This window comes from Ranitomeya variabilis, chromosome 1 (assembly GCF_051348905.1).
Source record: "Ranitomeya variabilis isolate aRanVar5 chromosome 1, aRanVar5.hap1, whole genome shotgun sequence".
Lineage (NCBI taxonomy): Eukaryota > Metazoa > Chordata > Amphibia > Anura > Dendrobatidae > Ranitomeya > Ranitomeya variabilis.
The window spans coordinates 159,107,900-159,179,988 of NC_135232.1; positions in this window are offsets into that span (position 1 = coordinate 159,107,900).

A 72,089-nucleotide genomic window follows, 5' to 3' on the forward strand; every position below is an offset into this window, starting at 1 on the left:
GTTTGGCCTGCAGCATCAGGCTTTATCCAGGGGCACCACGAGGAGGAATGGACTCACCCCCATACACTGCTTAGTCTTCTTCTGCTTATAATTTAGATAATATCTTTTGCTCTGATATTTAGTGTTATGCTTAATGTTCTTCTGCTCTTTGTTCTGCAGCCTCTTGTTCTTCTGCTTCTCGGTCTCCCATGTCGTCATCGTCTCCAGGGTCATTGTCTCCAGGGTCGTCGTCTCTGGGGTCGTCGTCATCGGGGTGGTCTTCAGGGTCATCGTCTCCAGGGTCGTCGTCATCTCAGTGGTTGTCGTCTCTGGTGTCGTCGTCATCTTAGGGGTGGTCTTCCGGGTCGTCGTCTTTAGGGTCTTGAACTTGGAAATGTAGCAGAAGGTACAAGAAGGCTGAGAAAATGCCGAGAAACAGCTGATGGAACTGGAACTCGGATGGCTACCCGAAGGTCCAAGAGCCAATGGAACTACCAAGGACCAGCTGACGTTACTGGAACCCGGTTACTAAGCAGGAGGTACCCGTGCCTGAATGCACTACCAAGGACCACCTGACGTTGGTGGAACTCGGATACCCAGAGGGAGGCACCTAAGCCAAAGGCTCTGCCCGGAACCAGATGACGGTACTGGAACCAGGATGGGGAGCAGAAGGTACAAGAGCAAAAGACACTGCCGAGAACCAGCTGACGGTACTGGAACCCGGATGGGTAGCCGAAGGTCCAAGAGCCAATGGAACTACCGAGGACCAGCTGACGTTACTGGAACCCGGTTACTAAGCAGGATGTACCCGTGCCTGAAAGCACTACCAAGGACCACCTGACGTTGGTGGAACTCGGATACCCAGAGGGAGGCACCTAAGCTAAAGGCTCTGCCCGGAACCAGCTGACGGTACTGGAACCAGGATGGGGAGCAGAAGGTACAAGAGCAAAAGACACTGCCGAGAACCAGCTGACAATACTGGAACCCGGATGGGTAGCCGAAGGTCCAAAAGCCAATGGAACTACCGAGGACCAGCTGACGTTACTGGAACCCGGGTACTAAGCAGGAGGTACCCGTGCCTGAAAGCACTACCAAGGACCACCTGACGTTGGTGGAACTCGGATACCCAGAAGGAGGCACCTAAGCCAAAGGCTCTGCCCGGAACCAGCTGACGGTGCTGGAACCAGGATGGGGACCTATTCAAGCTTGTCTTCCTAGAGCCCCAACTAGCGGTGTTGGAGCAAAGGGTCAGCAGGGGGAGCAGAGTGTAGGCCGAAGCCTTCACTGGAGGCATTTGTAGGTCTGTTGTGTCTGCGTGGCGTTTGCAGGACACGTTGCCGGCTACACAGCAGGAGAACAGCTGGCGGTGCTGAACCCCACTGACACATTGGCTGGTGTTTTTCTCTGTGCAGCCAGCACTTCCGGACAGCAACTAGCGGTGTTGGAGCCCGGGCTCTGCAGGTGGAGCAGAGTGTAGGCCGCAGCCTGCACTAGAGCAAGTTGAAAGGGAACCTTTAACCCCCCCCCCCCCAGGCGTTTGTAGCTGAAAGAGCCATCTTGTACAGCACTAATGCTGGAAAAGGTAAACTTATCTCTTTTAATTATGGTCCTTGCACATGCTGAACCTAACACTTTTGAAATGTGTCCCCTCACACGGTTAAACCGTCCGGTCGATGGAACTTTCCTTTTTCATGTGACGCAGCACAGCCGTCATTCTTACCCCCTTGGCGCCATGCGCCTCCTCCTCAGCGTTGTTTGAATCTGTCTCGGAGTCTGCGCTGTTATGTTATCCCTTGGCCAGGCACACTTAGCGCTGCTCGTCTTCTGACATCATTTGGTGTCAGGATGGCTGCGCCTGTGCGGCCGCGCTGGACGAGATCCCTCCTCGCTGTGTCATCTAATGTAATCACTCTGCGGACCTGTGATCCATGGGCATGAGCAGTGCATACCCTCGCCTCTCACTCCCCTCCCTACGGCTTCTTCAGACTGTGCGGCGTCACAGCCGTGGCATGCTATTAGGGATCAGCTGACAGCGCATAGTCTGAAGAAGGCGTAGGGAGATGAGTGAGAGGCGGAGGTTAAGATATGCACTGCTAATGTCCATGGATCACAGGTCCGCAGTGGGATTAAATCAGAAGACACTACGAGGCGGGATCTCGTCCAGCGCGGCCGCACAGGCGCAGCCATCCTGACACCAAATGATGTCAGAAGACGGGCAGCGCTAAGTGTGCCTGGCCAAGGGATAACATAACAGCGCAGACTCCGGGACAGATTCAAACAACGCTGAGGAGGAGGCGCACGGCGCCAAGGGGGTAAGAATGACGGCTGTGCTGCGTCACATGACAAAGGAAAGTTCCACCGACCGGACGGTTTAACCGTGTGAGGGGACACATTACATAAGTGTTAGGTTCAGCATGTGCAAGGAGCACCACGAAAAGAGGCACTTTTTCCCTTTGCATCATTACTGCTGCACAAGGTGTCTCCTTCAGTAACAAACGCCTGGGGGGGGGGACAGGTTCCCTTAAATTTAACTTTTTGTGCCTGCGTGGCGGTCGCAGGACACGTTGCCGTATACACAGCAGGGGAGCAGCAGGCATTACTGAACCCCACTAACACATTGGCGAGGTGTTTGGCTCTGTGCGGACAGCACTTCTGGACGGCAACTAGCGGTGTTGGAGCCCAGGGACAGCAGCAGGAGGAGGATGTGGAGGAGATAGGAGGGATTGCCACACACACAGCTGGGGAACAGCTGACGTTACTGAACCCCAATAACAGAGGAGAGACTGTTGGGACTGTGCGGACAGCACTTCTGGATGGCAACTAGCGGTGTTGGAGCCCAGGGACAGCAGCAGGAGGAGGAGGTGGAGGAGATAGGAGGGATTGCCACACACACAGCTGGGGAACAGCTGACGTTACTGAACCCCAATAACAGAGGAGGGACTGTTGGGACTGTGCGGACAGCACTTCTGGACGGCAACTAGCGGTGTTGGAGCCCAGGGACAGCAGGAGGAGGAGGAGGTGGAGGAGATAGGAGGGATTGCCACACACACAGCTGGGGAACAGCTGACGTTACTGAACCCCAATAACAGAGGAGGGACTGTTGGGACTGTGCGGACAGCACTTCTGGATGGCAACTAGCGGTGTTGGAGCCCAGGGACAGCAGGAGGAGGAGGAGGTGGAGGAGATAGGAGGGATTGCCACACACAGCTGGGGAACAGCTGACGTTACTGAACCCCAATAACAGAGGAGGGACTGTTGGGACTGTGCGGACAGCACTTCTGGACGGCAACTAGTGGTGTTGGAGCCCAGGGACAGCAGCAGGAGGAGGAGGTGGAGGAGATAGGATGGGTTGCCACACACACAGCTGGGGAACAGCTGACGTTACTGAACCCCAATAACAGAGGAGGGACTGTTGGGACTGTGCGGACAGCACTTCTGGATGGCAACTAGCGGTGTTGGAGCCCAGGGACAGCAGGAGGAGGAGGAGGTGGAGGAGATAGGAGGGATTGCCACACACACAGCTGGGGAACAGCTGACGTTACTGAACCCCAATAACAGAGGAGGGACTGTTGGGACTGTGCGGACAGCACTTCTGGATGGCAACTAGCGGTGTTGGAGCTCAGGGACAGCAGGAGGAGGAGGAGGTGGAGGAGATAGGAGGGATTGCCACACACACAGCTGGGGAACAGCTGACGTTACTGAACCCCAATAACAGAGGAGGGACTGTTGGGACTGTGCGGACAGCACTTCTGGATGGCAACTAGCAGTGTTGGAGCTCAGGGACAGCAGCAGGAGGAGGTGGAGGAGATAGGAGGGATTGCCACACACACAGCTGGGGAACAGCTGACGTTACTGAACCCCAATAACAGAGGAGGGACTGTTGGGACTGTGCGGGCAGCACTTCTGGACGGCAACTAGTGGTGTTGGAGCCCAGGGACAGCAGGAGGAGGAGGAGGTGGAGGAGATAGGAGGGATTGCCACACACACAGCTGGGGAACAGCTGACGTTACTGAACCCCAATAACAGAGGAGGGACTGTTGGGACTGTGCGGACAGCACTTCTGGATGGCAACTAGCGGTGTTGGAGCCCAGGGACAGCAGCAGGAGGAGGAGGTGGAGGAAATAGGAGGGATTGCCACACACACAGCTGGGGTACAGCTGACGTTACTGAACCCCAATAACAGAGGAGGGACTGTTGGGACTGTGCGGACAGCACTTCTGGATGGCAACTAGCGGTGTTGGAGCCCAGGGACAGCAGGAGGAGGAGGAGCTGGAGGGGATAGGAGGGATTACCACACACACAGCTGGGGAACAGCTGACGTTACTGTACCCCAATAACAGAGGAGGGACTGTTGGGACTGTGCGGACAGCACTTCTGGATGGCAACTAGCAGTGTTGGAGCCCAGGGACAGCAGGAGGAGGAGGAGGTGGAGGAGATAGGAGGGATTGCCACACACACAGCTGGGGAACAGCTGAAGTTACTGAGCCCCAATAACAGAGGAGGGACTGTTGGGACTGTGCGGACAGCACTTCTGGACGGCAACTAGCGGTGTTGGAGCCCAGGGACAGCAGGAGGAGCAGAGGAACACAGTGTAGGCCGAAGCCTGATTGGAGAAAGTCTAAAGGGAACCTTTAACCCCCCCCAAGGCGTTTGTAGCTGAAAGAGCCAGCTTGTGCAGCACAAAGGATGCAAAAGGAAAAGGTGGCTCTTTTCATTATGCTCCTTGCAAACACAGAACTGCACACTTATAAAATGTGTCCCCTGATACCGTGAGACCGTCCCGGAGGTGGGACATTCCTTCGTAATATGACGCAGCACAGCCGTCATTCTTACCCCCCCCGGTGCCGTGCCCAGGGTCCTCAGCGTTGTTTGATTCTGTCTCGAAGCCTGTGCTGTTATGTTATCCCTTGGCCAGGCACACTTAGCGCTGCCCATCTTCTGACATCATTTGGTGTCAGGCTGGCTGCGCCTGTGCGGCCGCGCTGGCCTAGAGCCCGCCTCGCAGTGTCGTCTAATGTAATCCCACCGCGGGCCTGGGATCTGTGGCCATGCGCAGTGCATATTCTCGCCTCTCACTCCCCTCCCTACGGCTTCTTCTGACTGTGCGGCATCACGGCCGTGGCATGCTATTAGGGATCAGCTGACGGCGCATAGTCTGAAGAAGGCGTAGGGAGATGAGTGAGAGGCGGAGGTTGAGATATGCACTGCGCATGTCCATGGATCTCAGGCCCGCAGTGGGATTAAATCAGAAGACACTGCGAGGCGGACTCTCGTCCTGCGCGGCCACACAGGAGCAGCCAGCCTGACACCAAATGATGTCAGAAGAGGGGCAGCGCTAAGTGTGCCTTGCCAAGGGATAACATATCAGCGCAGACTCCGGGACAGATTCAAACAACGCTGAGGAGGAGGCGCACGGCGCCAAGGGGGTAAGAATGACGGCTGTGCTGCGTCACATGACAAAGGAAAGTTCCACCGACCGGACTGTTTAACCGTGTGAGGGGACACATTTCATAAGTGTTAGGTTCAGCATGTGCAAGGAGCACCATGAAAAGAGGCACTTTTTCCCTTTGCATCATTACTGCTGCACAAGGTGGCTCTTTCAGTAAAAAACGCCTTGGGGGGGGGACAGGTTCCCTTACATTTCAGTTGTTGTGTCAGTGTGGCGGTCGCAGGACACATTGCCGGCTACACAGCTGGGGATCAGCTGACGTTACTGAAACCCAATAACACTGGGTCGTATGTTTTGACTGTGCAGACGGCACTTCTGAGCCTCAACTGGCGGTGTTGGAGCCCAGGAATTTAAGTTCAGGTGGTAGAAAGATGAACAACAGGATACCTGGATAACGTAGACAGTCACCTAATTATTTAATCAGGAAGAGGAGTGGCAAATTCCTGCGAGATCCAGGGCTTGTTCATTTTCAGGAAAGTAAGCCGGTCAACATTATCGGAGGATAGTCGCATGCGACGGTCAGTTAGTACACCACCTGCAGCACTAAAGACGCGTTCCGATAATACACTAGCCGCAGGGCAATCCAGCACCTCCAATGCATACTGGCTTAGCTCTGGCCATGTATCCAGCTTTGAGACCCAAAACTTGAAAGGTGAAGAGCCGTCTGGGAGTGCAGCAAGAGGGCAACCGTTGCCTCCTGCTGACTGGAGCCGTCTGTGATGGTGTAGACTTTTGTGGCGGGCACAGAAAACTGTGCCACAGTTAGGCCATACTGGTCTTGCCTTGGGCAGAGGCACTGCTTCTGCTCCCTCTTTGTGCAGAGCCTCCACCACTGCCTGGACGCACTGAGCTGCTTTGTAATGCACTAGCAGCACTTCTCTCACTTGGAATGGAGAAGATGATGGAATTCACCAGTGTGTCTTGGTACTCCCGCATTTTTCACTCCCGGTTCAACGGTGTGATGAGGCTTTCTACGTTGTCCCGGTAGCAAGGATCGAGGAGGGTGAACACCCAATAATCAGACATGTTGAGAATGTGGGAGATGCGGCGGTCGTTTCTCAGGCACTGCAGCATGTAATCCACCATGTGCTGCAGACTGCCAACTGGCCAAGAAACGCTGTCCCCTGCTGGAGGCGTGATCTCTGCCCGCTCGTCATCACCCCACCCTCGCTGTACACACTGAGTACTGGACAATTGTGTAACTCCCTCCTCTGGACGGATGTCTTCCTCCTCCATTGACTCCTCCTCATCCTCACAAAGTGTCCCCTGCCTACGCGTTTGTGAGGAACCACGTGGCGCTGACTGTCCAGAAGATGATGGAAATGGTGAATCCTCATCCTCCACCTCTTCCACAACATCATCCCTTAGCGCTTGCAGTGATTTTTCAAGCAGGCAGATAAGGGGGACAGTCATGCTGACTAGTGCATCATCTGCACTCACCATCCGCGTGGAATAATCGAAGGGACGCAAAACCTGGCAGACGTCCTTCATAGTGGCCCACTCTGTGGTTGTGAAGTCTGAACGGCGCGGAGTGCGACTTCTTTGCGCCTGATGCAGCTGGTACTCCATTACAGCTTGCTGCTGCTCACACATCTGCTCCAACATATGTAACGTGGAATTCCACCTGGTAGGTAGGTCACATATGATGCGATGTTCCGGCAGGTGGTGTCGGCGCTGCAGAGCCGCAATGCGCGCTTTTGCCGTGCTGGAACGCCGTAAGTGAGCACACTCTAGGCGGACCTTGTGCAGCAGTGCATCAAGATCCGGATAGTCCCTCAAAAAACTCTGCACGACCAAATTGAGCACATGTGCCAGACATGGGATGTGAGTGAGGTTGCCGAGGCCCAGAGCTGCCACCAGATTTCGGCCATTATCACACACTATTATGCCTGGCTGGAGATTCGCTGGCACAAACCACACATCGCTCTCCTGCTTGATGGCATTCCAGAGCTCCTGCGCTGTGTGGCTTCGATTCCCCAAAGAAATTAATTTCAAGACGGCCTGTTGACGTTTGGCCACGGCTGTGCTCATGTCAGTCGTAACAGGTAAACAATCATCACGGGTCCATGTGGAGGTGGACTGTGACGGCTCCTGCAGCGATGATTCTGAGGAACTGGTGTAAGAGGAGGAGTCAATGCGTACAGAATGGATTCCTGCAATCCTTGGAGTGGGCAGGACACGTCCTGCGCCACTCGCACGATCTGTACCCGGCTCAACAACATTAACCCAATGGGCAGTGAGGGAAAGATATCGCCCCTGTCCATGTTGACTGGTCCACGCATCGGTGGTGAGGTGGACCTTGCTACTGACAGCATTCAGTAGCGCGTGTTTTATGTGTCCCTCCACATGCTTGTGCAGGGCAGGGACAGCTTGCCTGCTGAAGTAAAAGCGGCTGGGCACATTGTACTGTGGGACTGCCAATGACATCAAGTCACGGAAGCTGTTAGTCTCCACCAGCCTGAATGACAGCATTTCCAGTGACAGAAGTTTGGCAATGCCTGCAGTCAGAGCCTGTGCTCGTGGGTGGTTTGCCGAGAAAGGCCGCCTTTTCTCCCATGCCTGTACTACCGATGGCTGTAGACTGGGCTGGGAGTGTGTGGATGACTGGGAAAGTGGTACTGCGGGTGGAATTACAGCGGGTCTCTGGACAACAGGGCCAGAGGTTCTTCCACGGCGATCCTGGGAGGAAGCCGAACCAGCTGCGTGTGAGCTGGAGGAAGAGGCAACACGAGCTGAAGAGGTGGTAGCTGCCGCTGTTGGTTGGCCTAGCTCTTCAGTGTGTTTTTCTAACTCCGCCGCGTGCCTGTTGCGCACATGTTTCCACATGTTGGAGGTATTGAGGTTGCTGACATTTCGACCTCTTTTGACTTTGTGATGACACACCTTGCATTTGACATAGCAAATGTCATCTGCAACTGTGTCAAAAAAGGGCCAGACACTGCAAGTCTTGGGAGCGCCCTTTTTGGCTTTTGGAACAGACATGATCCTAACGGGTGCCAAAGTGGAGGCTACAGGCTGCGCAGTCTTCCCCCTCCCTCTACCTCTTTGGCCCGTTCTAGGAATCTCTTCCTCGGAGCTGCCCCCACCACCTTCCTGTCCCTCACACCACGATGGGTCAAGGACCTCATCATCTACACTACCCTCTGCCACCAACTGCTCCTCCTGGGTAGTCTCAGCAACAGAGCACGCACCAGTAAGTGGCACCTGAGTGTCATCATCAGCTGATGCAGCCTGCAATGTGGTGTCTGGAGGCACTGGCCCACCCGCCTCTTCAGAGGAAGAGAGAAAAAGCTGTTGGGCATCACTGCACCCTGCCTCTTCTTCCATTTCTCCAATGCTGCTTGGCTGGCCCCCTGTTTCCAAGCCAAGAGATTCAGAGAACAGAAGTAGAGACGGCTCCTGTCCTGGGCTCTCTGTCTGCCTGGGCAATTTGGCAGGTGGTGAAGAATCAGATGGCTGCTCTCCAGTGCTCTGTGTCTGAGAGGATGTGGCACTAATTGAAGTCGATGCGTTAGCTGCCATCCATCCGACAACGGCTTCAATTTGTTCTTCACGCAGCAGCGGTGTACGGCGCTCTACGACAAAGCTGCGCATGAAGGACTGTTCCCTGGTGAAACTGGGTGCTGGTGAGTCACCGGTGCCCGCAGCAGGCACAGAATCCCCACGTCCTCTCCCTGCTCCGCGCCCACGCCCACGTGCCTTACTCACTGCCTTCTTCATCTTGGTTGACTGATAAAGATAAGCAGAAAAGTACTAACGGCTTTGTGTGCTTATTCCTGAACAGCTCCTAACAGGTATAAGAAACACTAATTTTCTAAAGTGTGGACTAGACTTTAATATGAGCTAATGTGGCCTACACAAATGTAAAGTGGTGTCACTGGTGTGTTTGGTGAACTTTATTATTTATTTATTTTTTGGGGGCTGAACTGACAACAGAGAGAGCTGCAGTCACACGGAGACCGTGCAGACAGCCGTAAACGGCGCTGCAAGGCCCAAAAACCCTCCTCTACGTTATCCTATGTAGTGTTTTTCCACAAGTTAGCTGGAGACGGGTGGAAAGACACTAATAGGAATTTTTTGAAAAAATGTGCAGCAGCCTGCACTACTTAAAACAAAAGGAAAATTGATTTTACGGTATGACGCAGTGAAGAACCCTGACCTGGAGACAACCAGGCTATGGCTGCTCACAGACTACAGGGCGAGCTGCAGTAACACGGAGACCGTGCAGACAGCCGTAAACGGCGCTGCAAGGCCCAAAAACCCTCCTCTACGTTATCCTATGTAGTGTTTTTCCACAAGTTAGCTGGAGACGGGTGGAAAGACACTAATAGGAATTTTTTGAAAAAATGTGCAGCAGCCTGCACTACTTAAAACAAAAGGAAAATTGATTTTACGGTATGACGCAGTGAAGAACCCTGACCTGGAGACAACCAGGCTATGGCTGCTCACAGACTACAGGGCGAGCTGCAGTCACACGGAGACCGTGCAGACAGCCGTAAACGGCGCTGCAAGGCCCAAAAACCCTCCTCTACGTTATCCTATGTAGTGTTTTTCCACAAGTTAGCTGGAGACGGGTGCAAAGACACTAATAAGAATTTTTTGAAAACATGTGCAGCAGCCTGCACTACTTAAAACAAAAGGAAAATTGATTTTACGGTATGATGCAGTGAAGAACCCTGACCTGGAGACAACCAGGCTATGGCTGCTCACAGACTACAGGGCGAGCTGCAGTCACACGGAGACCGTGCAGACAGCCGTAAACGGCGCTGCAAAGCCCAAAAACCCTCCTCTACGTTATCCTATGTAGTATTTTTCCACAAGTTAGCTGGATACGGGTGGAAAGACACTAATAGGATTTTTTTTAAAAAATGAGCAGCAGACTACACTACTTGAAAAAAAAAAAAGAAGAACAGTATGAGGCAATGAACCACCCTCCCTGAACTGAATACAACCAGCTATGGATGGCCTATGGCTGCACTCAGACTAGAGAGTGGGCTGCACTCACACACACACAGAGAGACCTTGCAGATCGCTGTGAAAACAGCGCTACAAGGCAAAAGCAAGGTGATTAGTAGGTGAACACAGCGGTTGCTAAATTAGCCTTTGAAAAGCACAAAGAAGCAAATCGCTATCTCTAAACTGGCCCTCAGTCAGCAAACAGCATCCTGTCACTAACTGAATTCACAGCAGAGTGAGCGCAAAATGGCGCCAGCGACTTTTAAACTGCATCATGACATCACTTCAGCAGCCAATCACAGCCTTGCCAGTAGTTTCATGCCCTCCATGCTGAACAGGATGTGCCCACACTTGGAATCATTCTCATTGGCTGATTTCGTACAAATTTGTGCAGTTTGAATCCTGGGAACTTCCGATTCCGGTATCCGATACGCGGCAAGTATCGGATCTCGGTATCGGAATTCCGATACCGCTAAGTATCGGCCGATACCCGATACTTGCGGTATCGGAATGCTCAACACTAGTCATAAAACAAAGTGCACGTATGACTATTTTCTAAAGCCTAAAGAGTTATGTAGAATGAGAAAAACATGGCTTCTATCTGCAATACTACACACAACCTGTGGACAGGGGTAGCACTACCTTTAAACGAAAGTAGCCATTTTTTCTTTATACATGTCACCCTATTAAATAAATGAAAAAAGGAATTCAATGAATGAGAAGAGGACAATCAATTCTCTGTTTTATTGTGCAAGGTAGTGATGATGTCATGGAGGCACTGGGGTCTAGTACTTATCCATTACAGCCATGGCTAGGTTTAATTACTACTGAATTAGTGAATATTGTATGCTGAAACACAGAAAGATAAAACCTGTTGAACAGCTGTAATTGCAGCCTGGGGCTAGAGAATATTAATCCAATTTCTGATTGTAATTCACAAATCAAATTAAAATGTACTTGATATTTGGATAATTCAGGTAAATAATTTACACGTGCTTAAGAGTTAAGAAAACATGCTGTGGGAAAAAGTGCCACATATGACAATAGCAAAAAAAAAAGTGATTCAGCTGTTTCCCTGTATAAATAAATAATTGTTTAAGGGTGTGGTCCCAAAATAACATACAGTATATGTTAATCCTAAGGTTCTGTCTATTTAATGTCATAATTAGTGTTGAGCGATACCTTCCGATATCGGAAAGTATCGGTATCGGAAAGTATCGGCCGATACCGTCAAAATATCGGATCTAATCCGATACCGATACCCGATCCCAATGCAAGTCAATGGGACTAAAATATCGGAATTAAAATAAACCCTTTATAAACTTGTAGGTTCATTCTATATGAAGGAAAACAACTAAGAATAATGTAGGATGTATTGGGGGACGTGGCGGAGACATTAAAGGCACAGAGGTTTAGCCCAATCTAATAGAATAGCAGGATTTTTTTTTTTTTTTATGACGTTCGGCGTTAGAAAGATTTTGACTATGTTAATTTTTTTTTTATTTTGTCAGATATTGATGTTTCACTACTTCCACGCCCTTCACCTTCTTTTTTACTTCTCCCACACTTTCTTCTTCATTATCCTCATCATCAGCTTCTTTGACATCAACTTCTTCACCTTATTCATCTTCTTCTTCATCTTCTACCTATTATTTTTTGGGTTACATTGTTCATATTCTTTTTATTTTACTATTATCTTCATCATATTCTACTTCTTCATCATATTCTTATTTGTGTCAGGCATTCCCGTAGTTGTTATCTATAAAAGTTTGAAGATTACACCTTCCGTTCTGCCTGTCACAAAACAGTTACATTTGTCCGCGTTCAGTTTGGCCTGCAGCATCAGGCTTTATCCAGGGGCACCACGAGGAGGAACGGACTCACCCCCATACACTGCTTAGTCTTCTTCTGCTTATAATTTAGATAATATTTTTTGCTCTGATATTTAGTGTTATGCTTAATGTTCTTCTGCTCTTTGTTCTGCAGCCTCTTGTTCTTCTGCTTCTCGGTCTTCCAGGTCGTCGTCGTCTCCAGGGTCGTCGTCTCCGGGGTCGTCATCATCGGGGTGGTCTTCAGGGTCGTCGTCTCCGGGGTCGTCGTCATCGGGGTGGTCTTCAGGGTCATCGTCTCCAGGGTCGTCGTCATCACGGTGGTTGTCGTCTCTGGTGTCGTCGTCATCTTAGGGGTGGTCTTCCGGGTCATCGTGTTTAGTCTCTTGAACTTGGAAATGTAGCAGAAGGTACAAGAAGGCTGAGAAAATGCCGAGAACCAGCTGATGGAACTGGAACTCGGATGGCTACCCGAAGGTCCAAGAGCCAATGGAACTACCGAGGACCAGCTGACGTTACTGGAACCCGGTTACTAAGCAGGAGGTACCCGTGCCTGAAAGCACTACCAAGGACCACCTGACGTTGGTGGAACTCGGATACCCAGAGGGAAGCACCTAAGCCAAAGGCTCTGCCCGGAACCAGCTGACGGTACTGGAACCAGGATGGGGAGCAGAAGGTACAAGAGCAAGTGTCTGCGTGGCTTTTGCAGGACACGATGCCGGCTGCACAGCAGGGGAACAGCTGGCGGTGCTGAACCCCACTGACACATTGGCTGGTGTTTTTCTCTGTGCAGCTAGCAGTACCGGGCCCCAACTGGCGGTGTTAGAGCCCGGGGTCAGCAGGAGGAGGAGATGGAGCAGAGTGTAGGCCGAAGCCTGCACTGGCGGCAGCTTTGGGTCTGTTGTGCCTGCGTGGCAGTTGCAGGACACGTTGCCGGCTGCACAGCAGGGGAACAGCTGGCGGTGCTGAACCCCACTGACACATTGGCTGGTGTTTGGCTCTGTGCAGCTAGCAGTACCGGGCCCCAACTGGCGGTGTTGGAGCCCGGGCTCTGCAGGGGGAGCAGAGTGTAGGCCGAAGCCTAATTGAACCAATTTCAAAGGTAACCTTTAACCCCCCCTCAGGGGTTACAAAGTAGAAGAGCCACAGCTTATGCAGCAGTGGTGCTGCACAAGTCAAAGGTTGCTCTTTTAATTTTGCTCCTTGCACACGCTGAAAGGAACACGTATAACATTTAGGCCCTTACACAGTCAAACTGTGTTGGAGGCGCGAGTTCCCTTTGTAATGAGACGCAGCACAGATGTCAAGAATCCCACCTTGGTGCTGGGTGCAGCCTCCTGAGCGTTATTTGCTGTACAGGAGTCTGCGCTGTCGTGTTATCCCCTGGCCTAGCGCTGTTAGCGCTGCCCATCTTCTGACATCATTTAATGTCGGCCGGTGCGGTTCGCGATGACCATGAATCCCAGCCCCGCAGTGTCTTAACATTGTTAAAACACTGCGGGGCTGGGATTCATGGCCTGGCGCAGCACATATGTTCGCCTCTCACACTCGGGTCCTTACACCCGCTTCAGACTGTGCGGCGTCAGCTGATCCCTTATCGCATGCCACGGCCATGAAGCCGCACAGTCTGAAGAAGGCGGAAGGAGATGAGGGACAGGCGAACTGATGCACTGCTCATGCCCATCAATCACACCCTCGCAGTCCCAAGAAATAAGACACCGAGGGGCGTTGTGTGGGTCAGGGCGGCCGCAGAGGCGCAGGCAGCCAAACAATGATGCCAGAAGACGGGCAGCGCTACCAAGGGGGTTGCAGCGTGTCATTACAAAGGAAAGTCACACCACCGGGACGGTTAAATGGTCACACAGAGGACACATTTTAGACATGTTTTCAGTTCCACATGTGCGAGGAGAATACGTTTATGAGCCACCTTGCACACATGCAGCATTACCGCTGTACAAGGTGGCCTTAAAAACGTACAAACGCCTGGGGGAGGGGGGACAGGTTCCCTTCAATTTCAGTTCTTGTGTCTGCGTGGCTTTTGCAGGACACGATGCCGGCTGCACAGCAGGGGAACAGCTGGCGGTGCTGAACCCCACTGACACATTGGCTGGTGTTTTTCTCTGTGCAGCTAGCAGTACCGGGCCCCAACTGGCGGTGTTAGAGCCCGGGGTCAGCAGGAGGAGGAGATGGAGCAGAGTGTAGGCCGAAGCCTGCACTGGCGGCAGCTTTGGGTCTGTTGTGCCTGCGTGGCAGTTGCAGGACACGTTGCCGGCTGCACAGCAGGGGAACAGCTGGCGGTGCTGAACCCCACTGACACATTGGCTGGTGTTTGGCTCTGTGCAGCTAGCAGTACCGGGCCCCAACTGGCGGTGTTGGAGCCCGGGCTCTGCAGGGGGAGCAGAGTGTAGGCCGAAGCCTAATTGAACCAATTTCAAAGGTAACCTTTAACCCCCCCTCAGGGGTTACAAAGTAGAAGAGCCACAGCTTATGCAGCAGTAGTGCTGCACAAGTCAAAGGTTGCTCTTTTAATTTTGCTCCTTGCACACGCTGAAAGGAACACGTATAACATTTAGGCCCTTACACAGTCAAACTGTGTTGGAGGCGCGAGTTCCCTTTGTAATGAGACGCAGCACAGATGTCAAGAATCCCACCTTGGTGCTGGGTGCAGCCTCCTGAGCGTTATTTGCTGTACAGGAGTCTGCGCTGTCGTGTTATCCCCTGGCCTAGCGCTGTTAGCGCTGCCCATCTTCTGACATCATTTAATGTCGGCCGGTGCGGTTCGCGATGACCATGAATCCCAGCCCCGCAGTGTCTTAACATTGTTAAAACACTGCGGGGCTGGGATTCATGGCCTGGCGCAGCACATATGTTCGCCTCTCACACTCGGGTCCTTACACCCGCTTCAGACTGTGCGGCGTCAGCTGATCCCTTATCGCATGCCACGGCCATGAAGCCGCACAGTCTGAAGAAGGCGGAAGGAGATGAGGGACAGGCGAACTGATGCACTGCTCATGCCCATCAATCACACCCTCGCAGTCCCAAGAAATAAGACACCGAGGGGCGTTGTGTGGGTCAGGGCGGCCGCAGAGGCGCAGGCAGCCAAACAATGATGCCAGAAGACGGGCAGCGCTACCAAGGGGGTTGCAGCGTGTCATTACAAAGGAAAGTCACACCACCGGGACGGTTAAATGGTCACACAGAGGACACATTTTAGACATGTTTTCAGTTCCACATGTGCGAGGAGAATACGTTTATGAGCCACCTTGCACACATGCAGCATTACCGCTGTACAAGGTGGCCTTAAAAACGTACAAACGCCTGGGGGAGGGGGGACAGGTTCCCTTCAATTTCAGTTCTTGTGTCTGCGTGGCTTTTGCAGGACACGATGCCGGCTGCACAGCAGGGGAACAGCTGGCGGTGCTGAACCCCACTGACACATTGGCTGGTGTTTTTCTCTGTGCAGCTAGCAGTACCGGGCCCCAACTGGCGGTGTTAGAGCCCGGGGTCAGCAGGAGGAGGAGATGGAGCAGAGTGTAGGCCGAAGCCTGCACTGGCGGCAGCTTTGGGTCTGTTGTGCCTGCGTGGCAGTTGCAGGACACGTTGCCGGCTGCACAGCAGGGGAACAGCTGGCGGTGCTGAACCCCACTGACACATTGGCTGGTGTTTGGCTCTGTGCAGCTAGCAGTACCGGGCCCCAACTGGCGGTGTTGGAGCCCGGGCTCTGCAGGGGGAGCAGAGTGTAGGCCGAAGCCTAATTGAACCAATTTCAAAGGTAACCTTTAACCCCCCCTCAGGGGTTACAAAGTAGAAGAGCCACAGCTTATGCAGCAGTAGTGCTGCACAAGTCAAAGGTTGCTCTTTTAATTTTGCTCCTTGCACACGCTGAAAGGAACACGTATAACATTTAGGCCCTTACACAGTCAAACTGTGTTGGAGGCGCGAGTTCCCTTTGTAATGAGACGCAGCACAGATGTCAAGAATCCCACCTTGGTGCTGGGTGCAGCCTCCTGAGCGTTATTTGCTGTACAGGAGTCTGCGCTGTCGTGTTATCCCCTGGCCTAGCGCTGTTAGCGCTGCCCATCTTCTGACATCATTTAATGTCGGCCGGTGCGGTTCGCGATGACCATGAATCCCAGCCCCGCAGTGTCTTAACATTGTTAAAACACTGCGGGGCTGGGATTCATGGCCTGGCGCAGCACATATGTTCGCCTCTCACACTCGGGTCCTTACACCCGCTTCAGACTGTGCGGCGTCAGCTGATCCCTTATCGCATGCCACGGCCATGAAGCCGCACAGTCTGAAGAAGGCGGAAGGAGATGAGGGACAGGCGAACTGATGCACTGCTCATGCCCATCAATCACACCCTCGCAGTCCCAAGAAATAAGACACCGAGGGGCGTTGTGTGGGTCAGGGCGGCCGCAGAGGCGCAGGCAGCCAAACAATGATGCCAGAAGACGGGCAGCGCTACCAAGGGGGTTGCAGCGTGTCATTACAAAGGAAAGTCACACCACCGGGACGGTTAAATGGTCACACAGAGGACACATTTTAGACATGTTTTCAGTTCCACATGTGCGAGGAGAATACGTTTATGAGCCACCTTGCACACATGCAGCATTACCGCTGTACAAGGTGGCCTTAAAAACGTACAAACGCCTGGGGGAGGGGGAACAGGTTCCCTTCAATTTCAGTTCTTGTGTCTGCGTGGCTTTTGCAGGACACGATGTCGGCTGCACAGCAGGGGAACAGCTGGCGGTGCTGAACCCCACTGACACATTGGCTGGTGTTTTTCTCTGTGCAGCTAGCAGTACCGGGCCCCAACTGGCGGTGTTAGAGCCCGGGGTCAGCAGGAGGAGGAGATGGAGCAGAGTGTAGGCCGAAGCCTGTACTGGCGGCAGCTTTGGGTCTGTTGTGCCTGCGTGGCAGTTGCAGGACACGTTGCCGGCTGCACAGCAGGGGAACAGCTGGCGGTGCTGAACCCCACTGACACATTGGCTGGTGTTTGGCTCTGTGCAGCTAGCAGTACCGGGCCCCAACTGGCGGTGTTGGAGCCCGGGCTCTGCAGGGGGAGCAGAGTGTAGGCCGAAGCCTAATTGAACCAATTTCAAAGGTAACCTTTAACCCCCCCTCAGGGGTTACAAAGTAGAAGAGCCACAGCTTATGCAGCAGTAGTGCTGCACAAGTCAAAGGTTGCTCTTTTAATTTTGCTCCTTGCACACGCTGAAAGGAACACGTATAACATTTAGGCCCTTACACAGTCAAACTGTGTTGGAGGCGCGAGTTCCCTTTGTAATGAGACGCAGCACAGATGTCAAGAATCCCACCTTGGTGCTGGGTGCAGCCTCCTGAGCGTTGTTATTTGCTGTACAGGAGTCTGCGCTGTCGTGTTATCCCCTGGCCTAGCGCTGTTAGCGCTGCCCATCTTCTGACATCATTTAATGTCGGCCGGTGCGGTTCGCGATGACCATGAATCCCAGCCCCGCAGTGTCTTAACATTGTTAAAACACTGCGGGGCTGAGATTCATGGCCTGGCGCAGCACATATGTTCGCCTCTCACACTCGGGTCCTTACACCCGCTTCAGACTGTGCGGCGTCAGCTGATCCCTTATCGCATGCCACGGCCATGAAGCCGCACAGTCTGAAGAAGGCGGAAGGAGATGAGGGACAGGCGAACTGATGCACTGCTCATGCCCATCAATCACACCCTCGCAGTCCCAAGAAATAAGACACCGAGGGGCGTTGTGTGGGTCAGGGCGGCCGCAGAGGCGCAGGCAGCCAAACAATGATGCCAGAAGACGGGCAGCGCTACCAAGGGGGTTGCAGCGTGTCATTACAAAGGAAAGTCACACCACCGGGACGGTTAAATGGTCACACAGAGGACACATTTTAGACGTGTTTTCAGTTCCACATGTGCGAGGAGAATACGTTTATGAGCCACCTTGCACACATGCAGCATTACCGCTGTACAAGGTGGCCTTAAAAACGTACAAACGCCTGGGGGAGGGGGGACAGGTTCCCTTCAATTTCAGTTCTTGTGTCTGCGTGGCTTTTGCAGGACACGATGCCGGCTGCACAGCAGGGGAACAGCTGGCGGTGCTGAACCCCACTGACACATTGGCTGGTGTTTTTCTCTGTGCAGCTAGCAGTACCGGGCCCCAACTGGCGGTGTTAGAGCCCGGGGTCAGCAGGAGGAGGAGATGGAGCAGAGTGTAGGCCGAAGCCTGCACTGGCGGCAGCTTTGGGTCTGTTGTGCCTGCGTGGCAGTTGCAGGACACGTTGCCGGCTGCACAGCAGGGGAACAGCTGGCGGTGCTGAACCCCACTGACACATTGGCTGGTGTTTGGCTCTGTGCAGCTAGCAGTACCGGGCCCCAACTGGCGGTGTTGGAGCCCGGGCTCTGCAGGGGGAGCAGAGTGTAGGCCGAAGCCTAATTGAACCAATTTCAAAGGTAACCTTTAACCCCCCCTCAGGGGTTACAAAGTAGAAGAGCCACAGCTTATGCAGCAGTAGTGCTGCGCAAGTCAAAGGTTGCTCTTTTAATTTTGCTCCTTGCACACGCTGAAAGGAACACGTATAACATTTAGGCCCTTACACAGTCAAACTGTGTTGGAGGCGCGAGTTCCCTTTGTAATGAGACGCAGCACAGATGTCAAGAATCCCACCTTGGTGCTGGGTGCAGCCTCCTGAGCGTTGTTATTTGCTGTGCAGGAGTCTGCGCTGTCGTGTTATCCCCTGGCCTAGCGCTGTTAGCGCTGCCCATCTTCTGACATCATTTAATGTCGGCCGGTGCGGTTCGCGATGACCATGAATCCCAGCCCTGCAGTGTCTTAACATTGTTAAAACACTGCGGGGCTGGGATTCATGGCCTGGCGCAGCACATATGTTCGCCTCTCACACTCGGGTCCTTACACCCGCTTCAGACTGTGCGGCGTCAGCTGATCCCTTATCGCATGCCATGGCCATGAAGCCGCACAGTCTGAAGAAGGCGGAAGGAGATGAGGGACAGGCGAACTGATGCACTGCTCATGCCCATCAATCACACCCTCGCAGTCCCAAGAAATAAGACACCGAGGGGCGTTGTGTGGGTCAGGGCAGCCGCAGAGGCGCAGGCTAGGGTTGAGCGACTTTCATTTTTTTAAGATCGAGTCTGGTTTTGTGAAACCCGATTTAGTCCAGAGTCGAGTCGAGTGAAGTCGGCCGATTATCGCTAAAAGTCGGGGATCGACCGAAACACGAAACCCAATGCAAGTCAATGGGGAAGCATAGCCGGCAGTGAGTGGAGGCCAGGAAAACACCTACAGTGCACATTTTACTGCCAAAAACATCCATTCTTGTTTTCTGAAGCTTGTCAATCTTAATTAACTTTATAATAATAGTTGGGCACTGGAAATTTGGGGTCATTTGGCAAAAGTTGTGGGGGTAGGGCTGGTTCAAGGTTTTAGTGGGCCCAGGAAACATGGACTACGTCATGGCGGTGGAGCAGGGAGAGGTAAGTATTTCAACGTTGCAAGTGCTGTGATCCTGAGCAAGCAGGGGGGGGCCCACTCGTTCGCATTGGCACTGGCACAGGGCCCCTCAAAGTACGGCGGTGTGTTTGCATGGCGGGGGCGCCTCCCACCAGCAGCGACACTTTTGCGTACTCTGAGTGGCCCTGTGCCAGTGACGTCGCCAACGAGTATGCCCCCCCACCTGATGAAGGAACCTGCACTTTCATCTGCACCTTCCTCTTTGTCCCTGTGTAAGGTGGTATAATATGCGGGAAGGGGAACCTTACTTTCAGCAGGGTCAGATTCTGGCTGTGTAGAGTACAAGGGGAATGTAGTGGTCTAGGTCAATGTACCAGCAGACTCATCTAGCAGTGGCTGGGCAATGGGCAGGATGATGAGGAAACAGATATAGGGCCAAAGAATAAAGTAGGCTAAATGCAGATCAAAATTGGTAACAGGACTAAACAGGCGGCATTGCTTTGTTCAGTGGAGTAGCAAACCCAAGAGCAGCAGACACTGTTTCAAGGGCCTAACCACACTAGTAGGCCAAATGCAGTTTAATATCTGATAGTATAGGCTGAAAGCCAGAATGTGGAAGCTCAGCTTTGTTCAGTTGAGGACAACACCAGGGAGGGGCAGACACCGTTAGTAGGCCCTAACCACCATTTTGTTTTTTAAAAAACACTTAATGAGAGCCAGAAGGTTGAAGCTCAGCTTTATTCAGTTGAGGGCAACACCAGGGAGGGGCAGACACCGTTAGTAGGCCCTAAACACCATTTTGTTTTTTAAAAAACACTTAATGAGAGCCAGAAGGTTGAAGCTCAGCTTTATTCAGTTGAGGGCAACACCAGGCAGGGGCAGACACCGTTAGTAGGCCGGAACCAGCAATGTGTTTAAAAACAGCAGTTAATCAGAGCCGGAAGGTAGAAGCTCAGCTTTATTCAGTTGAGGGCAACACCAGGGAGGGGCAGAAGCCGTTAGTAGGCCCTAACCACCATTTTGTTTTTTAAAAAACACTTAATGAGAGCCAGAAGGTTGAAGCTCAGCTTTATTCAGTTGAGGGCAACACCAGGCAGGGGCAGACACCGTTAGTAGGCCGGAACCAGCAATGTGTTTAAAAACAGCAGTTAATCAGAGCCGGAAGGTAGAAGCTCAGCTTTATTCAGTTGAGGGCAACACCAGGGAGGGGCAGAAGCCGTTAGTAGGCCCTAACCACCATTTTGTTTTTTAAAAAACACTTAATGAGAGCCAGAAGGTTGAAGCTCAGCTTTATTCAGTTGAGGGCAACACCAGGCAGGGGCAGACACCGTTAGTAGGCCGGAACCAGCAATGTGTTTAAAAACAGCAGTTAATCAGAGCCGGAAGGTAGAAGCTCAGCTTTATTCAGTTGAGGGCAACACCAGGGAGGGGCAGAAGCCGTTAGTAGGCCCTAACCACCATTTTGTTTTTTAAAAAACACTTAATGAGAGCCAGAAGGTTGAAGCTCAGCTTTATTCAGTTGAGGGCAACACCAGGCAGGGGCAGACACCGTTAGTAGGCCGGAACCACCATTTTGTTTAAAAACAGCAGTTAATCAGAGCCGGAAGGTAGAAGCTCAGCTTTATTCAGTTGAGGGCAACACCAGGGAGGGGCAGAAGCCGTTAGTAGGCCCTAACCACCATTTTGTTTTTTAAAAAACACTTAATGAGAGCCAGAAGGTTGAAGCTCAGCTTTATTCAGTTGAGGGCAACACCAGGCAGGGGCAGACACCGTTAGTAGGCCGGAACCAGCAATGTGTTTAAAAACAGCAGTTAATCAGAGCCGGAAGGTAGAAGCTCAGCTTTATTCAGTTGAGGGCAACACCAGGGAGGGGCAGAAGCCGTTAGTAGGCCGGAACCAGCAATGTGTTTAAAAACAGCAGTTAATCAGAGCCGGAAGGTAGAAGCTCAGCTTTATTCAGTTGAGGGCAACACCAGGGAGGGGCAGAAGCCGTTAGTAGGCCCTAACCACCATTTTGTTTTTTAAAAAACACTTAATGAGAGCCAGAAGGTTGAAGCTCAGCTTTATTCAGTTGAGGGCAACACCAGGCAGGGGCAGACACCGTTAGTAGGCCGGAACCACCATTTTGTTTTTTAAAAAACACTTAATGAGAGCCAGAAGGTTGAAGCTCAGCTTTATTCAGTTGAGGGCAACACCAGGCAGGGGCAGACACCGTTAGTAGGCCGGAACCAGCAATGTGTTTAAAAACAGCAGTTAATCAGAGCCGGAAGGTAGAAGCTCAGCTTTATTCAGTTGAGGACAACACCAGGCAGGGGCAGAAGCCGTTAGTAGGCCCTAACCACCATTTTGTTTTTTAAAAAACACTTAATGAGAGCCAGAAGGTAGAAGCTCAGCTTTATTCAGTTGAGCGCAACACCAGGCAGGGGCAGACACCGTTAGTAGGCCGGAACCACCATTTTGTTTAAAAACAGCAGTTAATCAGAGCCGGAAGGTAGAAGCTCAGCTTTATTCAGTTGAGGGCAACACCAGGGAGGGGCAGAAGCCGTTAGTAGGCCCTAACCACCATTTTGTTTTTTAAAAAACACTTAATGAGAGCCAGAAGGTTGAAGCTCAGCTTTATTCAGTTGAGGGCAACACCAGGCAGGGGCAGACACCGTTAGTAGGCCGGAACCACCATTTTGTTTAAAAACAGCAGTTAATCAGAGCCGGAAGGTAGAAGCTCAGCTTTATTCAGTTGAGGGCAACACCAGGGAGGGGCAGAAGCCGTTAGTAGGCCGGAACCAGCAATGTGTTTAAAAACAGCAGTTAATCAGAGCCGGAAGGTAGAAGCTCAGCTTTATTCAGTTGAGGGCAACACCAGGGAGGGGCAGAAGCCGTTAGTAGGCCCTAACCACCATTTTGTTTTTTAAAAAACACTTAATGAGAGCCAGAAGGTTGAAGCTCAGCTTTATTCAGTTGAGGGCAACACCAGGCAGGGGCAGACACCGTTAGTAGGCCGGAACCAGCAATGTGTTTAAAAACAGCAGTTAATCAGAGCCGGAAGGTAGAAGCTCAGCTTTATTCAGTTGAGGGCAACACCAGGGAGGGGCAGAAGCCGTTAGTAGGCCCTAACCACCATTTTGTTTTTTAAAAAACACTTAATGAGAGCCAGAAGGTTGAAGCTCAGCTTTATTCAGTTGAGGGCAACACCAGGCAGGGGCAGACACCGTTAGTAGGCCGGAACCACCATTTTGTTTTTTAAAAAACACTTAATGAGAGCCAGAAGGTTGAAGCTCAGCTTTATTCAGTTGAGGGCAACACCAGGCAGGGGCAGACACCGTTAGTAGGCCGGAACCAGCAATGTGTTTAAAAACAGCAGTTAATCAGAGCCGGAAGGTAGAAGCTCAGCTTTATTCAGTTGAGGGCAACACCAGGGAGGGGCAGAAGCCGTTAGTAGGCCCTAACCACCATTTTGTTTTTTAAAAAACACTTAATGAGAGCCAGAAGGTTGAAGCTCAGCTTTATTCAGTTGAGGGCAACACCAGGCAGGGGCAGACACCGTTAGTAGGCCGGAACCAGCAATGTGTTTAAAAACAGCAGTTAATCAGAGCCGGAAGGTAGAAGATCAGCTTTATTCATTTGAGGGCAACACCAGGGAGGGGCAGAAGCCGTTAGTAGGCCCTAACCACCATTTTGTTTTTTAAAAAACACTTAATGAGAGCCAGAAGGTTGAAGCTCAGCTTTATTCAGTTGAGGGCAACACCAGGCAGGGGCAGACACCGTTAGTAGGCCGGAACCAGCAATGTGTTTAAAAACAGCAGTTAATCAGAGCCGGAAGGTAGAAGCTCAGCTTTATTCAGTTGAGGGCAACACCAGGGAGGGGCAGAAGCCGTTAGTAGGCCGGAACCAGCAATGTGTTTAAAAACAGCAGTTAATCAGAGCCGGAAGGTAGAAGCTCAGCTTTATTCAGTTGAGGGCAACACCAGGGAGGGGCAGAAGCCGTTAGTAGGCCCTAACCACCATTTTGTTTTTTAAAAAATACTTAATGAGAGCCAGAAGGTTGAAGCTCAGCTTTATTCAGTTGAGGGCAACACCAGGCAGGGGCAGACACCGTTAGTAGGCCGGAACCACCATTTTGTTTTTTAAAAAACACTTAATGAGAGCCAGAAGGTTGAAGCTCAGCTTTATTCAGTTGAGGGCAACACCAGGCAGGGGCAGACACCGTTAGTAGGCCGGAACCAGCAATGTGTTTAAAAACAGCAGTTAATCAGAGCCGGAAGGTAGAAGCTCAGCTTTATTCAGTTGAGGGCAACACCAGGGAGGGGCAGAAGCCGTTAGTAGGCCCTAACCACCATTTTGTTTTTTAAAAAACACTTAATGAGAGCCAGAAGGTTGAAGCTCAGCTTTATTCAGTTGAGGGCAACACCAGGCAGGGGCAGACACCGTTAGTAGGCCGGAACCACCATTTTGTTTTTTAAAAAACACTTAATGAGAGCCAGAAGGTTGAAGCTCAGCTTTATTCAGTTGAGGGCAACACCAGGCAGGGGCAGACACCGTTAGTAGGCCGGAACCAGCAATGTGTTTAAAAACAGCAGTTAATCAGAGCCGGAAGGTAGAAGCTCAGCTTTATTCAGTTGAGGGCAACACCAGGGAGGGGCAGAAGCCGTTAGTAGGCCCTAACCACCATTTTGTTTTTTAAAAAACACTTAATGAGAGCCAGAAGGTTGAAGCTCAGCTTTATTCAGTTGAGGGCAACACCAGGCAGGGGCAGACACCGTTAGTAGGCCGGAACCAGCAATGTGTTTAAAAACAGCAGTTAATCAGAGCCGGAAGGTAGAAGCTCAGCTTTATTCAGTTGAGGGCAACACCAGGGAGGGGCAGAAGCCGTTAGTAGGCCCTAACCACCATTTTGTTTTTTAAAAAACACTTAATGAGAGCCAGAAGGTTGAAGCTCAGCTTTATTCAGTTGAGGGCAACACCAGGCAGGGGCAGACACCGTTAGTAGGCCGGAACCACCATTTTGTTTAAAAACAGCAGTTAATCAGAGCCGGAAGGTAGAAGCTCAGCTTTATTCAGTTGAGGGCAACACCAGGGAGGGGCAGAAGCCGTTAGTAGGCCCTAACCACCATTTTGTTTTTTAAAAAACACTTAATGAGAGCCAGAAGGTTGAAGCTCAGCTTTATTCAGTTGAGGGCAACACCAGGCAGGGGCAGACACCGTTAGTAGGCCGGAACCACCATTTTGTTTTTTAAAAAACACTTAATGAGAGCCAGAAGGTTGAAGCTCAGCTTTATTCAGTTGAGGGCAACACCAGGCAGGGGCAGACACCGTTAGTAGGCCGGAACCAGCAATGTGTTTAAAAACAGCAGTTAATCAGAGCCGGAAGGTAGAAGCTCAGCTTTATTCAGTTGAGGGCAACACCAGGGAGGGGCAGAAGCCGTTAGTAGGCCGGAACCAGCAATGTGTTTAAAAACAGCAGTTAATCAGAGCCGGAAGGTAGAAGCTCAGCTTTATTCAGTTGAGGGCAACACCAGGGAGGGGCAGAAGCCGTTAGTAGGCCCTAACCACCATTTTGTTTTTTAAAAAACACTTAATGAGAGCCAGAAGGTTGAAGCTCAGCTTTATTCAGTTGAGGGCAACACCAGGCAGGGGCAGACACCGTTAGTAGGCCGGAACCACCATTTTGTTTTTTAAAAAACACTTAATGAGAGCCAGAAGGTTAAAGCTCAGCTTTATTCAGTTGAGGGCAACACCAGGCAGGGGCAGACACCGTTAGTAGGCCGGAACCAGCAATGTGTTTAAAAACAGCAGTTAATCAGAGCCGGAAGGTAGAAGCTCAGCTTTATTCAGTTGAGGACAACACCAGGCAGGGGCAGAAGCCGTTAGTAGGCCCTAACCACCATTTTGTTTTTTAAAAAACACTTAATGAGAGCCAGAAGGTAGAAGCTCAGCTTTATTCAGTTGAGCGCAACACCAGGCAGGGGCAGACACCGTTAGTAGGCCGGAACCACCATTTTGTTTAAAAACAGCAGTTAATCAGAGCCGGAAGGTAGAAGCTCAGCTTTATTCAGTTGAGGGCAACACCAGGGAGGGGCAGAAGCCGTTAGTAGGCCCTAACCACCATTTTGTTTTTTAAAAAACACTTAATGAGAGCCAGAAGGTTGAAGCTCAGCTTTATTCAGTTGAGGGCAACACCAGGCAGGGGCAGACACCGTTAGTAGGCCGGAACCACCATTTTGTTTAAAAACAGCAGTTAATCAGAGCCGGAAGGTAGAAGCTCAGCTTTATTCAGTTGAGGGCAACACCAGGGAGGGGCAGAAGCCGTTAGTAGGCCGGAACCAGCAATGTGTTTAAAAACAGCAGTTAATCAGAGCCGGAAGGTAGAAGCTCAGCTTTATTCAGTTGAGGGCAACACCAGGGAGGGGCAGAAGCCGTTAGTAGGCCCTAACCACCATTTTGTTTTTTAAAAAACACTTAATGAGAGCCAGAAGGTTGAAGCTCAGCTTTATTCAGTTGAGGGCAACACCAGGCAGGGGCAGACACCGTTAGTAGGCCGGAACCAGCAATGTGTTTAAAAACAGCAGTTAATCAGAGCCGGAAGGTAGAAGCTCAGCTTTATTCAGTTGAGGGCAACACCAGGGAGGGGCAGAAGCCGTTAGTAGGCCCTAACCACCATTTTGTTTTTTAAAAAACACTTAATGAGAGCCAGAAGGTTGAAGCTCAGCTTTATTCAGTTGAGGGCAACACCAGGCAGGGGCAGACACCGTTAGTAGGCCGGAACCACCATTTTGTTTTTTAAAAAACACTTAATGAGAGCCAGAAGGTTGAAGCTCAGCTTTATTCAGTTGAGGGCAACACCAGGCAGGGGCAAACACCGTTAGTAGGCCGGAACCAGCAATGTGTTTAAAAACAGCAGTTAATCAGAGCCGGAAGGTAGAAGCTCAGCTTTATTCAGTTGAGGGCAACACCAGGGAGGGGCAGAAGCCGTTAGTAGGCCCTAACCACCATTTTGTTTTTTAAAAAACACTTAATGAGAGCCAGAAGGTTGAAGCTCAGCTTTATTCAGTTGAGGGCAACACCAGGCAGGGGCAGACACCGTTAGTAGGCCGGAACCAGCAATGTGTTTAAAAACAGCAGTTAATCAGAGCCGGAAGGTAGAAGATCAGCTTTATTCATTTGAGGGCAACACCAGGGAGGGGCAGAAGCCGTTAGTAGGCCCTAACCACCATTTTGTTTTTTAAAAAACACTTAATGAGAGCCAGAAGGTTGAAGCTCAGCTTTATTCAGTTGAGGGCAACACCAGGCAGGGGCAGACACCGTTAGTAGGCCGGAACCAGCAATGTGTTTAAAAACAGCAGTTAATCAGAGCCGGAAGGTAGAAGCTCAGCTTTATTCAGTTGAGGGCAACACCAGGGAGGGGCAGAAGCCGTTAGTAGGCCGGAACCAGCAATGTGTTTAAAAACAGCAGTTAATCAGAGCCGGAAGGTAGAAGCTCAGCTTTATTCAGTTGAGGGCAACACCAGGGAGGGGCAGAAGCCGTTAGTAGGCCCTAACCACCATTTTGTTTTTTAAAAAACACTTAATGAGAGCCAGAAGGTTGAAGCTCAGCTTTATTCAGTTGAGGGCAACACCAGGCAGGGGCAGACACCGTTAGTAGGCCGGAACCACCATTTTGTTTTTTAAAAAACACTTAATGAGAGCCAGAAGGTTGAAGCTCAGCTTTATTCAGTTGAGGGCAACACCAGGCAGGGGCAGACACCGTTAGTAGGCCGGAACCAGCAATGTGTTTAAAAACAGCAGTTAATCAGAGCCGGAAGGTAGAAGCTCAGCTTTATTCAGTTGAGGGCAACACCAGGGAGGGGCAGAAGCCGTTAGTAGGCCCTAACCACCATTTTGTTTTTTAAAAAACACTTAATGAGAGCCAGAAGGTTGAAGCTCAGCTTTATTCAGTTGAGGGCAACACCAGGCAGGGGCAGACACCGTTAGTAGGCCGGAACCACCATTTTGTTTTTTAAAAAACACTTAATGAGAGCCAGAAGGTTGAAGCTCAGCTTTATTCAGTTGAGGGCAACACCAGGCAGGGGCAGACACCGTTAGTAGGCCGGAACCAGCAATGTGTTTAAAAACAGCAGTTAATCAGAGCCGGAAGGTAGAAGCTCAGCTTTATTCAGTTGAGGGCAACACCAGGGAGGGGCAGAAGCCGTTAGTAGGCCCTAACCACCATTTTGTTTTTTAAAAAACACTTAATGAGAGCCAGAAGGTAGAAGCTCAGCTTTATTCAGTTGAGGACAACTTGAATTAGGGACTGCATACAGACTTAGCAGGCTGTCCCCTGTGTGGACCATGCATCCAATACATTAACCCATTGAGCCACAAAGGACACGTAACCTTCCGTGGCAATGCCTACAGGTCCATGTGTCTGTTGTCAGGTGTACCTTTGTCAGTGTAGGCCTATTGGAAGGAGGGACCGCAGACAGGCTTCGAAGGCCTAACACAATAAAATGGGCTGGCTGTAGGCACTTTAAAATTGGTTCCAGGGGTACACGGGCAGCAGTGGTCTGGTCAGTGGAGGCCTAGTGGAAGGAGGGACCGCAGACAGGCTTCGAAGGCCTAACACAATAAAATGGGCTGGCTGTAGGCACTTTAAAATTGGTTCCAGGGGTACACGAGCAGCAGTGGTCTGGTCAGTGGAGGCCTAGTGGAAGGAGGGACCGCAGACAGGCTTCGAAGGCCTAAAATAACAAACAATAGGCTCATGGCAGTTTTACAGCGGTTACATGGATACACAGGCAGCTTGGTGGTGAGTGGAGGAGTATTTAAAGTAGGGACCGCAGACAGGCTATCAAAGGCCTAAAATAACAAACAATAGGCTCATGGCAGTTTTACAGCGGTTACATGGATACACAGGCAGCTTGGTGGTGAGTGGAGGAGTATTTAAAGTAGGGACCGCAGACAGGCTATCAAAGGCCTAAAATAACAAACAATAGGCTCATGGCAGTTTTACAACGGTTACATGGATACACGGGCAGGCAGCTGGTGATGAGTGGAGGAGTATTTAAAGTAGGGACCGCAGACAGGCTATCAAAGGCCTAAAATAACAAACAATAGGCTCATGGCAGTTTTACAGCGGTTACATGGATACACGGGCAGGCAGCTGGTGATGAGTGGAGGAGTATTTAAAGTAGGGACCGCAGACAGGCTATCAAAGGCCTAAAATAACAAACAATAGGCTCATGGCAGTTTTACAGCGGTTACATGGATACACAGGCAGCTTGGTGGTGAGTGGAGGAGTATTTAAAGTAGGGACCGCAGACAGGCTATCAAAGGCCTAAAATAACAAACAATAGGCTCATGGCAGTTTTACAGCGGTTACATGGATACACGGGCAGGCAGCTGGTGATGAGTGGAGGAGTATTTAAAGTAGGGACCGCAGACAGGCTATCAAAGGCCTAAAATAACAAACAATAGGCTCATGGCAGTTTTACAGCGGTTACATGGATACACGGGCAGGCAGCTGGTGATGAGTGGAGGAGTATTTAAAGTAGGGACCGCAGACAGGCTATCAAAGGCCTAAAATAACAAACAATAGGCTCATGGCAGTTTTACAGCGGTTACATGGATACACGGGCAGGCAGCTGGTGATGAGTGGAGGAGTATTTAAAGTAGGGACCGCAGACAGGCTATCAAAGGCCTAAAATAACAAACAATAGGCTCATGGCAGTTTTACAGCGGTTACATGGATACACGGGCAGGCAGCTGGTGATGAGTGGAGGAGTATTTAAAGTAGGGACCGCAGACAGGCTATCAAAGGCCTAAAATAACAAACAATAGGCTCATGGCAGTTTTACAGCGGTTACATGGATACACAGGCAGCTTGGTGGTGAGTGGAGGAGTATTTAAAGTAGGGACCGCAGACAGGCTATCAAAGGCCTAAAATAACAAACAATAGGCTCATGGCAGTTTTACAGCGGTTACATGGATACACAGGCAGCTTGGTGGTGAGTGGAGGAGTATTTAAAGTAGGGACCGCAGACAGGCTATCAAAGGCCTAAAATAACAAACAATAGGCTCATGGCAGTTTTACAGCGGTTACATGGATACACAGGCAGCTTGGTGGTGAGTGGAGGAGTATTTAAAGTAGGGACCGCAGACAGGCTATCAAAGGCCTAAAATAACAAACAATAGGCTCATGGCAGTTTTACAGCGGTTACATGGATACACGGGCAGGCAGCTGGTGATGAGTGGAGGAGTATTTAAAGTAGGGACCGCAGACAGGCTATCAAAGGCCTAAAATAACAAACAATAGGCTCATGGCAGTTTTACAGCGGTTACATGGATACACGGGCAGGCAGCTGGTGATGAGTGGAGGAGTATTTAAAGTAGGGACCGCAGACAGGCTATCAAAGGCCTAAAATAACAAACAATAGGCTCATGGCAGTTTTACAGCGGTTACATGGATACACGGGCAGGCAGCTGGTGATGAGTTGAGGAGTATTTAAAGTAGGGACCGCAGACAGGCTATCAAAGGCCTAAAATAACAAACAATAGGCTCATGGCAGCTTTACATCGGTTACATGGATACACAGGCAGCTTGGTGGTGAGTGGAGGAGTAGTGCAAGGAGTGTCTGTCCCAGTACTCCCAAAATATAAATAGATGTTAATGTCTCGCAAAACAACCAAAACAAAAAAAAAGGTGGCATACTTAGGTACAGGGGTGGGCTCATCTACTGAGTTTCTGACATAGTAAATTGGCAGTAACTATTTAATGGTGCCAATATAGGACACAGACACAGACTACTTTAAGTTGCATCATAGATGTCTACAAATTTGTATTGTCAGTGCCAGACATTGAATGATGTCAGCGAATAGACTAAAGATTGGTGGAGCTGTGCGACATAATTTTGCACGTGGTAGAGCACAGTTTGAGCTGGGGGAGGGGGGAACTCTCTTGAGGCCGGCGGGACCGCCCCAGGGCCCCTCATGTTACAACGGTGTGTCTGACGTTGGGTGCGCACCGCCACCGCCAGAGACACTACATTGTACTATGAGGGACCCAGTAGCAATGCCGTCAACCAAAAGCGAGCACACCCACCTCTTCAGACAAACAGCAGTCTCACGGGTGCTTGCGCCAAGTCGCGATACCACGGCCCCGTGTGGGGAGTTTTGCCATTTAGGGAGGTGTAAACATGTCGTATGCTGTACAATCAGCTGCAGCAAATTAGACATTAGAAAAGTAATTCACAGGCAAGAGCTTTTCATAGGAAAGCTAGGTGTCGGCCGGGCAAGGTGGGGCAAAAGATTTCGAAATCCAGTTGTGGTTCATTTTAATGAATGTTAGATCGTCAACATTTTGGGTAGCCAGACGAGTCCTTTTTTCGGTTAATATTGAACCTGCAGCACTGAATACTCTTTCTGATAGGACACTTGCTGCCGGGCAAGCAAGCTCCTGCAATGCATATTCTGCCAATTCTGGCCAGGTGTCTAATTTGGAGGCCCAGTAATCAAATGGGAATGACGGTTGAGGGAGAACATCGATAAGGGATGAAAAATAGTTAGTAACCATACTGGACAAATGTTGTCTCCTGTCACTTTCAATTGATGCAGCAGTACCTGTCCTGTCTGCGGTCATAGCAAAATCACTCCACAACCTGGTCAGAAAACCCCTCTGTCCAACGCCACTTCTGATGTGTGCACCCCTAACACTCCTAGTCTGCTGCCCCCTGGAGCTCGTGTGAGAACGATCACGTGCGCTGTGTGCTGGGAATGCCTGAAGCAAACGGTCAACAAGAGTTGATTGTTTGGTTGCTAATATTAGTTCCAAGTTCTCATGTGGCATAATATTTTGCAATTTGCCTTTATAGCGTGGATCAAGGAGGCAGGCCAACCAGTAATCGTCATCGTTCATCATTTTCGTAATGCGTGTGTCCCTTTTTAGGATACGTAAGGCATAATCCGCCATGTGGGCCAAAGTTCCAGTTGTCAAATCTCCGGTTGTGATTGGTTGAGGGGCAGTTGCAGGCAAATCTACGTCACTTGTGTCCCTCAAAAAACCAGAACCCGGCCGTGACACGCAACCAATTTCCTGTGCCCCCGGGAAAGGTTCGGCATTAAAAATATACTCATCCCCATCATCCTCCTCGTCCTCCACCTCCTCTTCGCCCGCTACCTCGTCCTGTACACTGCCCTGACCAGACAATGGCTGACTGTCATCAAGGCTTTCCTCTTCCTCTGGTGCAGACGCCTGCTCCTTTATGTGCGTCAAACTTTGCATCAGCAGACGCATTAGGGGGATGCTCATGCTTATTACGGCGTTGTCTGCACTAACCAGCCGTGTGCATTCCTCAAAACACTGAAGGACTTGACACATGTCTTGTATCTTAGACCACTGCACACCTGACAACTCCATGTCTGCCATCCTACTGCCTGCCCGTGTATCCTCCCACAAATAAATAACAGCACGCCTCTGTTCGCACAGTCTCTGAAGCATGTGCAGTGTTGAGTTCCACCTTGTTGCAACGTCTATGATGAGGCGATGCTGGGGAAGGTTCAAAGACCGCTGATAGGTCTGCATACGGCTGGCGTGTACAGGCGAACGTCGGATATGTGAGCAAAGTGCACGCACTTTGAGGAGCAGGTCGGAGAACCCAGGATAAGTTTTCAATAAGCACTGCACCACCAGGTTTAAGGTGTGAGCCAGGCAAGGAATGTGTTTCAGTTGGGACAGGGAGATGGCAGCCATGAAATTCCTTCCGTTATCACTCACTACCTTGCCTGCCTCAAGATCTACTGTGCCCAGCCACGAATGCGTTTCTTGTTGCAAGAACTCGGACAGAACTTCCGCGGTGTGTCTGTTGTCGCCCAAACACTTCATAGCCAATACAGCCTGCTGACGCTTGGCAGTAGCTGGCCCATAATGGGACAACTGGTGTGCAACAGTGTCATCTGCCGATGGAGTGGTTGGCAGACTGCGTTCTGTGGAAGAGCTGTAGCTTCTGCAGGAGGACGAGGAGGAGGAGGAGGAGGGGGTGCGAACGCCTACAGCCAACTGTTTCCTAGACCGTGGGCTAGGCACAACTGTCCCGAAATTGATGTCCCCTGTGGACCCTGCATCCACCACATTCACCCAGTGTGCCGTGATGGACACATAACGTCCCTGGCCATGCCTACTGGTCCATGCATCTGTAGTCAGGTGCACCTTTGTACTCACAGATTGCCTGAGTGCATGGACGATGCGCTGTTTAACATGCTGGTGCAGGGCTGGGATGGCTTTTCTGGAAAAAAAGTGTCGACTGGGTAGCTCGTATCGTGGTTCAGCGTACTCCATCAGGGCTTTGAAAGCTTCGCTTTCAACTAACCGGTAGGGCATCATCTCTAACGAGATTAGTCTAGCTATGTGGGCGTTAAAACCCTGTGTACGCGGATGCGAGGATAAGTACTTCCTTTTTCTAACCAGAGTCTCATGTAGGGTGAGCTGGACTGGAGAGCTGGAGATCGTGGAACTTTCGGGTGTGCCGGTGTACATGGCAGACTGAGAGACGGTTGGAGACGGTATTGTTTCCGCCGGTGCCCTAGATGCAATATTTCCTCCTACAAAACTGGTGGTTCCCTGACCCTGACTGCTTTTGGCTGGCAAAGAAACCTGCACAGATACTGCCGGTGGTGCGGAAAATGGTGGCCTTACAGTGACGGAAGGGATGTTGCGTTGCTGACTAGCTTCATTGGCCGAGGGTGCTACAACCTTAAGGGACGTTTGGTAGTTAGTCCAGGCTTGAAAATGCATGGTGGTTAAGTGTCTATGCATGCAACTAGTATTTAGACTTTTCAGATTCTGACCTCTGCTTAAGCTAGTTGAACATTTTTGACAGATGACTTTGCGCTGATCAGTTGGATGTTGTTTAAAAAAATGCCAGACTGCACTCTTCCTAGACTCGGATCCCTTTTCAGGGATTGCAGACTGAGCTTTAACCGGATGGCCACGCTGTCCTCCAACAGGTTTTGGCTTTGACACGCGTTTTGGGCCAGATACGGGCCCGGCAGATGGAACCTGTTGCGATGTTGATGCCTGCTGCGGCCCCTCCTCCACCTCTGCTTCTGAACTACTGCCGCCTGCACCCTGTTCCCCCAATGGCTGCCAATCGGGGTCAATAACTGGGTCATCTATTACCTCCTCTTCGAGCTCGTGTGCAACTTCGTCTGTGTCACTGTGTCGGTCGGTGGTATAGCGTTCGTGGCGGGGCAACATAGTCTCATCAGGGTCTGATTGTGGATCTGTACCCTGAGAGGGCAATGTGGTGGTCTGAGTCAAAGGAGCAGCATAGTACTCTGGCTGTGGCTGTGCATCAGTGCACTCCATGTCAGAATATACTTGTAATGGGCATGGCCTGTTAAATGTTTCACTTTCTAAGCCAGGGACGGTATGTGTAAAGAGCTCCATGGAGTGACCCGTTGTGTCGCCTGCTGCATCCTTCTCTCTTGTTGTAGTTTTTGCTGAGGAGGACAAGGAAGCGACTTGTCCCTGACCGTGAACATCCACAAGCGACGCGCTGCTTTTACATTTACCAGTTTCGGAAGAGGAGGCAAAAGAGCTAGAGGCTGAGTCTGCAATGTAAGCCAAAACTTGCTGTTGCTGCTCCGCCTTTAAAAGCGGTTTTCCTACTCCCAGAAAAGAGAGCGTTCGAGGCCTTGTGTAGCCTGACGACGAAACTGGCTCCACAGCTCCAGACTTAGGTGGAATATTTTTATCCCCACGACCACCTGATGCTCCACTACCACTACCATCATTACCAGCTGACAATGAACGCCCACGACGACCTCTTGCACCAGACTTCCTCATTGTTTTAAAATCTTAACCAAAGTAACTTTATTTGTTGCTGTCAAACAACTTACACGGTGAGCTATAACTTCAGTATGATTTCAATATCCCTTAACAGGTTGGTGAGACCACAAGGAAAATCAGGCACAATGTTACACACTCTGTTTTCTGTGGCACAAAATCACAGAGATGACACACACGCAGGACTGTCACTCAAGCACTAATGTCAATATTAATCTCCCACCTAATTTATTTATTTTTTTTTCTCAGGGAGACTTTAGAAACCAAATAATATTAAAAACAAAACAAAAAAAAAAACGCTTCCTATGGCCCACAATTAGAGAGAGAGAGGTGGCACACCCAGGAGTCAAGACTGGCGCACAAGCTGAAAGGGCAATATTACTCTCCCACTGATTTTTTAAGTTTTTTTTTTTTTTTTTCAGGGAGACTTTAGAAACCAAATAATATTAAAAAAACCAAAAAAATAAATAGCCTTTCTATGGCCCACTGAATGAGAGAGAGAGGTGGCACACCCAGGAGTCAAGACTGGCACACAAGCTGAAAGGGCAATATTACTCTCCCACAGTTTTTTTATGTATTTTTTGTTTTTTAAGGGAGACTTTAGAAACCAAATAATATTAAAAAAAAAAAAAAAAAAAAAAAAAGGCTTCCTATGGCCCACAATTAGAGAGAGAGAGGTGGCACACCCAGGAGTCAAGACTGGCGCACAAGCTGAAAGGGCAATATTACTCTCCCACTGTTTTTTTATGTTTTTTTTTTTTTATTTTCAGGGAGACTTTAGAAACCAAATAATATTAAAAAAACCAAAAAAATAAATAGCCTTTCTATGGCCCACTGAATGAGAGAGAGAGGTGGCACACCCAGGAGTCAAGACTGGCACACAAGCTGAAAGGGCAATATTACTCTCCCACTGTTTTTTTATGTATTTTTTGTTTTTTAAGGGAGACTTTAGAAACCAAATAATATTTAAAAAAAAACAAAAAAAAAAAGGCTTCCTATGGCCCACAATTAGAGAGAGAGAGGTGGCACACCCAGGAGTCAAGACTGGCGCACAAGCTGAAAGGGCAATATTACTCTCCCACTGTTTTTTTATGTTTTTTTTTTTTTTCAGGGAGACTTTAGAAACCAAATAATATTAAAAAAACCAAAAAAATAAATAGCCTTTCTATGGCCCACTGAATGAGAGAGAGAGGTGGCACACCCAGGAGTCAAGACTGGCACACAAGCTGAAAGGGCAATATTACTCTCCCACTGTTTTTTTATGTATTTTTTGTTTTTTAAGGGAGACTTTAGAAACCAAATAATATTTAAAAAAAACAAAAAAAAAAGGCTTCCTATGGCCCACAATTAGAGAGAGAGAGGTGGCACACCCAGGAGTCAAGACTGGCACACAAGCTGAAAGGGCAATATTACTCTCCCACTGTTTTTTTATGTATTTTTTGTTTTTTAAGGGAGACTTTAGAAACCAAATAATATTAAAAAAAAAACAAAAAAAAAAGGCTTCCTATGGCCCACAATTAGAGAGAGAGAGGTGGCACACCCAGGAGTCAAGACTGGCGCACAAGCTGAAAGGGCAATATTACTCTCCCACTGTTTTTTTATGTTTTTTTTTTTTATTTTCAGGGAGACTTTAGAAACCAAATAATATTAAAAAAACCAAAAAAATAAATAGCCTTTCTATGGCCCACTGAATGAGAGAGAGAGGTGGCACACCCAGGAGTCAAGACTGGCACACAAGCTGAAAGGGCAATATTACTCTCCCACTGTTTTTTTATGTATTTTTTGTTTTTTAAGGGAGACTTTAGAAACCAAATAACATAAAAAAAAAAACAAAAAAAAAAACGCTTCCTATGGCCCACAATTAGAGAGAGAGAGGTGGCACACCCAGGAGTCAAGACTGGCGCACAAGCTGAAAGGGCAATATTACTCTCCCACTGTTTTTTTATGTTTTTTTTTTTTTATTTTCAGGGAGACTTTAGAAACCAAATAATATTAAAAAAACCAAAAAAATAAATAGCCTTTCTATGGCCCACTGAATGAGAGAGAGAGGTGGCACACCCAGGAGTCAAGACTGGCACACAAGCTGAAAGGGCAATATTACTCTCCCACTGTTTTTTTATGTTTTTTTTTTTTTCAGGGAGACTTTAGAAACCAAATAATATTAAAAAACCCAAAAAAATAAATAGCCTTTCTATGGCCCACTGAATGAGAGAGAGAGGTGGCACACCCAGGAGTCAAGACTGGCACACAAGCTGAAAGGGCAATATTACTCTCCCACTGTTTTTTTAAGTTTTTTTTTTTTTATTTTCAGGGAGACTTTAGAAACCAAATAATATTAAAAAAACCAAAAAAATAAATAGCCTTTCTATGGCCCACTGAATGAGAGAGAGAGGTGGCACACCCAGGAGTCAAGACTGGCACACAAGCTGAAAGGGCAATATTACTCTCCCACTGTTTTTTTATGTATTTTTTGTTTTTTAAGGGAGACTTTAGAAACCAAATAATATAAAAAAAAAAAAAAAAAAAAAAGGCTTTCTATGGCCCACAATTAGAGAGAGAGAGGTGGCACACCCAGGAGTCAAGACTGGCACACAAGCTGAAAGGGCAATATTACTCTCCCACTGTTTTTTTATGTATTTTTTGTTTTTTAAGGGAGACTTTAGAAACCAAATAATATAAAAAAAAAATAAAAAAAAAAAGGCTTCCTATGGCCCACAATTAGAGAGAGAGAGGTGGCACACCCAGGAGTCAAGACTGGCACACAAGCTGAAAGGGCAATATTACTCTCCCACTGTTTTTTTATGTATTTTTTGTTTTTTAAGGGAGACTTTAGAAACCAAATAATATTAAAAAAAAAAAAAAAAAAATAAGGCTTTCTATGGCCCACAATTAGAGAGAGAGAGGTGGCACACCCAGGAGTCAAGACTGGCGCACAAGCTGAAAGGGCAATATTACTCTCCCACTGTTTTTTTAAGTTTTTTTTTTTTTATTTTCAGGGAGACTTTAGAAACCAAATAATATTAAAAAAACCAAAAAAATAAATAGCCTTTCTATGGCCCACTGAATGAGAGAGAGAGGTGGCACACCCAGGAGTCAAGACTGGCACACAAGCTGAAAGGGCAATATTACTCTCCCACTGTTTTTTTATGTATTTTTTGTTTTTTAAGGGAGACTTTAGAAACCCAATAATATTTAAAAAAAAAAAAAAAGGCTTTCTATGGCCCACTGAATGAGAGAGAGAGGTGGCACACCCAGGAGTCAAGACTGGCACACAAGCTGAAAGGGCAATATTACTCTCCCACTGTTTTTTTATGTATTTTTTGTTTTTTAAGGGAGACTTTAGAAACCCAATAATATTTAAAAAAAAAAAAAAAAAAAGGCTTTCTATGGCCCACTGAATGAGAGAGAGAGGTAGCACACCCAGGAGTCAAGACTGGCACACAAGCTGAAAGGGCAATATTACTCTCCCACTGTTTTTTTATGTATTTTTTGTTTTTTAAGGGAGACTTTAGAAACCAAATAATATTAAAAAAAAAACAAAAAAAAAGGCTTTCTATGGCCCACAATTAGAGAGAGAGAGGTGGCACACCCAGGAGTCAAGACTGGCGCACAAGCTGAAAGGGCAATATTACTCTCCCACTGTTTTTTTAAGTTTTTTTTTTTTTTTTTTCAGGGAGACTTTAGAAACCAAATAATATTCAAAAAACCAAAAAAATAAATAGCCTTTCACCCACTGAATGAGAGAGAGAGGTGGCACACCCAGGAGTCAAGACTGGCACACAAGCTGAAAGGGCAATATTACTCTCCCACTGTTTTTTTATGTTTTTTTTTTTTTTCAGGGAGACTTTAGAAACCAAATAATATTAAAAAAACCAAAAAAATAAATAGCCTTTCTATGGCCCACTGAATGAGAGAGAGAGGTGGCACACCCAGGAGTCAAGACTGGCACACAAGCTGAAAGGGCAATATTACTCTCCCACTGTTTTTTTATGTATTTTTTGTTTTTTAAGGGAGACTTTAGAAACCCAATAATATTTAAAAAAAAAAAAAAAAAAAGGCTTTCTATGGCCCACTGAATGAGAGAGAGAGGTGGCACACCCAGGAGTCAAGACTGGCACACAAGCTGAAAGGGCAATATTACTCTCCCACTGTTTTTTTATGTATTTTTTGTTTTTTAAGGGAGACTTTAGAAACCAAATAATATAAAAAAAAAAAAAAAAAAGGCTTTCTATGGCCCACAATTAGAGAGAGAGAGGTGTCACACCCAGGAGTCAAGACTGGCACACAAGCTGAAAGGGCAATATTACTCTCCCACTGTTTTTTTATGTATTTTTTGTTTTTTAAGGGAGACTTTAGAAACCAAATAATATAAAAAAAAAATAAAAAAAAAAAGGCTTCCTATGGCCCACAATTAGAGAGAGAGAGGTGGCACACCCAGGAGTCAAGACTGGCACACAAGCTGAAAGGGCAATATTACTCTCCCACTGTTTTTTTATGTATTTTTTGTTTTTTAAGGGAGACTTTAGAAACCAAATAATATTAAAAAAAAAACAAAAAAAAAAGGCTTTCTATGGCCCACAATTAGAGAGAGAGAGGTGGCACACCCAGGAGTCAAGACTGGCGCACAAGCTGAAAGGGCAATATTACTCTCCCACTGTTTTTTTAAGTTTTTTTTTTTTTATTTTCAGGGAGACTTTAGAAACCAAATAATATTAAAAAAACCAAAAAAATAAATAGCCTTTCTATGGCCCACTGAATGAGAGAGAGAGGTGGCACACCCAGGAGTCAAGACTGGCACACAAGCTGAAAGGGCAATATTACTCTCCCACTGTTTTTTTAAGTTTTTTTTTTTTTATTTTCAGGGAGACTTTAGAAACCAAATAATATTAAAAAAACCAAAAAAATAAATAGCCTTTCTATGGCCCACTGAATGAGAGAGAGAGGTGGCACACCCAGGAGTCAAGACTGGCACACAAGCTGAAAGGGCAATATTACTCTCCCACTGTTTTTTTATGTATTTTTTGTTTTTTAAGGGAGACTTTAGAAACCCAATAATATTTAAAAAAAAAAAAAGGCTTTCTATGGCCCACTGAATGAGAGAGAGAGGTGGCACACCCAGGAGTCAAGACTGGCACACAAGCTGAAAGGGCAATATTACTCTCCCACTGTTTTTTTATGTATTTTTTGTTTTTTAAGGGAGACTTTAGAAACCCAATAATATTTAAAAAAAAAAAAAAAAAAAGGCTTTCTATGGCCCACTGAATGAGAGAGAGAGGTGGCACACCCAGGAGTCAAGACTGGCACACAAGCTGAAAGGGCAATATTACTCTCCCACTGTTTTTTTATGTATTTTTTGTTTTTTAAGGGAGACTTTAGAAACCAAATAATATTAAAAAAAAAACAAAAAAAAAAAGGCTTCCTATGGCCCACAATTAGAGAGAGAGAGGTGGCACACCCAGGAGTCAAGACTGGCGCACAAGCTGAAAGGGCAATATTACTCTCCCACTGTTTTTTTATGTTTTTTTTTTTTTTCAGGGAGACTTTAGAAACCAAATAATATTAAAAAAACCAAAAAAATAAATAGCCTTTCTATGGCCCACTGAATGAGAGAGAGAGGTGGCACACCCAGGAGTCAAGACTGGCACACAAGCTGAAAGGGCAATATTACTCTCCCACTGTTTTTTTATGTATTTTTTGTTTTTTAAGGGAGACTTTAGAAACCAAATAATATTTAAAAAAAACAAAAAAAAAAGGCTTCCTATGGCCCACAATTAGAGAGAGAGAGGTGGCACACCCAGGAGTCAAGACTGGCACACAAGCTGAAAGGGCAATATTACTCTCCCACTGTTTTTTTATGTATTTTTTGTTTTTTAAGGGAGACTTTAGAAACCAAATAATATTAAAAAAAAAACAAAAAAAAAAGGCTTCCTATGGCCCACAATTAGAGAGAGAGAGGTGGCACACCCAGGAGTCAAGACTGGCGCACAAGCTGAAAGGGCAATATTACTCTCCCACTGTTTTTTTATGTTTTTTTTTTTTATTTTCAGGGAGACTTTAGAAACCAAATAATATTAAAAAAACCAAAAAAATAAATAGCCTTTCTATGGCCCACTGAATGAGAGAGAGAGGTGGCACACCCAGGAGTCAAGACTGGCACACAAGCTGAAAGGGCAATATTACTCTCCCACTGTTTTTTTATGTATTTTTTGTTTTTTAAGGGAGACTTTAGAAACCAAATAACATTAAAAAAAAAACAAAAAAAAAAACGCTTCCTATGGCCCACAATTAGAGAGAGAGAGGTGGCACACCCAGGAGTCAAGACTGGCGCACAAGCTGAAAGGGCAATATTACTCTCCCACTGTTTTTTTATGTTTTTTTTTTTTTATTTTCAGGGAGACTTTAGAAACCAAATAATATTAAAAAAACCAAAAAAATAAATAGCCTTTCTATGGCCCACTGAATGAGAGAGAGAGGTGGCACACCCAGGAGTCAAGACTGGCACACAAGCTGAAAGGGCAATATTACTCTCCCACTGTTTTTTTATGTTTTTTTTTTTTTCAGGGAGACTTTAGAAACCAAATAATATTAAAAAACCCAAAAAAATAAATAGCCTTTCTATGGCCCACTGAATGAGAGAGAGAGGTGGCACACCCAGGAGTCAAGACTGGCACACAAGCTGAAAGGGCAATATTACTCTCCCACTGTTTTTTTAAGTTTTTTTTTTTTTATTTTCAGGGAGACTTTAGAAACCAAATAATATTAAAAAAACCAAAAAAATAAATAGCCTTTCTATGGCCCACTGAATGAGAGAGAGAGGTGGCACACCCAGGAGTCAAGACTGGCACACAAGCTGAAAGGGCAATATTACTCTCCCACTGTTTTTTTATGTATTTTTTGTTTTTTAAGGGAGACTTTAGAAACCAAATAATATTTAAAAAAAACAAAAAAAAAAGGCTTCCTATGGCCCACAATTAGAGAGAGAGAGGTGGCACACCCAGGAGTCAAGACTGGCACACAAGCTGAAAGGGCAATATTACTCTCCCACTGTTTTTTTATGTATTTTTTGTTTTTTAAGGGAGACTTTAGAAACCAAATAATATAAAAAAAAAAAAAAAAAAAAAAGGCTTTCTATGGCCCACAATTAGAGAGAGAGAGGTGGCACACCCAGGAGTCAAGACTGGCACACAAGCTGAAAGGGCAATATTACTCTCCCACTGTTTTTTTATGTATTTTTTGTTTTTTAAGGGAGACTTTAGAAACCAAATAATATAAAAAAAAAATAAAAAAAAAAAGGCTTCCTATGGCCCACAATTAGAGAGAGAGAGGTGGCACACCCAGGAGTCAAGACTGGCACACAAGCTGAAAGGGCAATATTACTCTCCCACTGTTTTTTTATGTATTTTTTGTTTTTTAAGGGAGACTTTAGAAACCAAATAATATTAAAAAAAAAAAAAAAAAAATAAGGCTTTCTATGGCCCACAATTAGAGAGAGAGAGGTGGCACACCCAGGAGTCAAGACTGGCGCACAAGCTGAAAGGGCAATATTACTCTCCCACTGTTTTTTTAAGTTTTTTTTTTTTTATTTTCAGGGAGACTTTAGAAACCAAATAATATTAAAAAAACCAAAAAAATAAATAGCCTTTCTATGGCCCACTGAATGAGAGAGAGAGGTGGCACACCCAGGAGTCAAGACTGGCACACAAGCTGAAAGGGCAATATTACTCTCCCACTGTTTTTTTATGTATTTTTTGTTTTTTAAGGGAGACTTTAGAAACCCAATAATATTTAAAAAAAAAAAAAAAGGCTTTCTATGGCCCACTGAATGAGAGAGAGAGGTGGCACACCCAGGAGTCAAGACTGGCACACAAGCTGAAAGGGCAATATTACTCTCCCACTGTTTTTTTATGTATTTTTTGTTTTTTAAGGGAGACTTTAGAAACCCAATAATATTTAAAAAAAAAAAAAAAAAAAAGGCTTTCTATGGCCCACTGAATGAGAGAGAGAGGTAGCACACCCAGGAGTCAAGACTGGCACACAAGCTGAAAGGGCAATATTACTCTCCCACTGTTTTTTTATGTATTTTTTGTTTTTTAAGGGAGACTTTAGAAACCAAATAATATTAAAAAAAAAACAAAAAAAAAGGCTTTCTATGGCCCACAATTAGAGAGAGAGAGGTGGCACACCCAGGAGTCAAGACTGGCGCACAAGCTGAAAGGGCAATATTACTCTCCCACTGTTTTTTTAAGTTTTTTTTTTTTTTTTTTCAGGGAGACTTTAGAAACCAAATAATATTCAAAAAACCAAAAAAATAAATAGCCTTTCACCCACTGAATGAGAGAGAGAGGTGGCACACCCAGGAGTCAAGACTGGCACACAAGCTGAAAGGGCAATATTACTCTCCCACTGTTTTTTTATGTTTTTTTTTTTTTTCAGGGAGACTTTAGAAACCAAATAATATTAAAAAAACCAAAAAAATAAATAGCCTTTCTATGGCCCACTGAATGAGAGAGAGAGGTGGCACACCCAGGAGTCAAGACTGGCACACAAGCTGAAAGGGCAATATTACTCTCCCACTGTTTTTTTATGTATTTTTTGTTTTTTAAGGGAGACTTTAGAAACCCAATAATATTTAAAAAAAAAAAAAAAAAAAGGCTTTCTATGGCCCACTGAATGAGAGAGAGAGGTGGCACACCCAGGAGTCAAGACTGGCACACAAGCTGAAAGGGCAATATTACTCTCCCACTGTTTTTTTATGTATTTTTTGTTTTTTAAGGGAGACTTTAGAAACCAAATAATATAAAAAAAAAAAAAAAAAAGGCTTTCTATGGCCCACAATTAGAGAGAGAGAGGTGTCACACCCAGGAGTCAAGACTGGCACACAAGCTGAAAGGGCAATATTACTCTCCCACTGTTTTTTTATGTATTTTTTGTTTTTTAAGGGAGACTTTAGAAACCAAATAATATAAAAAAAAAATAAAAAAAAAAAGGCTTCCTATGGCCCACAATTAGAGAGAGAGAGGTGGCACACCCAGGAGTCAAGACTGGCACACAAGCTGAAAGGGCAATATTACTCTCCCACTGTTTTTTTATGTATTTTTTGTTTTTTAAGGGAGACTTTAGAAACCAAATAATATTAAAAAAAAAACAAAAAAAAAAGGCTTTCTATGGCCCACAATTAGAGAGAGAGAGGTGGCACACCCAGGAGTCAAGACTGGCGCACAAGCTGAAAGGGCAATATTACTCTCCCACTGTTTTTTTAAGTTTTTTTTTTTTTATTTTCAGGGAGACTTTAGAAACCAAATAATATTAAAAAAACCAAAAAAATAAATAGCCTTTCTATGGCCCACTGAATGAGAGAGAGAGGTGGCACACCCAGGAGTCAAGACTGGCACACAAGCTGAAAGGGCAATATTACTCTCCCACTGTTTTTTTAAGTTTTTTTTTTTTTATTTTCAGGGAGACTTTAGAAACCAAATAATATTAAAAAAACCAAAAAAATAAATAGCCTTTCTATGGCCCACTGAATGAGAGAGAGAGGTGGCACACCCAGGAGTCAAGACTGGCACACAAGCTGAAAGGGCAATATTACTCTCCCACTGTTTTTTTATGTATTTTTTGTTTTTTAAGGGAGACTTTAGAAACCCAATAATATTTAAAAAAAAAAAAAGGCTTTCTATGGCCCACTGAATGAGAGAGAGAGGTGGCACACCCAGGAGTCAAGACTGGCACACAAGCTGAAAGGGCAATATTACTCTCCCACTGTTTTTTTATGTATTTTTTGTTTTTTAAGGGAGACTTTAGAAACCCAATAATATTTAAAAAAAAAAAAAAAAAAAGGCTTTCTATGGCCCACTGAATGAGAGAGAGAGGTAGCACACCCAGGAGTCAAGACTGGCACACAAGCTGAAAGGGCAATATTACTCTCCCACTGTTTTTTTATGTATTTTTTGTTTTTTAAGGGAGACTTTAGAAACCAAATAATATTAAAAAAAAAACAAAAAAAAAAGGCTTTCTATGGCCCACAATTAGAGAGAGAGAGGTGGCACACCCAGGAGTCAAGACTGGCGCACAAGCTGAAAGGGCAATATTACTCTCCCACTGTTTTTTTAAGTTTTTTTTTTTTTTTTTTTCAGGGAGACTTTAGAAACCAAATAATATTAAAAAAACCAAAAAAATAAATAGCCTTTCGCCCACTGAATGAGAGAGAGAGGTGGCACACCCAGGAGTCAAGACTGGCACACAAGCTGAAAGGGCAATATTACTCTCCCACTGTTTTTTTATGTTTTTTTTTTTTTCAGGGAGACTTTAGAAACCAAATAATATTAAAAAAACCAAAAAAATAAATAGCCTTTCTATGGCCCACTGAATGAGAGAGAGAGGTGGCACACCCAGGAGTCAAGACTGGCACACAAGCTGAAAGGGCAATATTACTCTCCCACTGTTTTTTTATGTATTTTTTGTTTTTTAAGGGAGACTTTAGAAACCCAATAATATTTAAAAAAAAAAAAAAAAAAAGGCTTTCTATGGCCCACTGAATGAGAGAGAGAGGTGGCACACCCAGGAGTCAAGACTGGCACACAAGCTGAAAGGGCAATATTACTCTCCCACTGTTTTTTTATTTATTTATTTTTTTTTCAGGGAGACTTTAGAAACCAAATAATAAGAAAAAAAATAAATAAATAAATAGGCTTTCTATAGCCCACTGAATAAGAGATAGCACACACAGCAGTGGCACACAAGCCCTGACTGAGGCCAATATTTTTCTACCACTGATTGATGTAGTGTTTTTGTGTTGAGGTAGAATTTAGAACACAAATCACGGAAAAAATAAATAGGCTTTCTATGGCCCACTCAGTGAGAGATGGCACACACAGGGATGGCACTGTAGCAGAAATGCCAATCTTAATCTCCCACAAAAAAACAAACAAAAAAAAACAGGGACTGTCCTACAATTACTATCTCCCTGAAGTAATCTAAGCCAGGTATGGCAGGCAGCAATAGGAGTGGACTGATGCACAAATTAAATAAAAAGTGTGGACAAACAAAAAAGATAGCTGTGCAGAAAGGAACAAGAGGATATGTGCTTTGAAAAAAGCAGTTGGTTTCCACAGTGGCGTACACACAGCAATACAGCAATCACGGAGCCTTCTAGGGCAGCCCAATGAGCTACAGCGCTGAGGAAAAAAAAAAAAAATAGCTTCCACTGTTCCTGCACACCGAAGGTGGTGTTGGACAGTGGAAATCGCTACAGCACAAGCGGTTTGGTGGTTAGTGGACCCTGCCTAACGCTCTCCCTGCTTCTGACGAAGCGGCAGCAACCTCTCCCTAAGCTCAGATCAGCAGCAGTAAGATGGCGGTCGGCGGGAACGCCCCTTTATAGCCCCTGTGACGCCGCAGACAGCAAGCCAATCACTGCAATGCCCTTCTCTAAGATGGTGGGGACCAGGATCTATGTCATCACGCTGCCCACACTCTGCGTTCACCTTCATTGGCTGAGAAATGGCGCTTTTCGCGTCATTGAAACGCGACTTTGGCGCGAAAGTCGCGTACCGCATGGCCGACAAGCACAGGGGTCGGATCGGGTTTCATGAGACGCCGACTTAGCCAAAAGTCGGCGACTTTTGAAAATGATCGACCCGTTTCGCTCAACCCTAGCGCAGGCAGCCAAACAATGATGCCAGAAGACGGGCAGCGCTACCAAGGGGGTTGCAGCGTGTCATTACAAAGGAAAGTCACACCACCGGGACGGTTAAATGGTTACACAGAGGACACATTTTAGACATGTTTTCAGTTCCACATGTGCGAGGAGAATACGTTTATGAGCCACCTTGCACACATGCAGCATTACCGCTGTACAAGGTGGCCTTAAAAACGTACAAACGCCTGGGGGAGGGGGGACAGGTTCCCTTCAATTTCAGTTCTTGTGTCTGCGTGGCTTTTGCAGGACACGATGCCGGCTGCACAGCAGGGGAACAGCTGGCGGTGCTGAACCCCACTGACACATTGGCTGGTGTTTTTCTCTGTGCAGCTAGCAGTACCGGGCCCCAACTGGCGGTGTTAGAGCCCGGGGTCAGCAGGAGGAGGAGATGGAGCAGAGTGTAGGCCGAAGCCTGCACTGGCGGCAGCTTTGGGTCTGTTGTGCCTGCGTGGCAGTTGCAGGACACGTTGCCGGCTGCACAGCAGGGGAACAGCTGGCGGTGCTGAACCCCACTGACACATTGGCTGGTGTTTGGCTCTGTGCAGCTAGCAGTACCGGGCCCCAACTGGCGGTGTTGGAGCCCGGGCTCTGCAGGGGGAGCAGAGTGTAGGCCGAAGCCTAATTGAACCAATTTCAAAGGTAACCTTTAACCCCCCCTCAGGGGTTACAAAGTAGAAGAGCCACAGCTTATGCAGCAGTAGTGCTGCACAAGTCAAAGGTTGCTCTTTTAATTTTGCTCCTTGCACACGCTGAAAGGAACACGTATAACATTTAGGCCCTTACACAGTCAAACTGATTTTGAGGCGTGAGTTCCCTTCGTAAAGAGACGCAGTACAGCTGGCAAAAATGCCACCTTGGTGCTTTGCGCGGCCTCCTGAGCATCGTTATTTGTTGCACAGGAGTCTGCGCTGTCGTGTTATCCCTTGGCCTTGCGCTGTTAGTGCTGCCCGTCCTCTGACATCATTTGATGTCGGCCGGTGCGGTTCGCGATGCCCATGAATCCCAGCCCCGTAGTGTCTTGACATAGTTAAAACACTGCGGGGCTGGGATTCATGGCCTGGCGCAGTACATATGTTCGCCTCTCGCTTGGGTTCTTACACCTGCTTCAGACTATGTGGCGTCAGCTGATCCCTTATCGCATGCCACGGCCATGAAGCCGCACAGTCCGAAGAAGGCGGAAGGAGATGAGGGACAGGCGAAGAAATGCACCGTTCATGCCCGTCAATCACACCCTCGCAGTAAAAATAAATAAGACACCGAGGGGCGTTGTGTGGGGCAAGGCGGCCACAGAGGCGCACCCAGCCAAACAATGATGCCAGAAGACGGGCAGCGTTACCAAGGAGCTTGTTGCGTGTCAATACAAAGGAAAATCACACCTGAGGGACGTTTTAATGGTCACAGAGGACACATTTTAGACGGGTTCAGTTCCACGAGTGCAAGGAGAATACGTTTCTGAGCCACCTTGCACACATGCAGCATTACTGCTGTACAAGGTGGCTGTAAAACATAGAAACACCTGGGGGAGGGGGGACAGGTTCCCTTCAATTTCAGTTCTTGTGTCTGCGTGGCGGTCGCAGGACACGTTGCCGGCTACACAGCAGGGGAACAGCTGGCGGTGCTGAACCCCACTGACACATTGGCTGGTGTTTTTCTCTGTGCAGCTAGCACATCTGGGCCAAAACTGGCGGTGTTAGAGCCCAGGGTCAGCAGGAGGAGCAGGGGGAGCGGAGTGTAGGCCGAAGCCTGCACCGGAGCAAGTTGAAAGGAAACCTTTAACACCCCCCCCCAGGCGTTTGTAGCTGAAAGAGCCATTGTGTACAGCACTAATGCTGGAAAAGGTAAACTTAGCTCTTTTAATTATGGTCCTTGCACATGCTGAACCTAACACTTATGAAATGTGTCCCCTCACAGCGTTAAACCGTCCGGTAGGTGGAACTTTCCTTTGTCGTGTGACGCAGCACAGCCATCATTTTTACCCCCTTGGCGCCGTGCGCCGCCTCCTCAGCATTGTTTGAATCTGTCACGGAGCCTGCGCTGTTAGGTTAGCCCTTGGCCATGCACCCATTTTGCGCTGCCCGTCTTCTGACATCATTTGGTGTCAGGCTGGCTGCACCTGTGCGGGTGCGCTGGCCGAGATCCCGCCTCGCAGTGTCGTCTAATGTAATCCCACCGCGGGCCTGGGATCCGTGGCCATGCGCAGTGCATATCCTCGCCTCTCACTCCCCTCCCTACGGCTTCTTAAGACTGTGCGGTGTCACGGCCGTAGCATGCTATTAGGGATCAGCTGACACCGCACAGTCTGAAGAAGCCGTAGGGAGGGGAGTGAGAGGCGAGGATATGCACTGCGGTGTCACTACCAGACGACACTTCTGAGCCTCAACTGGCGGTGTTGGAGCCCAGGAATTTAAGTTCAGGTGGTAGAAAGATGAACACAACAGGAGACCTGGATACTCTAGACAGTCACCTAATTATTTAATCAGGAAGAGGAGTGGCAAATTCCTGCGAGATCCAGGCCTTGTTCATTTTCAGGAAAGTAAGCCAGTCAACGTTATCGGAGGATAGTCGCATGCGACGGTCAGTTAGTACACCACCTGCAGCACTAAAGACACGTTCCGATAATACACTGGCCGCAGGGCAAGACAGCACCTCCAATGCATACTGGCTTAGCTCTGGCCATGTATCCAGCTTTGAGACCCAAAACTTGAAAGGGGAAGAGCCGTCTGGGAGTACAGCAAGAGGGCAAGACATGTAGTCTGTCACCATCTGACGGAACCGTTGCCTCCTGCTGACCGGAGCCGTCTGTGATGGTGTAGACTTTTGTGGCGGGCACAGAAAACTGTGCCACAGTTGGGCCATACTGGTCTTGCCTTGGGCAGAGGCACTGCTTCTGCTCCCTCTTTGTGCAGAGCCTCCACCACTGCCTGGACGCACTGAGCTGCTTTGGAATGCACTAGCAGCACTTCTCTCACTTGGAATGGAGAAGATGATGGAATTGACCAGTGTGTCTTGGTACTCCCGCATTTTTCGCTCCCGGTTCAACGGTGTGATGAGGCTTTCTACGTTGTCCCGGTAGCGAGAATCGAGGAGGGTGAACACCCAATAATCAGACATGTTGAGAATGTGGGCGATGCGGCGGTCGTTTCTCAGGCACTGCAGCATGTAATCCACCATGTGCTGCAGACTGCCAACTGCCCAAGAAACGCTGTCCCCTGCTGGAGGCGTGATCTCTGCCCGCTCGTCATCACCCCACCCTCGCTGTACACACTGAGTACTGGACAATTGTGTAACTCCCTCCTCTGGACGGATGTCTTCCTCCTCCATTGACTCCTCCTCATCCTCCTCACAAACTGTCCCCTGCCTACGCGTTTGTGAGGAACCACGTGGCGCTGACTGTCCAGAAGATGATGGAAATGGTGAATCCTCATCCTCCACCTCTTCCACAACATCATCCCTTAGCGCTTGCAGTGATTTTTCAAGCAGGCAGATAAGGGGGACAGTCATGCTGACTAGTGCATCATCTGCACTCGCCATCCGCGTGGAATAATCAAAGGGACGCAAAACCTGGCAGACGTCATTCATAGTGGCCCACTCTGTGGTTGTGAAGTCTGTACGGCGATCACTGCGACTTCTTTGCGCCTGAAGCAGCTGGTACTCCATTACAGCTTGCTGCTGCTCACACAACCGCTCCAACATATGTAACGTGGAATTCCACCTGGTAGGTAGGTCACATATGATGCGATGTTCCGGCAGGCGGTGTCGGCGCTGCAGAGCCGCAATGCGCGCTTTTGCCATGCTGGAACGCCGCAAGTGACCACACTCTAGGCGGACCTTGTGCAGCAGTGCATCAAGATCCGGATAGTCCCTCAAAAAGCTCTGCACGACCAAATTGAGCACATGTGCCAGACATGGGATGTGAGTGAGGTTGCCGAGGCCCAGAGCTGCCACCAGATTTCGGCCATTATCACACACTACCATGCCTGGCTGGAGATTCGCTGGCATGAACCACACATCGCTCTCCTGCTTGATGGCATTCCAGAGCTCCTGCGCTGTGTGGCTACGATTCCCCAAAAAAATTAATTTCAAGACGGCCTGTTGACGTTTGGCCACGGCTGTGCTCATGTCGGTTGTAACAGGTTCATCACGGGTCCATGTGGAGGTGGACTGTGACGGCTCCTGCAGCGATGATTCTGAGGAACTGGTGTAAGAGGAGGAGTCAATGCGTACAGAATGGATTCCTGCAATCCTTGGAGTGGGCAGGACACGTCCTGCGCCACTCGCACGGTCTGTACCCGGCTCAACGACATTAACCCAATGGGCAGTGAGGGAAAGGTATCGCCCCTGTCCATGTTGACTGGTCCACGCATCGGTGGTGAGGTGGACCTTGCTACTGACGGCGTTCAGTAGCGCGTGTTTTATGTGTCCCTCCACATGCTTGTGCAGGGCAGGGACGGCTTGCCTGCTGAAGTAAAAGCGGCTGGGCACATTGTACTGTGGGACTGCCAATGACATCAAGTCACGGAAGCTGTCAGTCTCCACCAGCCTGAATGACAGCATTTCCAGTGACAGAAGTTTGGCAATGCCTGCAGTCAGAGCCTGTGCTCGTGGGTGGTTTGACGAGAAAGGCCGCCTTTTCTCCCATGCCTGTACTACCGATGGCTGTAGACTGGGCTGGGAGTGTGTGGATGACTGGGAAAGTGGTGCTGTGGGTGGAATTACAGCGGGTCTCTGGACAACAGGGCCAGAGGTTCTTCCACGGCGATCCTGGGAGGAAGCCGAACCAGCTGCGTGTGAGCTGGAGGAAGAGGCAACACGAGCTGAAGAGGTGGTAGCTGCCGCTGTTGGTTGGCCTATCTCTTCAGTGTGTTTTTCTAACTCCGCTGGGTGGCGGGTGCGCACATGTTTCCACATGTTGGAGGTATTGAGGTTGCTGACATTTTTCCCTCTTTTGACTTTTTGATGACACACTTTGCATCTGACATAGCAAATGTCATCTGCAACTGTGTCAAAAAAGGACCAGGCACTGCAAGTCTTGGGAGCGCCCTTTTTGGCTTTTGGAAGAGACATGCTCCTAACGGGTGCCAAAGCGGAGGCTGCAGGATCCGCAGTCTTCCCCCTCCCTCTCCCTCTTTGGGCTGTACGGGGAATCTCTTCCTCAGAGCTGCTCCCACCACCTTCCTGTCCCTCACGCCAAGATGGGTCAAGGACCTCATCATCTACACAACCCTCTGCCCCCAACTGCTCCTCCTTGGTAGTCTCAGCAGCAGAGCACGCACCAGTAAGTGGCACCTGAGTGTCATCATCAACTGATGCGGCCTGCGATGTGGTGACCGGAGCCACTGGCCCACCCGCCTCTTCAGAGAAAGAGAGAAAAAGCTGTTGGGCATCACTGCACCCTGCCTCTTCTTCCATTTCTCCAATGCTGCTTGGCTGGCCCCCTGTTTCCAAGCCAAGAGATTCAGAGAACAGAAGTAGAGACGGCTCCTGCCCTGGGCTCTCTGTCTGCCTGGGCAATTTGGGCAGGTGGTGAAGAGACAGATGGCTGCTCTCCAGTGCTCTGTGTCTGAGAGGATGTGGCACTAATTGAAGTTGATGCATTAGCTGCCATCCATCCGACAACGGCTTCAATTTGTTCTTCACGCAGCAGCGGTGTACGGCGCTCTGACACAAAGCTGCGCATGAATGACTGTTGCCTGGTGAAAGTGGGTGCTGATGAGTCACCGGTGCCCGCAGCAGGCACAAAATCCCCACGTCCCCTCCCTGCTCCGCGCCCACGCCCACGTGCCTTACTCACTGCCTTCTTCATCTTGGTTGACTGATAAAGATAAGCAGAAAAGTACTAACGGCTTTGTGTGCTTATTCCTGAACAACTCCTCCTAACAGGTATAAGAAACACTAATTTTCTAAAGTGTGGACTAGACTTTAATATGAGCTAATGTGGCCTACACAAATGTAAAGTGGTGTAACTGGTGTGTTTGGTGAACTTTATTATTTATTTATTTTTTGGGGGCTGAACTGACAACGGATAGAGCTGCAGTCACACGGAGACCGTGCAGACAGCCGTAAACGGCGCTGCAAGGCCCAAAAACCCTCCTCTACGTTATCCTATGTAGTGTTTTTCCTCAAGTTAGCTGGAGACGGGTGGAAAGACACTAATAGGAATTTTTTGGAAAAATGTGCAGCAGCCTGCACTACTTAAAACAAAATGAAAATTGATTTGGCGGTATGACGCAGTGAACAACCCTGAGCTGGAGACAACCAGGCTATGGCTGCTCACAGACTACAGGGCGAGCTGCAGTCACACGGAGACCGTGCAGACAGCCGTAAACGGCACTGCAAGGCCCAAAAACCCTCCTCTACGTTATCCTATGTAGTGTTTTTCCACAAATTAGCTGGAGACGGGTGGAAAGACACTAATAGGAATTTTTTGAAAAAATGTGCAGCAGCCTGCACTACTTAAAACAAAATGAAAATTGATTTGGCGGTATGACGCAGTGAACAACCCTGAGCTGGAGACAACCAGGCTATGGCTGCTCACAGACTACAGGGCGAGCTGCAGTCACACGGAGACCGTGCAGACAGCCGTAAACGGCGCTGCAAGGCCCAAAAACCCTCCTCTACGTTATCCTATGTAGTGTTTTTCCACAAATTAGCTGGAGACGGGTGGAAAGACACTAATAGGAATTTTTTGAAAAAATGTGCAGCAGCCTGCACTACTTAAAACAAAATGAAAATTGATTTGGCGGTATGACACAGTGAACAACCCTGAGCTGGAGACAACCAGGCTATGGCTGCTCACAGACTACAGGGCGAGCTGCAGTCACACGGAGACCGTGCAGACAGCCGTAAACGGCGCTGCAAGGCCCAAAAACCCTCCTCTACGTTATCCTATGTAGTGTTTTTCCACAAATTAGCTGGAGACGGGTGGAAAGACACTAATAGGAATTTTTTGAAAAAATGTGCAGCAGCCTGCACTACTTAAAACAAAATGAAAATTGATTTGGCGGTATGACGCAGTGAACAACCCTGAGCTGGAGACAACCAGGCTATGGCTGCTCACAGACTACAGGGCGAGCTGCAGTCACACGGAGACCGTGCAGACAGCCGTAAACGGCGCTGCAAGGCCCAAAAACCCTCCTCTACGTTATCCTATGTAGTGTTTTTCCACAAGTTAGCTGGAGACGGGTGGAAAGACACTAATAGGAATTTTTTGAAAAAATGTGCAGCAGCCTGCACTACTTAAAACAAAATGAAAATTGATTTGGCGGTATGATGCAGTGAACAACCCTGAGCTGGAGACAACCGGGCTATGGCTGCTCACAGACTACAGGGCGAGCTGCAGTCACACGGAGACCGTGCAGACAGCCGTAAACGGCGCTGCAAGGCCCAAAAACCCTCCTCTACGTTATCCTATGTAGTGTTTTTCCACAAATTAGCTGGAGACGGGTGGAAAGACACTAATAGGAATTTTTTGAAAAAATGTGCAGCAGCCTGCACTACTTAAAACAAAATGAAAATTGATTTGGCGGTATGACGCAGTGAACAACCCTGAGCTGGAGACAACCAGGCTATGGCTGCTCACAGACTACAGGGCGAGCTGCAGTCACATGGAGACCGTGCAGACAGCCGTAAACGGCGCTGCAAGGCCCAAAAACCCTCCTCTACGTTATCCTATGTAGTGTTTTTCCACAAATTAGCTGGAGACGGGTGGAAAGATACTAATAGGAATTTTTTGAAAAAATGTGCAGCAGCCTGCACTACTTAAAACAAAATGAAAATTGATTTGGCGGTATGACACAGTGAACAACCCTGAGCTGGAGACAACCAGGCTATGGCTGCTCACAGACTACAGGGCGAGCTGCAGTCACACGGAGACCGTGCAGACAGCCGTAAACGGCGCTGCAAGGCCCAAAAACCCTCCTCTATGTTATCCTATGTAGTGTTTTTCCCCAAATTAGCTGTAGACGGGTGGAAAGACACTAATAGGATTTTTGGGAATAAATTAGCAGCAGACTACACTACTTGGAAAAAAAAAAAAAAAAAGAACAGTATGAGGCAATGAACCACCCTCCCTGAACTGAATACAACCAGCTATGGATGGCCTATGTGGCTGCACTCAGACTAGAGAGTGGGCTGCACTCACACACACACACACACAGACCTTGCAGATCGCTGTGAAAACAGCGCTACAAGGCAAAAGCAAGGTGAATAGTAGGTGAACACAGCGGTTGCTAAATTAGCCTTTGGAAAGCACAAAGAAGCAAATCGCTATCTCTAAACTGGCCCTCAGTCAGCAAACAGCGTCCTGTCACTAACTGAATTCACAGCAGAGTGATCGCAAAATGGCGCCAGCGACTTTTAAACTGCATCATGACATCATTTCAGCAGCCAATCACAGCCATGCCAGTAGTTTCATGCCCTCCATGCTGAACAGGATGTGCCCACACTTGAAATCATTCTCATTGGCTGAATTTGTGCATTTTGAATCTGGGAACTTCCGATTCCTGTATCCGATACGCAGCAAGTATCGGAATCCCGGTATCGGAATTCCGATACCGCAAGTATCGGCCGATACCCGATACTTGCGGTATCGGAATGCTCAACACTAGTCATAATCTAATCTCTTATCTAATATTATGTAAATAAAAAAGCCCTCACTACTTTAATTGCTTTATTTCATTTTTTACCCACTTCCTGTTTGAAGACACTTTGTTTGAGAACCCCCAGTGCATGTTGGGATACAGTGATAAGTATTTGATCCCTTGCTGATTTTGTAAGGTGGCATTGACAAAGACATCAACAGTCTATAATTTTAAGCGTAGGTTAATTTTAACATTGAGAGATAGAATATCAAAAATAAAATCCAGAAAATCACATGTATAAATTATAAATTTATTTGCATTTTGCATTGAGAAATAACTATGTGATCCCCTACCAACCATTAAGAGTTCTGGTTCCTACAGACCAGTTAGACGATCCTAATCAACTGGTTACCTGCAGCTGTCTTACACAGTCACCTGTATAAAAGACTCCTGTCCACAGACTCAGTTAATCAGTCAGACTCTAACCTCTACAACATGGGAAAGACCAAAGAGCTTTATAAGGATGTCAGGAACAAGATCATAGACCTGCACAAAGCTGGAATGGGCTACAAAACCATAAGTAAGATGTTGGGTGAGAAAGAGACAACTGTTGGTGCAATAGTAAGAAAATGGAGGACTCTGACAACATTGTTCACAGCAGTGACCTGGGAATCAGAAATGCTTCCAGGGGTCTTCCCCATCCTGTTCTCATATCACTCGAGCACTGTTCCCATCGATTTCCGCAATTTCTAGTCCCTCTGCAGACCGCCGGAGGGGGCACCGGGAAAATACTCGAGTTTCCCATAGACTTACATTGGGCTCGTTGCACGGGTTCAGGACCCGAGCATTCCAATTTGCTTGACCCGAGCATTTCTGTGCTTGCCCATCACTATTAAACATCACTTTTCATTCAGCATAATTAAAATACTCAGTATGTTTTTCAGGTTGCTTTTTTAATATATTGGTTGTAATGCTACAAAGACACTGCCTGCCTTCCACTTGCATCTGCCTTATTTGTGTAGAACTAAGATTCGTTTGGGAAAATGGTGAAATACCGAGCTCCTGGAAGTTTTATACAAAGAGCTTTAGGCAAAAACAGAAGAGGATGAAAGACTATATACTGCAATGTGAGGTTTACAAGTTCTGTAGTTATTACTGGTGTTGGCTGATCACGTAAATTATAGTACAATCATGCGTATGGTTAATAAATATCCATATAGCTACAGACACATTGTAAATGCAGATTAATTTATATACATGATATTTTTAATTTAGGTTGTATAGTTAACGTATATTTTCTGACTTTCTCATTATTTCAGATTTAGCTACTGGAATAAGATTTGTAAATGAAGACTATCGATCAATTACACACTCACCGTATGACCAAAAGTTTGTGAACACTTCTAATAATTGGATTCATGCATTTCAGTAATAGTCACTGCAAACAAAATAAAGCAAATAGTCATGAAATCTCCATGTACAAACATGAATAGTATGAGCATGTTAAAGGGAACCTGACACTGATACATGCAGCACAATCCATGGGCAGCATGTATCAGACACTGGCTGTATGTTTTCAGCCATATATTCTCATCTCTGAAATGCTGTGGCATATCAAAGAAAATATGGTTTAATTGATCCTGTGGCCGTAGACGGAAAGATGGATCCTTGGCAGTTTCTCCTTGCCCGTTGCCCTACAGTGACAAGTTTCTCTCTATACATGCAAGTGTGAGCAGGCTGGCAGATGCAGTGACCGACAGGAGGCAGATCAAGGGTTAACAGGTTTTAACCCCTTAATCCCATATGACGTACTATCCCGTCGAGGTGGGGTGGGCCTTAATTCCCACTGACGGGATAGTACATCATGGCGATCCGCTGCGCTCACAGGGGGAGCGTGGCCGATCGCGGCCGGGTGTCAGTTGACTATCGCAGCTGACATCCGGCACTATGTGCCAGGAGCGGTCACGGACCGCCCCCTGCACATTAACCCCCGGTACACTGCGATCAAACATGATCGCAGTGTTCCGGCGGTATAGGGAAGCATCGCGCAGGGAGGGCGCTCCCTGCGGGCTTCCCTGAGACCCCCGGAGCAACACGATGTGATTGCGTTGCTCCGAGCATCTCTTACCTCCTATCCCTGCAGGCCCCGGATCCAAAATGGCCGCGGAGCTGCATCCGGGTCCTGCAGTGATTACTTCCGGGTCCAGAGCAGGCGCTGGTAAGCCTGCAGCGCTCTAAGTCAGATCGCTGATCTGACAGAGTGCTGTGCAAACTGTCAGATCAGCGATCTGTGATGTCCCCCTCGGGACAAAGTAAAAAAGTAAAAAAAAAAAAATTCCACATGTGTAAAAAAAAAAAAAAATTCCTAAATAAAGAAAAAAAATATATATATTATTCCCATAAATACATTTCTTTATCTAAATAAAAGAAAAACAATAAAAGTACACATATTTAGTATCACTGCATCCGTAACGACCCAACCTATAAAACTGTCCCACTAGTTAACCCCTTCAGTGAACACCGTAAGAAAAAGAAAAAAAAACAGACAAAAAACAAAGCTTTATTATCATACTGCTGAACAAAAAGTGGAATAACACGCGATCAAAAAGACTGATATAAATAACCATGGTACCGCTGAAAACGTCATCTTGTCCCGCAAAAAAAAAAGCTGCAATACAGCATCATAAACAAAAAATAAAAAAGTTATAGTCCTCAGAATAAAGCGATACCAAAATAATTATTTTTTCTATAAAATAGCTTTTATCGTATAAAAGCGCCAAAACATAAAAAAAAATAATGAGATATCGTTGTATTTGTACTGACCCAAGGAATAAAACTGCTTTATCAATTTTACCAAATGTGGAACGGTATAAATGCCTCCCCCAAAATAAATTTATGAATAGCTTGTTTTTGGTCATTCTGCCTTACAAAAATCGCAAAAAAAAGCGATCAAAAAATGTAATGTGCCTGAAAATATTACCAAAAACGTCAACTCGTCCCACAAAAAACGAGACCTCACATGACTCTGTGGACCAAAATATGGAAAAATTATAGGTCTCTAAATGTGGAGACACAAAAACTTTTTTCCTATAAAAAGCGTCTTTTAGTGTGTGACAGCTGCCAATCATAAAAATCCTATATAAAAAATGCTATGAAAGTAAATCAAACCCACCTTCATCACCCCCTTAGTTAGGGAAAAATAATAAAATTAAAAAAATGTATTTATTTCCATTTTCCCATTAGGATTAGGGCTAGGGTTAGGGTTAGGGCTAGGGTTAGGGCTAGGGTTAGGGCTAGGGATAGGGTTGGGGCTAGGGTTGGAGCTAAAGTTAGGGTTAGGGTTGGGGCTAAAGTTAGGGTTAGGGTTGGGGCTAAAGTTAGGGTTGGGGCTAAAGTTAGGGTTAGGGTTGGGGCTAAAGTTAGGGTTAGGGTTTGGATTACATTTACGGTTGGGATTAGGGTTGGGATTAGAGTTAGGGGTGTGTCAGGGTTAAGGGTGTGGTTAGGGTTACCGTTGGGATTAGAGTTAGGGGTGTGTTTGGATTAGGGTTTCGGGTAGAATTGGGGAGTGTTCAGGCACATCAGGGGTTCTCCAAACGCGACATGGCGTCCAATCTCAATTCCAGCCAATTCTGCGTTGAAAAAGTAAAACAGTGCTCCTTCCCTTCCGAGCTCTCCCGTGCTCCCAAACAGGGCTTTACCCCAACATATGGGGTATCAGCATACTCGGGACAAATTGGACAACTTTTGGGGTCCAAGTTCTCTTGTTATCCTTGGGAAAATAAAAATTTGGGGGGCTAAAAATCATTTTTGTGGGAAAAAAAGATTTTTTTTATTTTCACGGCTCTGCATTGTAAACTGTAGTGAAACACTTGGGGGTTCAAAGTTCTCACAACAAATCTAGATAAGTTCCTTGGGAGGTCTAGTTTCCAATATGGGGTCACATGTGGGGGGTTTCTACTGTTTGGGTACATCAGGGGCTCTACAAATGCAATGTGATGCCTGCAGACCAATCCATCTTTGTCTGCATTCCAAATGGCGCTCCTTCCCTTCCAAGCTCCGCCATGCGCCCAAACAGTGGTTCCTCCCCACATATGGGGTATCAGCATACTCAGGACAAATTGGACAACAACTATTGGGGTCCAATTTATCCTGTTACCCTTGTGAAAATACAAAACTGGGTGCTAAAAAATCATTTTTGTGAAAAAAAAAGAATTTTTATTTTCACGGCTCTGCGTTATAAACTGTAGTGAAACACTTGGGGGGTTCAAAGCTCTCAAAACACATCTATATAAGTTCCTTAGGGGGTCTACTTTCCAAAATGGTGTCACTTGTGTGGGGTTTTAATGTTTAGGCACATCAGGGGCTCTCCAAACGCGACATGGCGTCCCATCTCAATTCCAGTCAATTTTGCATTGAAAAGTCAAACGGCGCTCCTTCCCTTCCGAGCTCTGCCATGCGCCCAAACAGTCGTTTACCCCCACATATGGGGTATCATCGTACTCAGGACAAATTGTACAACAACTTTTGGGGTCCATTTTCTCCTATTACCCTTGATAAAATAAAACAAATTGGAGCTGAAATAAATTTTGTGTGAAAAAAAGTTAAATGTTCATTTTTATTTAAACATTCCAAAAATTCCTGTGAAACACCTGAAGGGTTAATAAACTTCTTGAATGTGGTTTTGAGCAGGGGTGTCAAACTGCATTCCTTGAGGGCCTCAAACCATGCGTGTTTTCAAGATTTCCTTCTCATTGCACAAGGTGCTGGAATCATTCTGTGCAGGTGATTAAATGATCACCTGTGCAATACAAGGAAATCCTGAAAACATGACCTGTTTGCAGCCCTTGAGGAATGCAGTTTGACACCCCTGGTTTTGAGCACCTTGAGGGGTGCAGTTTTTAGAATGGTGTCACACTTGGGTATTTTCTATCATATAGACGCCTCAAAATGACTTCAAATGAGATGTGGTCCCTAAAAAATGGTGTTGTAAAAATGAGAAATTGCTGGTCAACTTTTAACCCTTATAACTCCCTAACAAAAAAAAATTTGGGTTCCAAAATTTGACCATGCTGTGAAATATACTAACAAAGTTATACCCACAGCTAATTGTCCATTTCATTGTTTATAAATGCCGGTAAATAGTAGGTCTTCATTGATGCCAAAGGGAATTACACAGTTCAGGTCAAAGATCCACTTGGATTCCCGTTTTAAAAGTTCAATGGTAATATTTCCACCCCTCATGTTCATATTCACTGATTCAAGTCCCAAAATCTTCGTGCCAGCCCACTGTGAATTATGTTGAGCCAAATAATGTGCCGCTACTGATGTAAGGGTTTTCCCCTTTAGCTTGTCCCTTTGTGCTGTAGAGATACTGGAAAAGTGTTGCTGCATACGTCTCCTGAGTTCCTGCGTGGTTTGGCCCACGTAGACCTTAGGGCATGGGCACACCAACGCGTAGACCAAATTCCGAGTCCTGCAATTAAAGTAGGTCTTAGTGGGCGTCTGTGAAGACAAAAAAGGCACCATCACTTTTTCATCACGACTGGTAAAGGGGCAGATGCTGCAGTTACCACACGGAAAGGTGCCCCTAAGTCTAACACCTCTACCCAGCCTAGTGACCGGCCGCTGGAAATGACTGTGGCTAAGTTGGTCCCTAAAACTCCTGGCCCTTCTGGCCACCAGATTGGGCTGGGGGGCAATGTGGGGGAGGAGTTTTGATTCACTCTGTAAGATACTCCAGTACTTGGACAGGATCCCCCCGTAGGTCTTGCCACTGGTTATTAAAAGCTGTAATTATACCCAGCGGCTTGTCACTGGTCCTGTGCCTGGCCTGTAACAGATCATCCCTCTTGCTGTTATTGGCCGTCATGTAGGCCCGGGAAATAATCCGCCTTGGGTAACCCCTCTCCCTGAAGCGTGCAGTGAGCTCACGGGAATGTCTGGTAAACTCCTCGTGCTCACTGCAATTCCTCCTAATCCTTAAGAATTGACCCTTGGGAATACCATTTTTCAAATGCAAGGGGTGGAAGCTATCAAAGTGGAGGAGGCTATTCGTAGCCGTTGGCTTCCGATAAAGTGTTGTCTGGATATGTTGTCCCCTCACCTGCAATTTTAGATCCAGAAAGTCAATTTCCGTCTGGGAGTAATGTGATGTAAGACGAATATTCCAAGGGTTATCGTTTAGAGCGCTCACAAATTCATTGCACAATTCCAGAGTGCCTGTCCAAATAAACACAATGTCGTCAATATAACGTGACCACTTCATGACATACTCAGAGAACAGTTCCAAACCATATACCCTTGTAGCTTCCCACCAACCCAAGGCCAAATTGGCGTAAGAAGGGGCACAACGTGCCCCCATGGCCGTCCCCCTTACTTGCCTGTAGTAGACACGATCGAACACAAAGTAGTTTTGATCCAAAACAAAATGCAAAAGATCCAAGATGAACGAATCATGTCCTCTATCTCCCGTAGTCTTCAGGTCCAAAAAGTACGATACAGCACCTATACCCCAATCGTGTCCAATACACGTGTACAGAGACTCGACGTCGAGCGTGACAAGCCACGCCCCTGGTGGAATCTCAAGGTCCTGAAGTTGTAAGATAAGGGATGTAGAATCCTTGACATATGACTCGAGGGACACAACTATAGGCTGAAGAAAAAAGTCAACATAAGTACACGGCTTTTCAAGCAACCCACCAATCCCAGAGACTATGGGCCTACCAGGAGGAGCCTGTAGGGATTTGTGCACCTTAGGAAGCATGTAGAAGGTGGGAGTCCTAGGGTATTGGTTGGTTAAGAAATCCCTTTCACGTTTATTAATGATACTACGTGTAAATGCAGCCTCCAGTAGGCGATTCCACTTGGCCTGAAAAACACAAGTGGGGTCTGAGGGAAGCACTTGGTAGCACTCAGTATTGCCCAATTGGCGCCTGGCTTCTTGGATATACAAATCAACAGGCCAAATGACCAAATTGCCCCCCTTATCCGCCTCGCGAATGACGAAATCCCGATTGGAGCCCAGTTTAGCCAAAATAACCTGGTCCTGTTGACTGATATTCCTCCCCCTCGTACTGTCCGGTTTGAGATCATGTACCTCTTTACACACGGCGTTGAAGAAACTGTACTACCGGGAACAAAGTGAACGGGGGAGTGGCTTGTGAGGGAAGCCGTCCAGTGAACTTTCTTCTGGGCTGGCACTCCTCTCCCTCATCCAAAAGTTCTAGGAGATCCCTCAAAACGAGTCGGTCAGCAATGGGCAAGTCATCTAGAGCAGAGGGACGATGATACAAAAGTTTAAAAGTGAGCTGCCTTCAAAATAAATACACATCCTTGATAAACATAAATTTGTCAAGCCCACTGGTAGGACAAAAAGAGAGCCCCTTTTCCAAAAGACTCTTTTCACATTCAGAAAGGACATAATCAGATAGATTAATAATACGCAGCTTACCAGTGGTGCAAGGCGGATCTAATATTGGCGTCTCCTGGTCTGCCGCGTCTCCCTCATGTATCTGGGTGACCATACTTTGCGATTCCGGACACGTCTCTGTTGGAGTATGTCTCCTCCTCCGGCCCCTCCTCCTGCGCCTTCGACGTCGCTCGGCTCGGATGATAAAAAACCATCACTGGAGGGTATGTCCGACCCGCTAGCCATATTGCTTTCCGCCTGCTCCAGCCCATTGCCAAACCTCTTATTTCCTTTATGTGACCATTTGTAAGCACGGCCATTCCTGAAATCCATCTGATCTCTTTTAAACTTTTGTCTTTTCTTAGTGGTAATTTCTTTTTCAAAGCTATCCAGGGTGCTCTTAAGCTGACCCTGGAATGGTTCCACCATTGATTTATGGTCAAAGCCATCCAGTTTGTCCTCTAGTGCCTGTATTTTGTCTTTCAAAGACCTCAAGACCCCTTGATCGTGTCCAATCAGCATATCCAAAATTATAAAAGAGCATTTGGACAACCCCAACTCCCAGGTACTCTGAAAACCAGCATCAACCTCCCAGGCTGGAAATATTTGTACCCTGAGACCCCTAGGAATGATCCCCACACGCTTGTACTCTTCCAAGGTTTTCAAATTCCACCATGTTTTGGCGTATGCTTTATGTAAATTAATTAATTCCCTGGTCACCTGTTGAAAATCATCTGAACCAGACCCACCACCAGTGAAGCCAGGGATATCCTCTGAGAATAAATTCTTGGCCTGGCTACTCCATGCTGCCTCTCTGGCCGCCAAATCCATATTCCAAATATAAAAAAGAACAAATTAGCAAATGTCCAATAACAATAATCAGCAATGTTAATAATCAGCAATATGACTCCACCGTGTGCCTACACCCAGAAAGTGCGGGCAAAAAGCAACCGCATAAAGAGACTGTGAACCAAAAGAGCAAATGGGGGCACCACGGTCAGTGGGACTCAAACCTAGGCCTAAGGACCATTGTAAAACATATAGAGAAAGAAAAAGATAGGCCTAACAAAAGCGGGAGTCACCACTATATGAATAACAAGATAACAGCTTTATTTCACACATATGCAAGAGACAGAACATTTAAAAACATTAAAAACAAAGGGATGTAACATATCCCTAAGTGAACCAAAAGGCCCATAATACGGCCACAGCACCACACCACCCTCAAAGGGGTATTATTTACACATGCCCAAAATGATAAATAGCCTATCCTACAGAATAGTGTGATGGCTTGAAAAAATGGCTGAGAGTAACCGGCTCCCACAATGCTCACTAACACCAAATTGCAGAATTAGGGTGCATGCCTAATAATGACATGCAATCTGGAAAAGAAACAAAAATGCACACAATCCTAAGTATTATATGTAGCCAGACAGGGATAGCATATTATAAGCTGACATGGATAAAATACCCACCAGAAAATAAAGGACCATAACCTGGAGCACGAGGATAAATAGAGCAGCCAAAATATACCACAGAGTGCTTACACAGGCATGTGCACCCTAAAGGAGGTGTAGTGCGGGCAGCAGACACCCAACGCTTGTCGCCACACTGCGGTGGCTTCGTCAGGGGTGATGTCTGCATGCCCTGCCTCCAGCTTAAATACAAGTCAAAAATGACTTACCAATAATCAACTGTGTGGGCGGCCAGAAGGGCCGCATGGAGCAGCAGTGATGGCGTCTGTTTACCTGCCGGGCCCGGCATGTGGTTACTGCGCACGCGCCGGCGTCCCAGAGCGGAAGTGTGAACTCCGCTCCTGGTCGCCGTAGCAACGCGTACATTTATAGTGTTGATATTCTTCCATTTCGTGAATGACCCGCTGCCAAATAAATTGATCTTGATTGTATTGGGGGGTATTCCAGCTGTTCAGTGCATCGTAAGTCAGAATGAGTAAAGGAATCTTGGGTAGTAGAGTCAGGTAGAACGGGCGAAGACGGGGATGTGCCCAAATCAAGTGGAACAGCCAATTCATGAGCTTCAACCCCCTGCTCTTCTTCTGGGTCAGCATGGGCTAAGTCTAGAAATTCTTCTTCATCAGAATTGACAACTAAAGGTGGAATCGGTTCAGGGGTATTTGGTGATTCTTCTACTTGGTCAGGATCCTTTGATAGGCATGGACATAGCATGTTCGGATGTACCAATCGAGTTGGGGCATCTTCTTTACCTTCAATCTGAATCTCATAAACAGGACCATCAGAGCTGATCCTTCGCTTCACTCGGTATGGGTTCTTCTCCCACTGATACTCCAACTTGCTTCGGGGACATTTATCCTGGACTAGCATACGATCTCCGACCTTGAGAGCTGTCCCTCGTAGAGAAGTTATCTTTGGGTGTTCCAGCTCCCAAAACTTGGTCTGCACAAGTCGATGTAGTGTTTGCAAAGGGTGACGATGTTCTCGAACCCAGGTAGACATCCCCGTCAGTGGGTAGTTCTCCTCTCAGTCCAATTCCAGATTCTTATGTACTTAGTGGTACAATGTACTCAATTATTGTACATCCAAACCAGTTCAGCTACAAACTCAGGCCAGCATACTTTTCTGTTTTCCTCTAACGTCTGAATCAAGGTTCGATTGAACTGTTCACAGGCTCCATTTCCCTGGGGGTGATAAGGCGTCGTCCGAGATTTCTCAATTTGGTACATGCGATGTAGTTCTTCCATCACTCGCCCATGAAAGCAGGCACCTTGATCGGAGTGCATTCTCTTTGGACAGCCATAAACTTGGATGAAATCCCTACAGATAGCCTGAGCCGCTGATTCAGCAGTTTGATCACGGGTTGGAGTTACCACGGCAAATTTAGTGAAGTGGTCTGTGATCATCAGACAATGTTCATATCCACGATAGACTGGGACTATAGTTAGACAATCTATCATCAGTACCTCCAGGGGAGCAGAAGTTATGATGGTTTATATGGGAGCTCTCTGTTCAGGAGGTTTCGCTAACTCACAGCTCCTACACGGCCGACAGGCTTCCTCCAAAGCAGCTTTTAATGGGGGATGATAAACTACCTTTTGTAGCCACTGATATGTCTTCTCTTGTCCAAAGTGAGCCCCTCTTTCGTGGGCCTCTGTGGTCACCTTGTGGAGCAACGTTTCAGGAAGCAGCACTTGCCAAGTGATTCCCAGCTCCCGACTTAGCTGAATCTTTCGATACAACAAGCCATTCCGCAATTGGTCTCTCCCACTGTTGAAGGATCTGCAGAATTCCTGAAGATAGGGCGTCTCTCTCTTCTAAATGGGGAAGCTGTTTCAGGGCCACCCATTGTCTTATTTGAGCGAGTTCTCCATCTTCCTGTTGGAGTCATACCCATTCATCATGGGATCACCACAGGGTGCATTCTTGGAGTGCTGTCTGTACCTATTCCTGCATAGACCCCATCGTCCTGGTGGAGTGCCGGAATTCAGGGATTTCTTCAGCTTCCAGTTCTTCTCTGTTGGGTCCAGGTCGTTCATGTGTCACTCTGGATAAAGCGTCTGCATGAGTGCTCTCAGCTCCTTTCCGATAGGCGATTTTATACCAATATTTCACCATCCGGGCCACCCAACACTGCTCCAGAGCCCCTAATTTTGCATTCTCCAGGTGGGGTAAAGGAATTATTGTCAGTGCGCACTAGAACTTCGGACCCAGACAGATATTCAGCAAACTTCTCAGTCATGTCCCACACCAATGCCAGCAACTCTAGTTTAAAAGAACTGTAATTGTCCAGATTTAATTCAATCATGGAGAGACCGACTTGCGTAAGAGATTACCTGCTCTTTTCCACCCTGTATTTGAGACAGCACAGCTCCTAGTCCTTGTAAACTTCCATCAGTGTGGAGGATAAATGGTTTGGAAAAATCTGTGTAGACTAGTACAGGTGCCTCAGTTAGCGCCATTTTTAGGGCTCAAAATGCCTCCTCCTGACATTCTTTCCACGGAATGGTCCTGTTCTTTGCACCCGACGGTATTCCTTTCAACAAGTCTAATAGGGGATTGACAATGCGAGTGATTTTTTTACAAATCGTCGGTAGTATCCTGTGAGCCCTAAGAAAGCTCGAACGTCTATTACAGTCTTTGGAGTGGGCCAATCCTGTATTGCTGCGGAGAAGACATGTCCTAGATATTCAATTTGCATACGAAAAAGATGACACTTTCGAGGCTTCACCTTCAGACCATGTTTATCTAGACGGCTCAATACTTGTTCCAGCCTCTGCAGATGTTCTTTCAATGTGGCTGCGTACACAATGATGTCGTTCAGATACATAAGGGTGGCTTCAAAGTTTAAATCTCCCAGACATCTCTCCATCAATCATTGAAAGGTCCTGGGGGCATTAGCCAGGCTGAACGGCATCCGGTTGAATTCAAGCAACCCCATAGGCAATATGAAGGCTGTCTTTGCTCGATCTTACTCAGACATGGGAACTTGCCAGTATCCACTGGCTAAATCCAATGAGGAGAAGTATTTTGCATTTCCTAGAGCAGACAAAGATTCTTCAATTCTGGGTAGAGGATACGAATCTCGCACGGTACAGGCGTTCAATTTCCGATAGTCTACACAAAAATGCAGAGTTCTGTCCTCCTTTCACACAAGTACAATGGGGGCTGCCCATGGGCTCTGGCTCTTGATCAATTGCTGAAACATTCTCTTTTGGGGGTGTGTGAGGGCGCCACTGCTTCAAGAACACATCTGTCGGCTTGGTGATTAGAAGATTTCTGAGTTCTTTTGGCACATTCATCCCTAGAGTCACAGTTGGGTCATTGCCAGAGTCTCCTGCAGTCAACATGACTCCTTTCTGACCCACATTCTTACCACACATGGTGATCTGCATCCATACCACCCCTGCGACTAGGATGGGTAACTATCAGCGGTTAACTTGATCACTGGGCCTCATTCAGGCAATGTCTTCTGAAGTATGACTCTGGCATTGTGGTTACTTGAGAGCCTGTGTCAACTAAGCAGCGAATGGTCCAACCATCCATTTCGGCCCATACTAGGGGACACAAGGAAACTAAACTTGTGGGACTTTTAGCTCTCCTTACTGGCTGTTCAGGCTCAGGGTGGTGTCCCCCAGCCACGGAGTCCCCTAGTTTAACAGTCAACGTTGAAGGGGTCACCCCCGCTGGACACATTCCCGGGCCATGTGTCCAGGTTCTCCACAATTGTAACAAGTGGGTTGCTCTTCTCTGCGAGTAGGTCTCATCTCCCGTCGAGGCCCCAGACTAGTTTTCTTTTTGGGGGGTGCGATGGTGCCGAGGGTTACCTCTTCTCATATATCCTGGAGTTCCTTCAGCAGTTCTCTCACCCAACTTGGTTCAGTTGCTAGCGCTAGAGATACTTCCCTGCTCCAGACCTTCCCCCGCCGGGGCTGTCATCCCCTGCTCCTGCTCACGTGACAGCGCCTCGGCCTCAGCTTCCAGAAAGGACATGCGCGGATTCACCCGTAAGCGCTCTCGCAAGGCCTGTTTCAAAAGAGGATCCCTCAAGCCTGCCACTAACTGATCTCGCAGCACTATATCAGAAGTCCCTATGCCTACACCATCATGCTTTACAATTACAGTATGTAGCGCGTTCATGTACTGAGTCACGGTCTCCCCTTCCCTTTGTATATGGCTAAATAACCGCATGAGCAATTCTCCCACGTCAGAAGGGTCTCAGTGTATCTCTCCAGTATTCGCAGAACCTTGCTGAAAGTATCCTGCTCAGTGAGGGGACATGACAATGCTCCTCGCCTCCCCATCTAAAGCCATCACAGCAACCTCTGCCTCCAATGCTGGGGTCATGGGGTGCATTCTCCACATACCCCTGACCCGCTCAGTTCAGTCCCACAACAGATTGTTGCTGCCAGTGAATTTGGGGAGGTTACTCAACATTGCCTCTAAGGATATGCTGCACCTCGGGGTAACCTCAACCTCTTAGTTTGCCGCCACTGTGCCCATAGACTGCATCCTGCTGACTATGCCAAGTGTGAGCAGGCTGGCAGATGCAGTGACCGACTGGAGGCAGATCAAGGGTAAACAGGTTTTAATAAACAAGGACTTACTCCACGCAGGCAGAATAGGGAAAACGTTAGGTAAAATGAGGGCAGAATAGGGAATACAGGGGTTTTATTGGGGAGAAATCAATGCAAGTAAACAAAGAAAGTCATTCTCAATGAAGCCACTTATCCATCGGGCGTCGTCCTGACAGGAACGGTTCCAGAGTAAATAATGGTGCCAACAGCCATCAGCATGACGTGGTTCTGGAGTGATGCTGAAGAAGGCAATGAAACATTCCTGGCTGGCAACATTGAGTCTTTGAAATGTCCCGTGGAGTCTTCAATAAGGAGTCTCCGGTGGCCAGAAACGTATAGGCCACAGTCCATTAAAATTAAGTGAAGCTCGACGAGTATACACCAGGGATTCAGGGAGCTGTACCCGGTCCATGTCTCAGTCTAAGTCAAGTGGCATCCACGCAGCACTGACCATAAAAGAGCGATTGGCACCTTGATGTCTGGGAGCCAACCTGAACTAAGCCATCATTCAAATTTTGTCTTCAAAGGTTCAATTGGTGCATCCATTATACCATCAGATTTGACAAAAAATTTCCAACATTGATATTTTAAAAATGACAAGAAAAAGTATTAGAAGTATGAAAATCATAACATTGATAGTCATGTTGGTGATATAGAAACGGAAACTAAATTTTTGAAACATCTTGATTTATTCAGTATCAATAATGTAACTCATGCTTAGAAATACACATACTTACACATCTTATCAAGCTATCAATGAGTCTATTAATAGTTGTCTGACAAATTGAATGCACTTGGGCATGCAGATCATCAAGATCTGCATCTGGCAGCACCATTTGCAATTGCCGGATGTGTTTGATGGGAGACCAGTCCATAGACACTACAGGCCATAGTAGCACATATAGGCCACACAGACCCATGCATGAGCAAAATGCAGCCTGACATTGTTGTGTTGAAAAAGCCTCCTGAGACACTTTGGAGAAAATGCCTGTACAATGGTTCAACAAGTTTACCAAAGTGACACTGAGCTGTTAGTAAACCTGTAGTCAAGACTAGTGGGAATAGGCTACTAGACATTATGCCACCACTTACCATAATCCCAGGAATAGAACTGGTGTGATGCTCCCTTGTGAAGACCTTTTCATGTCATTGTTGCCCACGTGATCTTGTAAGATCCTTAGAATGAAGCATAGTGACTCATTCTCTTCTGCAAGTGAAATTGGAGGTCACATATAAAGAACAAGGTGCCAACAGTGACTACACAAACCATCAGAAGGTATTTACCAGAGCAAAACAAGAAAAAATCCAGCTTCCAAAAATAATCCAATTTATTGAGAGTAAAATGCAAAGTCCAAAAAACGTGGTGAACAAGAGAGTGAGTAGCAGCAGGCTATGCGTTTCGAACAGTGTGTTCTTTTTCAAAGCTGCTCCATATGCATCACAGCAGGATTAAATACCAGCCGTAACCAATCAGAATGATTGGGACTAACATTTGACACAAATATATAAGTCCACAAAAAAAGATAAGAAAAACATAATATACAAAATACAAGATACAAATACACAAGAGACAGATAAAAATATACAAAAGTGATGACCTAATAGTAAAACGTAATTTCTTTGCGAGCATTTAAGCCCGCAGGATAGCAGGTATTAAGACAGAAAATTCGATAAACTTCATGCATTATAAATAATTTTTTTGAAAACCCTTTCTTGCGTAGGGTCTCTTGCATTGAAATCTGCTGCAAAGACCCAGGTACTGCTTTCACCAGACATCAAAACAATTTCTATCCGCTCCGCATGTGTTAACCTTTGTGACATGTCAATGGCAGTAAACAAAAAGAAACTTGTAAATAACACATGAAAGAATTAAGTTACATTACAACCAAGCACACCATTGTTTTTCTTGTGAAATTCTCAATAAGTTTGATGAGTCACATGACCCTCTTCCCATTGGAAAAAATAAAGTTGGATCCAAAATGGCTGCCTTGAAAATGGCCACCATGGTCACCATCTTGAAAAGTTTTCCCCTCCCATAAATTAATGTGCCACAAACAGGAAGTTGATATCACCAACCATTCCCATTTTATTTAGGTGTATCCATATTAGTGTTGAGCATTCCGATACCGCAAGTATCGGGTATCGGCCGATACTTGCGGTATCGGAATTCCGATACCGAGATCCGATACTTTTGTGGTATCGGGAATCGGAATCGGAAGTTCCCAGTGTATGGTTCCCAGGGTCTGAAGGAGAGGAAACTCGCCTTCAGGCCCTGGGATCCATATCCATGTAAAAAATAAAGAATTAAAATAAAAAATAGGGATATACTCACCCTCTGACGCACCCTGGTAGTGACCGGCAGCCTGCTTTGCTTAAAATGAGCGCGTTCAGCACCTTCCATGACGTCACGGCTTCTGATTGGTCGCGTGCCGCTCATGTGACCACCACGCGACCAATCACAAGCCGCGACGTCATTCTCAGGCCCTAAACTCCTCATTCTAGGAATTTAGGACCTGAGAATGACGTCGCGGCTTGTGATTGGTCGTGTGGCGGTCACATGAGCGGCACGCAACCAATCAGAAGCCGTGATGTCATGGAAGGTGCTGAACGCACTCATTTTAAGCAAAGCAGGCTGCCGGTTAACAGCGGTAAGGTGCAGGGGCCTCCGGACGGGTGAGTATATCAATATTTTTTATTTTAATTCTTTATTTTGCACATTAATATGGATCCCAGGGCCTGAAGGAGAGTTTCCTCTCCTTCAGACCCTGGGAACCATCAGAATACCTTCCGATACTTGGTGTCCCATTGACTTGTATTGGTATCGGGTATCGGTATCGGCGATATCCGATACTTTTCGGGTATCGGCCGATACTATCCGATACCGATACTTTCAAGTATCGGACGGTATCGCTCAACACTAATCCATATACATTGCCCACCCTGTATTATTGATCTTTATAAATCAAGAGGAGAAAATACTCACTCCTACTACACCATGTTGCTTTACAAGGTAGAATGCCATACAGGGTTGATAATTAGATATGCGAACAAGAGTAATAATTGAGGAATACATAGCAGAAAAGTTGGAAAATTAGTTGTCAATGGAGCTGTGAAAGGCAAAATACTATTCTTGATATGATACTGAAGCTTAGAAAGACAATGCCCAAGCCTTGGAACAAATTAAAAATAACATATCCAATGTGTTTGCTTATTTTTACACATTAAAATTAAAGCAAGACGATGTTGTGTATGGCAAGATGGCAATTGTGTATGAAATATCTGTTTAATTTTCTAGAACTTAATTACATTTTGTCACTTATTAATCTTCATCAAGTATTACGCTAATACATGTTGTATATAGTTTTTTTTTATAAAAAAGGAAGATTTTACCTCCGCTCAACTTATCTCTGTTTTTGTAAAGGTCATCTTCCGGATTAGCTGGACACCGCAGAATGCTGTTAACCAATTTACAAAACAAAATATTCCATTTATTGTCATTTTTTCTACGCAGCAGGTTTCCCATTTCATAGATGCTAAGCAATCATATGCTCCTTGTGGTTATTAATCAGACTTGGCATCTGTTTCAAGCTTACAATTTCATAGGTACCTGTGTTTTCATAAGATCCACGATAATCATTATGAGAAAAAACAAAAGGCTTTTATTTCATCTGCAATACCCAGAGCTTAATCTACTCGAAGGAACATGAAATTACAAAATGCATTAATATTAGCTATAGCATTAATTCTAAGACTTTCATAAAATGGATATCTAACGGAAATCCCGCTAACTCTAATATGCTTCTAAGGAAAATGAGATTTACAAGCTGGACTAAACATGTGGGGGCTCAAAGAGTCTACTACAAG